The 72089-nt window shown below is 47.6% G+C and overlaps 3 protein-coding genes across 3 annotated transcripts; 2 read left to right on the forward strand and 1 right to left on the reverse strand.

Annotated features, from left to right (window-relative positions):
• Window positions 1–6987: 6987 nt before the first annotated feature.
• Window positions 6988–7759, reverse strand: EI90DRAFT_3022376 (uncharacterized protein; the record flags this gene model as incomplete). The annotated part of the gene is made up of 4 exons (XM_039057765.1): window positions 6988–7111; window positions 7174–7238; window positions 7328–7583; window positions 7713–7759. 4 exons carry the CDS (start codon window positions 7757–7759, stop codon window positions 6988–6990), a joined length of 492 nt encoding a protein of 163 aa, XP_038908575.1.
• A 7697-nt stretch (window positions 7760–15456) lies between these two features.
• On the forward strand, window positions 15457–19183 carry EI90DRAFT_3136106 (uncharacterized protein; the record flags this gene model as incomplete). The annotated part of the gene is made up of 5 exons (XM_039064767.1): window positions 15457–15606; window positions 15663–15811; window positions 15870–16011; window positions 16063–17601; window positions 17660–19183. The coding sequence occupies 5 exons, from the start codon at window positions 15457–15459 to the stop codon at window positions 19181–19183; spliced, it is 3504 nt and encodes a 1167-aa protein (XP_038908576.1).
• Window positions 19184–21853: 2670 nt separating this feature from the next.
• EI90DRAFT_3136107 (uncharacterized protein) lies at window positions 21854–24992 on the forward strand (the record flags this gene model as incomplete). Its single annotated transcript, XM_039064768.1, has 11 exons — window positions 21854–21870; window positions 21938–22133; window positions 22198–22316; window positions 22897–23161; window positions 23230–23400; window positions 23965–24027; window positions 24080–24341; window positions 24394–24508; window positions 24575–24609; window positions 24662–24751; window positions 24790–24992. 11 exons carry the CDS (start codon window positions 21854–21856, stop codon window positions 24990–24992), a joined length of 1536 nt encoding a protein of 511 aa, XP_038908577.1.
• Window positions 24993–72089: the final 47097 nt, after the last annotated feature.

The following is a 72089-nucleotide window of genomic DNA, read 5'->3' on the forward strand; positions in this document are numbered from 1 at the left end:
AATTTAAGTTTAAGTTTATGCTGTACTAACCAAATCACAGTGGCTGTGTGTGTGGTTCTTCGGCATCGGGGCAAGCAACTATGGTCATGAGCTTTTACATCAAGCCCTTGACTTATGGTTCAATTTCACTGAGGCGACAAAGAAAGCAGTGTTTGACTGGTACATTCTAAATGTATCAGGGCTTCTTGGAGGGCAAAAGGAGAGAGACCTACTTCAGGAGCACCACAACCTTGCCATCAAGCGTGTACACAATGGGCGCTTGGCGAGATTTGATTCAAAATTCATCCATGAGGCCATCTCCTTGAATGTCATGCCACTTGGTCAACTAGCAAACACAATCAAGGAGCGGCTGGGTCTTCACCAAACCATTTCAAGCCAAACAGATGCTGAACTGACAGCAGACATCAACTTGCTGGGTCACTCATACTTAGTCCAGCAACACCATCTCTATCATCCAAACCGATCACAATCTTACTTGGCAATTGATGCACTCTCGCATGGCTATGCCAAACTTTGAGATAGTGCACTGAACAACTTTCTGGATAAGCATGTCATTTGACAGGTAAGTACCCAATCTAGAAATCTGTGCATGACTTTCTCTCCTGTGTACATGCCTGCTGTTCTAATTGTGTTGCCTCATCCATTAATAGCCCGTGCACCGACCTAACTCTCTTGCGCTTTGATCTCCCTTCCTCCCCCAGCTCAACAGTTGTCGTTCCCTCTCCACCTGTGTGCTCCTGCTCCTTGGAAGTTGTTGCTTCCAACAGCCCACCACTGTCTATTGCTGTACCAGCAACATCGCTTGTGTGAGGAGTCAAGAGCTTGCCTGGTATTAGCTTCCGCTTTGCTGTCTTCTTCTTTTTCTGTGCCTCTGCCTCCTGATGCCTAATGATGATTCCTTGTAATTCCATGTTCAATGCCTGAACCTTGGCCCATAGTTCATCTTTTTCGGCCTCAGACAAGGGAACAATTGATATCCAGCCATTGACCACAAAATTAAGCCGATCGCATGTGGACACTGTATGTAGCCATTCTGCAAGGCTGTGAATGTCACACTCTCCAACAATAAATTCAGGTGAGATATCATCAGGAGAGTCAAAACTAAATGGACACTTCCTCCAGATGTCATCCCTCCAATGCAGCAGCTCACCCCTTGCGCGCTCGTGAAGGTCCTTGGGTGGCTTGCAGAAATTCTCTCCTGGTAAGCGGCTGACCTGCTTGCCCCTTTTCGGTTTTCTTCTGGCAATGACTGCCATGTAGTCTCTAACAATTGCAAGGTGGGATTGGAGAGGCCCGGGGTCACACTGCTCACAGCAGTGTGTGACTTTCTTGAACTCATCACCAAAGTAATGGCATAGCACAATGCGGGGACATTCGCTGTGGTGAGGATTCAAGAACTCAACTAGTGCGGGCTGTGTCATGGCTTGGACCTTATCAGACCGCTTGATCTTTGCTGCTGTGAGGGCCTTTGCATTTGATGGGATATATGTCTTCAAATCCCGGTGCTCTGCAGGTATGACTTGGAGATCCTCACTTGCGTACACAACTAACACCCCACCACTGCCATCTCTACTTGCTCGCCCTGCCCATTGTGACAACTCTTCAATCGATTGGGGGAGATCGACGCAGACAACATTGGTAATGGTCATGTCAATCCCAACGTTAGCACTAACAGTGGCCACTATGTATCAAATGGTCCCTGCACGAAGGGCAGCAAGGACTGCTTGATGGTCACTGTCATCCATTTCTGCATGAAATGGAGATACCATTTTTGTTGCTGCTTTGCAACACTGGGTCACATCCATCCAAGGTAGTCCCTCTGCTAGTTCCACCACAAGCCACTGACAAAGTGTCATCACTTTTTCAATGGTATGGCACGCAAACAAGGTTGGGGTCAGATCAATCAGTGAATTGATAACTTGTGGAATGACCCAAGCAAGGTCCAGAAATGTCTTTCGGTGGAATTGAGAAGGAACCAAGCACAATATTTCAAGTCAGGGCGGTCAATCGGTAGTTTAATGTTATGGAACTGATTCTTCTTGAACGCTAGGATCCCCTGGACTTTGGTGTGGGAGTCCTCATGAAGTGAAGCTGACATCACAAGGAAAGTGATGCATGTGGGTAATCGCACGCGCAGTTCACATAGTTTCAAGTAGTCCTTTCGGAATGACAATCCCCATTGAAGTACAAGGTGGACTTCATCTATGAAGACAAACCCGAGCTTCTGTATGAAACATTCATTGTGGAATAGTTTGGCCACTGGTGGGCTCTGAAGCATCTCTGGGCCCATCCCAATCACATCCCATATTCCGTTGCTAATTTCCCTCCACAGATCCCATCCTTCTCTGGCAGCCATTGAGGCTAGGATGCTTGCACTCACTCCGATGAAGCGGACACCCTTCTGACGTGCCTTGAACTCCTAGAGTTCTATTTGGTCCATAAGTGCGGCATGATATTGAAGACAGATACTGACTTGGTCAATTATTAGTGACTCGGTTGGGTAGATGACAATGGCAATGTGATCCTTTCCTGCAACTTCGCGGGCAATAACCGGTGCTAGGGTGAGGATTGACTTCCCGCTTCCAGTCCTAGATGTAAGGAACACTTCCTGTCCTTTGAATAGGTCAAGGGAATGTGAAATTTGCCATGGTCGGGGCTCCTTAATTCCCAGCCATTCCGCCAATATTGCACCCATCCATTCTTCGGAGCAAGTCTCAAATTGTCTCAAACTCTGACGGAGCTCATCAAGCTTCTTGTCATACTCATTATGCTTGAGAGATGATGCATCATGGAGGATCAAAGCACTCATATGGCAAATTTTCGGCATGAGGAGAAATGAGAACCCGAGATGTCCTGACACATGATCTTTTGTATTGGATAACAAACTGGGAAATGGATACGAGAGACCCTTTACGAACCTTCACAACAATTCAATAAAAATCTGCATAGTGAACCCATCAAGTTAGTCCCAGACTATAGGTACCCAACTCCTAGCCCCTTCTTGGACCAGTGCCCATTGGCATAATAGCCTTGTAGGGGGCTACTGGGTCGCTTTCAGGGGACTTTTTTGTTGGAGTAACAACGACCCGTGACTTACCAACCAACACCACATGATCCCTCTTACATCCGTATTTGCCTCGTGATACAATGTATATAATTGTATATACTGTTTTCGCTCTACTTTCCCTTTCTCCTCAGTTCTTCATTTACGGAGACTGAGGTTAGTATCATTGCTTTTAGTTAGTTGTTACATTACTTACTCTGTACTCTTCTGTACTATAGCTCCCGCTTTAGGTTAGTACTAAACGTAGTAATTCAGTTCTTCATTTACGGAGACTGAGCTCCCGCTTTAGCCCTCCTATTATTTTTGGCCTCAGATTTTGAGGCCGATGTTCTTCCATAATAGGAAGGTAGTGGTTCCTCCAGTCAACCGCCACGGGACTTCCAAAGGGATGAATTGCACTCACCGTGAACTTGTGCAGCATCTACTCGAGTGATATCACCTGTTTCGCATCAAACCTTTCCGCCCCATCCTTCCATCTGCCTGTCATTGGTTGTGTCACTGAAGCAGAGGGTCATTGGTCACCTCGCCGCAGGAGGTGATGTTGCAATTTCAGTTCTCACCGCCGTTAATGCTGCCATCGGGGCTCCTTTACGATTTGCCGCTGGTGCCACACTCCTGATCCTCAGTGAGATCAATGTTAGTAATAATTTATACCGAGCCAGGAGCGGAAGTTAATAATATGCATTATATAGAAGTTTACGATGCGTCTAACGAAGCGGTTAAGCCGTGGATGGAAAATGTCACGAAGCTAAGCGAGTAAGTAGTCACTGCTCTTATTCAAGTCATTGCCGTCGTATAACATAGGTACTTTGTGGTGCGCAGCAGCGTATTCAAATCGAAATCGATCGATTGTGCAGAAAGATGGAAAGACAGTCAGGCACCCACAACCCCCCTCCCCCACACGAAGAACCCCAGCAGGATCGATGATTCAAGGAAAGATTTTAGCGTGGCCTTGGCATCCTTCAAGGTATTCATGTTTGATCCTCGTCGGTCATGTTGCTGCTCTGATCTCATTATCGTAACCATGTAGCCGCGGAATAACAAACAATCAAAATCAGTTAATTCATGGAGTAGTGAATTCTTCTGTTCCGAATGGATTCAGGTATCCCATTGTCGCCCATCACGATTCAACTCAGGCATGTCTGAAAGGCACTAGGACTGATCCGATCTGGCCTGGTGTCGTAACACGGTGGGTAGCGGGAATCGCGTATCACTGCAGAACGCCGTGGCCGGTGTTGACAAGACATCTATTGGACTCTCAATTGCAGAGGAGTGTGAAAGAAAAAGGATATTATCGTTAAACTTCTTTTTCAGAGCGGGCAAGCAGTCGCGGCCGGGTCATCTGTTTTAGCGGGCTTGATCTCTAGCAACGCACAAGCCAATATATCTCGACTGCCCCCGTTCACGAAGCAATTCCCAGAAACTAGTGGCTGGACCTCTCCGTCATCGTCTGGTCATCCTCCGATGGTCATCATTGATGTGTTAGATGAATGCGACACAGAAGCTTTCCCACGTCTTGCTATACTTCGAAATGTACCGCCTAACATCAAACCTCTTTGTCACTTTGAGACAGTTCGACCTCGTTGACCAATTCCTATCACCCAATCACCCTATTGATCGCCTCACTATCGACCATGCTAATGTCCATAACTACGCTATCTACATCCGTTCACAACTACGCGAACTGAAGGATGCACATCCTAGGTTGGAAGGTCAAATCGAGGACGAGGATAAATTGCATATTGGAGCGTGACTTGTTCATTTGGATCAGTAACGTCTTTCGCTACGTGAAAGTTGCCAGCAGCGATCCTGCCAGAACGCTAAAGAACCTTTTCAATCCCAGCATCGACCGATCGAAGGTCTCTGCTGAGGAAATGATGGGTGCGCTATATACGAGGATCTTAGAGAAGTGCGATTGGGAATACAACGATTTTGTGCATGACTACCTGATTGTGATGGGAGCAATCCTAATCGTACAATGGCCACTATCTGTTGCGGCATGGGATGTCATTCTATCACCGCTCTTGAAATCGTCCGTCCGCAGACAAATTGTGCATCAATCTTTTCGCAACTTTCTCATGGACCAAATTGGTCCACAACCCACCCTTCATCGGTTTGTAGTGGATGCTCGGAGGGAGAACGCCAGAGTGACTCTGCGCTGCATCGAAATCTTGAATGAAGAGCTTTTCATGGTGAAGGATTTAGGGCTGACTGAGGGCTTCTTCCTACACTTCAAACAGTTGCCCATTCCTCATGAGACGCTACCCGAACAGGTCCATTACGTGTGTCGCCACCTCATCTATCATCTCAGAAGCCACTGGAGGCACCCAATAGGCCTGTTGACATATTTCTCAATGTGCAAATAGTACACAGGGTGGAAGTCTGTGTGAGGATGGAAGGGTACATCAGCATATCATTGTTCCCTGAATGGGCCAAGGTACGAATCATGAGTGGCGTTCCTTATTCAGATCCATGTTCCTTTAATTGAGCGTTGATCGGACCTCCAAAGGTGTTATTCGCATGTTGGTCGAAGTGTTTAGCAACGTGAGCGGAGATCTTGGTTCTTTTCAAGATTTCAGGAGGCATATGAGTTGGCAAATGATTCGGTTGCGTTGTGCCGTCGAGGACTCAATGTCCTCATACGCCCTCAATTTGGCTCGGGGGCTCGAATCCCTCCCGGTACCACTCAACAATCTCGGGTGGCATTCCAGGGCGCTCGCAGCGATCGAGGAAATTGTAAAACTCTGGCGCAAGCTACTTGCTATCTGTCCAATCTCACACACCCGGATTTGGCTGGAATCTTTTTGCGTCCCTTGAAAAACTCGGACAGCATTCCAAGGCGCTTCCAGCGATTGAATAAAGTGTTAAGCTCTGGCGCAAGCTAGTTGCCGTCCACCTGACACGGTACACCCCAAGTTTGGCTCGAACGCTTGGGAATCTTTTTGCATCACTTGACAAACTTGGATGGCATTCCGGGACGCTCGTGATGATCGAGGAAAGTGTGAGACTCTGGTATGAACTAGTTGCCGTCCATCCGCCCCAGATTTGGCTCGAGCACTTGGGTTTCTTTTTGTATCATTTCACAATCTCGGACGGCATTCCGAGGCGCTCGCGGTGATCAAAGAAAGTGTCAAACCTTAGCTGCTATTCATCCGACATCGTATGCCCCAGATTGGCTCAGGCACTCGAGAGTCTAGATGTGTCACTCACCAACCCTGGACGACATTCTGAGGTGCTCCTCATGGATGAAGAAAGTGTCAAACTCTGCCATGAGCTAGTTGCTGTCTATCATACATCATGCATGCCAGATTTGGCTCGAGCACTCCGGTCTCGCTCGATAATATCGGACGCCATTTCGAGGCACCCCTTGTAAATGACGAAAGGCTCAGACCCTTGTGCCAGCAGCTGCCATTCATCTAATATCATTCACTCTGGATTTGACGTGATCACTCTGCAGCCTCGCCAGCTCATGAAAAGCCGCCACCATGCCACACCCCTGCGTTTCACTGAAGAATCTGTTTCTATCAGTCGTTTGCTACGTACTACTCACCCACCATTGTGTGTGTTTGATGTGGCCTTGGGACTGCAGACTCAGTCCATTTTCATGCTTTGGGCGCTGTACGGACGTAGTCATCACGCTATCATTCCTAATTCCCCTATGTTTATGCGCATGAGTCTTGACTATCACATTCCTGCATCGCCCATGCACCGCATTGTCTCGGAAGACACAAGATGCGAACATCTGTAGCACCCATACGACAATTGTTGGCATCAATCCTACGCAAGCCTCCAGTGCGTCATGTGAATCACGAAGCATATTCACAATCTTCCCCAAGTTCAAACACAAGCCCACGAGATCGAACTTCGCTTCATCATGTCATATCCCCACCAGTCTTCCTCGTGATGTGCAGAAACATACTCGATCAACCAGAGAACCCGGAATCATTCACCGCATTGGGTGCAACAGGTGATTCTGTCCCGCCAAGGATTGTCAGGGCGGCAGGTTCAGACAGGATAAATATATTTGTGGACAGAGAACTGGATGGCCTAGTCGCTAGTCGTGGCGTGAGGTTAACACGAGGCAGAATAGGAGGGATTGGGTAACACACCTGCTCCGGATTCCCGGTGATCCAGCTCGGTGAAACCCGTCAAAGCCCCCCCATCCCAAAACGCTCTATTGTATGACATGTTACGTCAATATCTATCACCCTCAAAGCTTCTTTCATTATTTTCCAAGTCCGAAACCTCGCGGAACATAATCACTTCCTCCTCGATAGGATCCTGCCGCATCTCGTCTCTTCCACGGAGATCCCCAGGTATGTCGGCTCGATCCCAATCACCACGGCTCAAAACAACTCCTGCATATGTTGGTCCACCGTTGATTAAAATTTCTTCGACGCGCAATTGTAGAACATTCGAGTGTTCACACCACTTGGGAATGGCTTGCATTGCAAAGAAAAGTTTTCCAATCCGCTCCTGTCTTGCGCATGTCCGGTGACATGCAGATGTGGGCCGCAGGCTGCACAATTTCTCAGTAGTTAATTAGGCCTAAATTAGCAGCCATGCTCAGGCGCCTTGGATCAAATGATAGGCTCTGATGAATCAGAGACTGAACGGATGCATGCAGGAGTACCATGTCAGGACTTACGCGACGTTCACTTGAATGACCACTTCTTCTCGTGCCGGAATCTGCATAAAACAGCCATGACCAGGGTCAGCGAATCGAATTAATTCACGAGTGTGCAAAAGGGTAGATCCCTCCAACGATGATTTATATTATATTACCTTCAGGATCGCCAGAACCAACTGTCTCCCTCTGATAGGCAGGATCCCAGCCTCTACTAAAGTAGATCCCTCTGAGCAACTGCTCCCTTCTTACGTTCTCCCTCCGCGCGTGTCGAGATGTTCCGAGTCCTCGTCCACCTTTTCATCATCGATGAAATCCTGATCGGACGAAGTAGTTGTGGAAAATTGTGCATGTGATGGTAGTAGATCGAAAGCGTAATCGATCTCATTGGACTTTGATTGAACTTGACGAACTTAAACCCCTTCGCAGTCCGGCTTTGGAGTTGATATATCGCGTGTTCTGCGAAATAAAAACCCGAAAATAAAGTAAGAAATGACCGTCCTCCTTCGTCCCAGATACTCCATTGACAAGTCGCTTTATCGATATTCCCGTCGCCACTGTGCACACGGCCTCGAAAGGTGTAAAAGCCATGTTTATCGGAACGAGACGGGATGATCCTCATGGAGGTAAGTGGCGATCTTAATTAGCAAAAAAATTGTTTCTAAAATCAAGTCCCTTTTTCGCTCTCGTTGGCTTTGCCTCCGCCTTCGCGTTCCTATCTTTTCGTGATAACTCGCACTTTTGGCATGACCAACCGCCCATCCATGTTATTTTTGGCGAACGCATTCCCAGCTGAGCTGAGTTTCGTGACTCCCACGGATCTAGGTTGGCCAGCGCCTCATCCTATCATCAATTGGTATCATGATGTTTGGGCGTTCCTTCAGTATCATATTGCTCATTGTACGACCTTGGGTACGTGTCGAATCCACTTTGAACTCGTACACAATGGGTTATTCATTTGTCACACTCGATCAATTGGCTTGGATTAGGTATACATCATTAGGTTTGGTATAGACGTATCGGAATCTTGTACCGCCAGCGTTGGGAATAATATTGACATTCCTGCCCTCCAGTTCCAAACCGCGCGCGGCCACCCCTGTGAATCAAACTCGGCGAGCTTGGCATTTCTTCCTTGCGTTCTCTCAATTTCGTTTTCACTGCATCAGAAACCATCTCCCTCATCTCCGCCCGAGCGCATTTCGAATAAGGGAAGGTGCCTTGAAAGGAAGGCATCTGTTGGTGGATCCTTCCCTTCTTCCACTCTTGTCCCTCATGTCAACTGTGAAGAGACACATGCATGCCGTCGTCGCCGCAGGGGTTGTTTTTGCTGCATTCTTTTGCTTACCGCGACGCTGAGACTGCCGCAAGCCTCATCTTCTGTTGTCACGCTTCTCCCTCAAGATAGTACTGTCATCGACAAGGTGGCTTGCCCAGCAAAAGATGTAGCATTCTACACCAATTTGACAGGGAGGGATCACTATTTAGACAAAGTCTACGTCTTTGCGTGCGTGTGTGACTTGAATATTGTTATCGAAAACGTGATGTGTCAACTCCAAAGTCGGACTGCAGAGCACGTCAAGCGAGCATCAGTTCAACGACCAAAAGTCCAAACGAAATCACGCTTTCAATCTACTATCATCACATTTTTTCCGGACTTCATCTGAGAATGGCCGTTCAGAATTCCATAGGTAACGAAAAAGTGGATAAAATTCTAGAGAGTCACAGATGCATATTATGTACAACTATGAGAAGGAACAGGAACGTCTCAGCACTCAGCATGGAGAAAGGACATGAGAAGGGAGGAGCCGCTCAGAGGACGGACTGCAAGCCACGCGATCCCAAACTCGTGGGAGGAAAATGAAGAACTCTACACTTTCGCACACTCATGCATCGACTCGCTCACTCGCTCACGTCGGTCAGTGCTGTTCTGTGCAGATCTCGACACGAAAGGAAGTGAACCCATGCCTTGGCCGTGTAAGTTCTGACATAGTATACTGCAATTCCTGCATCCATTCACTCTGATTCATGATTGCCATCCAGAGCCCATCATTTAATCCACCGGAGGCGCCTAGCACAGTTACTAACGTAGTCGTGATTCGGAGTATAATGAATCATCGAGCAAGAGACTGTGTTGCCTGCCAACATCTGCATTTTAGCGGACGAGCACAAGCTAGGAGCTGATGGGAGAACTTTTCCTTGCAACGCAAGTCATTCCCGAAGTGTATGAATACTTGACCATGAATACTCCACAATTGCGTCTCGAAGCAATAATCAGCAGTGTAATCAAGAACACAAGATATGCGGAGGTGTTTTGGATCGTGGCGGTTGTGATCGAAAAAAGGTGATTGTTGGTCCTCATCGAAGAGATTAGACATAGCGGGCTCCTTCCGGGGCCGGGGGAAACAAATGAGGTCTCGGACTTAAGTAATCGGTGATAGATATGGCACGACGAATAAAGTCCCACAGCTGAACCCGTGGGGGATTCTTAAATTAGATGATGGCATGGTGGATGGTTGCAGTTTTGCAAAGTGATTCGTTTTGAGCTACGATCATGATCCATGATGAGGAGACTAACCAGCGAGACGCCTGACTAGACTCATTGATTCCATTTCCAATGGTTCCAGGTCGAGATGAAATTAGCAATACAACTAGATCCAGAGAAGTCGATCGCTCGGGTGTGGCTTGACGGGTTTCGCCGAGCTGGATCCGGATGTCATCACGGGAATCCGGAGCAATGAGGTAATGTCAAATGTGGAATCCCGGTGGTGCCAAACTCTGACAAACATCTAGCATGCTCGCGGGTGCAGTGGCACATGAATACTATTCATTGCTATATTGGGTTGCCGCCTTCAAAACTGCCGCAACGCCAATAGAGGCTGGTAACCTGCCTAGACGTTGAAACACCCTAAACCAGAAAGATACCACGTCTCATCTTCACCTTGCCAAGTAATATTTTTAAGACAAAATCTTACTGCTTTCCTTCACCCAACGCTGTCCATCCGCAATCATGACTCGGGTGCGTGTGTGTGCCTCACCTTTCTTTTTTTTCTCAGAAGGCCTGATGAAGATTCCATTACGATACGCCGGGTTGAATACTCCTGTGATTGACTCTTGCAGAAGGGGGGCATCGCTAGATCCAGTGAGTTGTGAAACATTTATACCCAGTCCTGCGGTGGCGTTACAATATGATCTTACGATCGTTAGCCATCGATTTTACGGCCCTGTGCGCTTTCACACCACCCTCCCACCCAATCGCTGCTCCTCACTCATATGGCTGCCAAAAGACGAACTTGATACGCTTCGCCGTGATGACCGATCGAATCCTCATCATTCCATCATCATCCTTTTCTCATCACGCCGAACTCTAATGTTACTTCGCTCGGTGCCACCTCACTGAAATGGCCTATACTGAACTAGTCGGAGGCGAAGACGCCGGAATCAGAGCACGTCGACGTCATGGGCTGTTGGTCAACATGTTATGGATATCTCCAACTCTTCTAATTACCTGTGCGCAAATTCAGGAAACAAGACATGCCCAAGCAAATGAAGCAACTTTACGGATGTCCCGTCCACCGGTAAGTTCGCTGGATGTGGATCCGCAACGATCAAATCCCTTTCATACAATCACCTCACGCAGACTCATTCAAGCCTCCCGGGGGTTTCCCCGGACATCTCTATCTAGTGCGTAATCTGGGCTTCGGTAATGCGATGATTAATGGGAATGTTGTTTTTAGGTCTTACGTGTTCACAAGGCGCGCTAGAGGATGAGAAGCGCATCGCATGATTCACGTCGAGGCACTAAAATCATGAACTTTTTACGAGAGGTCGGTCCATTTGGCATTTGAATGAACGTCACAAACTTCGTTTTCTTAGCATTGCTTCCATAACAGCATCTCATCCGTATGACCTACATTTTCTATGCAGGGTTGGCGTTTGTGGAGGTTTTGATTGGAGTCCTGGATGACGAAACGTGGCGCGACATGAACACCTCAACAAGCCATTACTTGAAGCCGCTAGGAGGTACATCCGGAGGCTACTTGGCTCGCCGGGAGGAGGCGCAACAATACATGAACTGTCGTTCGCTTCAAGGAACTTAGGTTTCACGTAACTACTCTCTACCTAGTTCATTGCGGTTCACATTCGCTGTCAAGACTCTAAGTCATGGTGTGGAGACCGTCCAACCGACGAGTGCCTTGCTCCCCCACCAGCGCGTACCATAGACGTGTTCAAAGGAGCTGCTGACGAAGAAAAGTGCTCGCGTCGAACATGTGGTATTTTCAGGTGATGACAGTGACTCAGTTCGGTGTTGAGTGGAGTCATTCGCATCTTGTCTTTGAAGATGATGGACTCGAGACAAGCTTTGGGATCGTAGGTGATTCTGCTTCTTTCATTTCGCCCCCCCCCCCCTTTTGGCCATCTAACATTATGGATGTCATCATACAAGCACTCGCCGTCGGCTCTGTAGGCACGGACCTCTCTATTGTCAATGCATCGTGTAGAAAGATAGAATGGTGGGGTGACCCGGAATGTGAAATGGGGCAAGACGAACCTTAATTTCTAATCCCTGAACACACGCTCTACGGAAATGATCGCGAATGGGATGAGACTCCTTTTCCTTTCCCATTTGGTTGTGATTTCATGTAATGGGCTTTCCAGAAATTGGAGAGTAGTGATTGTTCCCTAACTAGTACGCGCTGTTGACGCGCTGCCTTTCAACTCAGTGTGGCAGATCGCTCGATCCATTGCCCTGAGAGGGCTTTGGCTGTGTGCATATCATGTCCACACGACGTCTGAACGTTGAAGATTGGACACAAGTATCGGTCCAGAGGCCGTGAGCACAGTGGCGACGGGAATATCGATAAAGCGACTTGTCAATGGAGTATCTGGGACGGAGGACGGTTATTTCTTACTTTATTTTCGCGTATCTGTTTCGTAGACATGCGCAATTTTCCACAACTACTTCGTCCAATCAGGATTTCATCGATGATGAAAATGTGGACGAGGACTTGGAACATCTCGACACGCGCGGAGGGAGAACGTAAGAAGGGAGCAGTTGCTCAGAGGGATCTACTTTAGTAGAGGCTGGGATCCTGCCTATCAGAGGGAGACAGTTGGTTCTGGCGATCCTGAATATAAATCATCGTTGGAAGGAAATGAAGGAATCTACACTCGTGAATTAATTCGACTCGCTGACCCCGGTCATGACTGTTTTATGCCGATTTCGGCACGAGCAGAAGTGGTCATTCAAGTAAACGTCGCGTAAGTCCTGACATGCTACTCCTGCATGCATCCATTCAGTCTCTCATTTGATCTAAGGCGCCTGAGCATGGCTGCTAATTTAGGCGTAATTAACCACTGAGAAATTGTGTCGCCTGCAGCCCACATCTGCATGTCACCGGGCATGCGCAAGACAGGAGCGGATAGAAAAACTTTTCTTTGCAAAGCGAGCCATTCCCAAGTGGTGTGAACACTTGAATGTTCTACAATTGCGTGTCGAAGAAGTTATCATTTTAATTAACGGTGGACCCAACATATGCAGGAGTCTTGAGCCGTGGAGATTGGGATCGAGCCAACGTGCTTGGGGAGCCGTAGAAGAGACGAGATGTGGCAGGATCCTATCGAGGAGGAAGTAATTATGTTCCGCGAGGTTTCGGACTTAGAGAATAATGAAAGAAGCTTCAAGGATGATAGATATTGACGTAACATGTCATACAACCAGTGATGTGCCAGATTCGTCGGAGGTTAGACTACGATGATTGTTCTGTATTTGTAAAGTGAGAGATTCGGCTTGTTGCATACGATCATGATGACGAGATCGAGACCACCAGGACTAATTACATAATACAAGATCAGGCGAACCTACGGCTGTGTTCTTTTTTTCAGCTGGACCACCGTTTTCTCGCTCTCTGATTGGCTGAAGCCTCGCTCCTTAAGGTTTTAGCCTTGACCTCGAGTTGTGACGGATCCGAGATGGAATTCGATTGACTTTCATCGGTGTTGGAGAGTCTCCTGTGCGTGTTCAGAACAGATCGGCTTTCTTTCGGCTAAGTGGTATGTTTTGATATCGATTTGTTCACGATGAATGCGGCCAAGTTTTTTACCTTCCATCCAACTACTATTGGATTAGTGACACCCGTGCTCATTGACACTTTGACTTTGTTTTCTTTCATTTGACACGTCACCTAACGACCAGGTTATACCTTGGTCGACACACTTATCCAATGATTGCGACGACACAACCCCCTGGAATCGTTCAATGTACAGAGTCTCAACAGTGCATTGAAACACGTTCTTGCTCTCTCATTGGCTAGCCGGGCACCCAGCGTCATTCCGGTTGTGTTCACTTGTCTCGCATCCGTGGTATATACCTATATCATTCCATGGCTTTAGAGCGCACTTTCAGGGCTTGACATGACCTCACATCAGATGAAAATCTCGCCCCTCAACGACGACTCAGACAGTCGTAAAAAGGTGGGTACATGGGGTTTCTTTTATCATCATGTTTCACACTCCGTGAAACCTTTGAATTGTGCAGTACTCCGGGAGCGTACAACGTTAGGAAGAATGGGCACGGTTTACAAACGGATGTGGAGTGTGTTCGCCATGTTAGACTCAAGGTAGCAGTGCAGAGTGTACAACATTAGCCATGCTGGGCTTGTCGTCGTCAATCAGGATCGATAGTCGCATCATTGCATCGATGAGATAGATGACGCATGTGGGCCGGTCAGGAAACTCAAACACAACCGGAGATGAGATAAGCTAGCTGGCTGGCCCCAAACGGGCGATGACTTAAGCGACCGGATCCCAAATCGGTGATGATCTAAGCAAGCAGAACCAAAATGGGTGAGGAAGAGCCCTAAAGGGGCGATGAGCTAAGCGAGTGCATCCCAAATGGGAGCTGAAGTAAGCGCCTTCATCCAATGAGAGTGTGTGAGACCTCGCTCCAACCAATCGGCGTTTGCGATTCGTGGAGCATGTCCGCGCTCTTTATATATAGTAGATCATTTTCGATAAGGGGGGGGCTTTGACGGGTTTCACCGAGCTGGATCACCGGGAATCCGGAGCAATGAGGTAAGTAATGTGCAGCTACCCAATCCCTCCTATTCTGACCCACATGTAGGGCGAAGGGCCCGTCATCGGTTTGCTGCCTGTATAGGGGTCGTCTTACCGTACTGTCATCGTCATTCCGTGGTGAACCCAATGGTTCGGCCTCTGGAGGTGTGTTCAAATTCAGGTGTTTTATGTCACTCGAGGTCCACACTTATCGGAGAACAAGCATTAATCAAATTTGTGTCAGGGCACCATTGTTAAACGTACCACTTACTTCGCCCGGGTCACAGTGACTCGGTAAGGTCCTTACTTGCGGTGATAATGCTAAATCCTCCCATTCCGCTATCTTCTTGTTACTTGCGGGGCACATCACCATACATTTTGCAAATATGCAACAACCCATGTGCACCTGGCGCTGGCCTTCCTGGAATGTTCGTTCCTGTTGCCGAACTTTGCATCGAATCTCCCGTAGCCTCCCGTAGCGAACCTAGAACAGGACCAAGATAGATGGAAGTAAGCAGCTAGGATCGATTTCTCAGTTGGTTTTGCATTAGAGGATGGAATCTGCCGCAAGACTTTCCATTTGAAGTGCGCAATGGGATGAATTGCGCGCGGCGATCTCATGGCTGTGAACTCCGCAGCCTCTGCTTGAGTGTCACCACCCGCTGCGCGACCGACCTTTTCTCCCCATCGTTCCATCCACTCATTATTGACCATGCCGCTGAAGCAGAGGGTCAATCATCTCCTCGCCGAGGGAGGCGATGTTGCAATTCCTGTTCTCACCATCGTCAATACTGTCTCGGGTCTGTTCCCCCCCCTACAGGCTGCCACCAATGCCGCACTTTTCATCCTCACTGAAATCAAAGTTAGTAACAATTCATGCCGATCCTGGAACGGAAGTTAACAATTTGCATTGGGTAGGAGTTCAGGGGAAAAAGGGAAGAATGGGAGCGTTTTGGAGAATATATCGGGGACGCTATGGTCCATGTGGTTACAGCCGTCGAGGATCCGTATGATGAATCCAATCAAAAGCCGAACTCGTGGGTTGAAAGCGTCAACAAGCTGGGCAAGTAAGTAGTATCTGCTCTATGCAAGCTACTACGGTTGTATAACGTAAGTACTCTATAGGGCACTGGAGCGCATTCAGACTGAAGTCCGTCGAGTGGGTGAAGAACGGTCTGGTATCCATAAGTTCTTCTCCCATTTGAAGAATCCCAGTAAGCTCGATGATTTAAAGAAAGATTTTGGTGAAGCCTTGGCAATGTTCCAGGTAGTTCCGTTAATCCCCGGCTATGTTTCCATTCTGATCTCATTATCGTAGCTGCAGACAACCTTGATGATTAATGCAAATCAAGTTCTGAATGAACTTAAATATCCCATTGTCCCCCATCACGATTCAACTCAGCCGTGCCTGCCAGGCACCAGGATTGATCTGATCGAGCGTATTATGACGTGGTGTCGTACCACGGAGGATAGCAAGAATCGTGTATTACTGCTAAAGGCCGTGGCCGGCGCCGGAAAGACATCCGTTGCGCTCTCAGTCGCAGAGGAGTGTAAACGAGAAAAGATATCATCGTCAAGCTTCTTTTTCAAAGCAGGCGAGCAGTCGTGGCCGGACCATCTGTTCAGCGGCATGGCTCGATCTCTGGCAACCCATGATGCTGCATACCGTGCCTCCCTCATATCGACTCTTCAGGGGGACCCAGCCCTCTCGACTGCCCCATTCGCAAAACAATTTGAGAAACTAGTGGCTGAACCTCTCCGTCTCAGGACATCGTCTGATCGTCCTATGGTGATCATCATTGATGCATTAGATGAGTGCAACACAGAGGCATTCCCACTTCTTGCCAACATACTTCGAGAAGAAGTTCTAAAACTACCGCCCAACATCAAATTCTTTGTCACTTCCAGGCAATTCGACCTTGTTGACCGTTTTCTATCACTCAATGACCCCCTTACCATCAGTCTTTCGGACAATACTAACATCCATGACTGTGCTGCCTACATCCGATCGCAACTGCGTGAACTGAAGGCTGTGCATGATGATTTGAAAGTCGGAATAGGAGAGGAGGATGACTTGGTCCAATGCATATTAGAGCGAGCAGGTGGCTTGTTCATTTGGATCAGTACTGTGTTTGGCTACATGAAGATCACCGGTGGAGATGCCGCGAAGATGCTAAAGGAATTGCTCGATGATAATCCCAGCCGATCAAAGGCATCTGCCGAGGAAAAGATGGATAGGCTGTATGCGAGTATTCTGGAGAAGTGTAACTGGACGAATGATTTCTTGCATGACTCCCCGATTGTGATGGGAGCAATTCTAATCGGACAGAAGCCGCTATCTGTTACAGCGTGGGAGGCCATTCTCAAACCACTGCTGAAGTCGAACATCCAATATACATTAGCTCAACTTGCACCTCTCCTCTCAGGAGTAAGCAATCCTGACACGCCAATTCGCATTCTGCACCAGTCTTTTCGTGACTTTCTGACGGGGCGAGTCGATCCACAACCAGCCATAATTGGTCGGCTTGGAGTGGATACGAGGAGGGAGAACGACAGAGTGGCTTTGCGCTGCATCGAAATCTTGAATAAAGAACTTTCGACTATGAAGGGTTTAGGGCTAATCAAAGACTTATCCGAAAAAACCAAGCTGCCACCCATTCCTCAAGAGGCGCTGTCCGAACATGTCCATTATGCATGTCGGCATTTCGTGCATCATCTCAGCCAATTTCAGGAGCCACTGGAGGCACCCAATGGGCCGATTCACATATTTCTCAATGAGCAGATATCGTGCTGGGTGGAAGTCTGTGTGAGGACGGAAGGGTACATTAGTATATCATCATTCCCTGAATGGGCCAAGGTACGAATCATCAGTAGCGATCATTTGAGGCTCTTGTTCAGTCTCATGTTCCATTCAGTTGAACGTTGATTGGGTCTCCAAAGAAGTCAATCACGAGTTGGTCAAAGTATTTCTCAATATGAGGAAAAATCTTGCGTTCTTTTTAAGATTGCAGGAGGCATATGAGTTGGCAAGTGATTCAGTTGCACTGTGCCATTGCCTTGTGTCTACGGACTCAGAGTCCTACACCCCGGATCTGGCTCGAGCACTTGGGGATCTAGATGAATCACTCACCAACCTTGGACGACATTCTGAGGCACTCCTTGTGAATGAAGAAAGTGTGAAGCTCTGGCGCAAGCTAGTTGTCACCCATCCAACATCATACACCCCGGATTTGGCTGGAGCGCTCCAGAATCTTAAAGCATCACTTAACAACGTTGGACGCCATTCCGAAGCACTCATGGTGATCGAAGAAAGTGTGCAACTCTGGCGCGAGCTAGTTGCCACCCATCCAACATCATACACCCCAAATTTGGCTGGAGCGCTCCCGAATCTTACTGTATCACTCAACAAAGTTGGACGCCATTCCGAGGCACTCACAGTGATCAAAGAAAGTGTGCAACTCTGGCGCGAGCTAGTTGCCACCCATCCAACATCATACACCCCGGATTTGGCTGGAGCGCTCCAGAATCTTAAAGCATCACTTGACAACGTTGGACGCCATTCCGAGGCACTCATGGTGATCGAAGAAAGTGTGCAACTCTGGCGTGAGCTAGTTGCCACCCATCCAACATCATACACCCCGGATTTGGCTGGAGCGCTCCCGAATCTTCAAGTATCACTCGACAAAGTTGGACGCCATTCCGAAGCGTTCACAGTGATCGAAGAAAGTGTGCAACTCTGGCGCGAGCTAGTTGCCACCCATCCAACATCATACACCCCGGATTTGGCTGGAGCGCTTGGGAATCTAGATGCATCGCTCGCCAACCTCGGACGACATTCTGAGGCACTCCTTGTGAATGAAGAAAGCGTGAAGCTCTGGCGCGAGCTAGTTGCCACCCATCCAACATCATACACCCAAGATTTAGCTCGAGCACTCCGGAATCTTAAAGTATCACTCGACGAAGTTGGACGCCATTCCGAGGCACTCACGGTGATCGAAGAAAGTGTGCAACTCTGGCGTGAGCTAGTTGCCACCCATCCAACATCATACACCCCAGATTTGGCTCGAGCACTCCGGAATCTTCAAGTATCACTTGACAAAGTTGGACGCCATTCTGAGGCACTCACAGTGATCGAAGAAAGTGTGCAACTCTGGCGCGAGCTAGTGGCCACCCATCCAACATCATACACCCCGGATTTGGCTGGAGCGCTTGGGAATCTAGATGTATCGCTCACCAACCTTGGACGACATTCTGAGGCACTCCTCGTGAATGAAGAAAGCGTGAAGCTCTGGCGCGAGCTAGTTGCCACCCATCCGGCATCATACACCCCGGATTTGGCTCGAGCGCTCGGGAATCTTGTAATATCTCTTAACAATCTCGGACACCGTTCTGAAGCACTCCTCGTAAATGAAGAAAGGCTCAGACTCCTACACCAGTAGTTGTCACTTATCTGATATCATCCACTCCGGATTCGACACAATCATTCTGCAGCTTCACCAACTCATGCAAAAGCCACCACGAATGCCAAGGCCCTAACTTTCGTTGAAGATTCTATTGCTATTTATTGTTCACGGCATGTTACTCACCCACCATTGTGTGTTTTTGGCGTAGCCTTGGTAATGCAGACTCCGCCTGTTTTTATGCGTGGGGCCGCGGGTCAGGAGCCAATATTATTATACTATCACTAGCTTCACTCCCAATCCTCTGATGCTTATGCACATAGGTCTTAACTACCATATTTCTGTGTTGCCCATGCACCACATCCGTACATGTCTTGGAAGACGCAAGAAGCGAGCATGTCGTCAACCCCATGTAAGCCTCCGGAGCGATATGTATATCATGCGGCGTGTCCGGGACAATCACCCAGCTTGAATACTGGTCCACAAGGCTGAACTCTGCCTTCACCATCGTTATATCCCCATTACTCCTCCCCGAGACATACAGAAACATACTTGATCGACCAGAAAGCCAACAATCATTCACTGCGTGGAGCGGAATTGGGAGGGCCAAGTTGGCAAGCACTTGTCCTGCCGCGAAAGAGAATATTGTCAGGGTCAACAAGTATGTACAGAGAATTCCATTGCTCCATTGCCTAGTCGTGACGTGGGGCATTGTGGCAGGAGCCCATATTGCTACCATTCTTGTCCACTTCATACTCCATATCTGTATTAATTATGTAGGACTTAGGACTTGATCTCCATGCACGTCTTATGCCACATATATTCTTGTAATTACCTTCCGCTGTGAGAACAGGGGACTCTAACCTCACTCAACCGCTGCGCATGTCTGCATATGTGTCCACGTGGCGTCTCCACAGTTAAAGATTGGACACAGGCATCGGTCCAGAGGCCATGTGAAATTTGCGGGGCAAGGCTCGCCTTGTGCGACCTCAATGTGATGTCATCGTTGGCCATACTAAGCGGGTTAAGCAAACATCAGTTCATCAACCAAAAGTCCAGGCGAGATTGCACATTTTCCGGAACTACTTCATCCACGAACGGCCATCCAGGATTTCATCGGAGTCATGAACGCATGTTTGGGAAGGAAAAGGGACGTCCTGGCATGGAGGAAGGGCATAAGAAGGGCGGAGCTGGCTCAGAGCTAGGGAGGCCGTTGGTTCTCGCGATCCTAAAGGTAAATCATTGGAAGAAACGAAAAGCTTGGAGAACTGCCTGTTGCTACTCATTCCGACCATGAATTCGGTTCACTGGCCTTGATGCACAAGGGTTTCCTTGTGGCTGCAGCTGGAATTCAATGCAGTGTCGACATGCACTCAACTTTGTGGGAATACACGCGGTCTCAGCCAGTGGATGGCTGGAGCCAAAAACCGTCCAGTACGTGGGCTGCGCACGGAAGGATTGCGGCTATATGAAAGTTTTAATTGTGGAGCTGCCTTGACCGATCATTAGTGTGAGAGATGACTCGGGAGTCTGATAATTATCAGCCTGAGCGAGACGCTTATCAGGACTCATTATCAAGGAACCTGTCCGGGGTCGATTTGGAATATATGAGTTGATTCTTATGTTACTTTTGCAAGGTTTACAAGTAATGAAGGGTGCGGTGCAGTTTCTAATGAGCACCGATCTGGAGAGCGCACCGCCGATTCCCGAATCCGGAAGTCAACAACTCGGCAAGCTTGGCATTTTCTTCCTTATGTAATAGCATCGTCCCGAGGATGTGATACTAATCAGTGACTTCCGACTCCATTCCTTTCTGACTCCAGGACGCAGAAGGGCGGACTGTTTGACAAGTGAGTGCGGGAATTCGACCTTGATCGGTTGATCAGCCGATCACTCTTCGAGTAAGAAATAATGCCCCAAGGAGGAGGCCACAATATCGATCCTCCCTTCTTCCACATCTGTCCCTTGCCAGACATATCTATGATGACCATTACCTCCCAAGTCCCTTTCTCACGCTTCTCCCTCTATCACCTACAAAGCGGCTTGCGCAGCAAAAGACACGGGGTCCGCTTTCATCTGTGCGATCAATTTGGTGAGGAACCATTCTTTAGAAATCATCTTGCTGTTTTCCCTCATCTGATGCTGTCCTTCTGCGGTAAGCACGAACCCAACTTGGGCGCGCGAGGTGTGGTTAAAATTGATCTTGCCGCAGTCGATCTATTTCAACATTGTCCTTCCATGGTGAGCCTATAGACAAAATTTTGGGCAGGGACATTTGAATACGCCAGTCTCTGGGGTGGAGGTATGTCCTGATTCAATTCAAATTCAAAACAATATTTACAACTGACTTACTCGAGGCCCAACACCTAAGTGGAGCGGAATTAAGCATACAAATTTGTCAGCCAGCGTTAGAGCGCCATCTTCCCCCTTATCTGCTTTGTTGGGATCCAGTGACACCACGAGGTCATTAGCCTCAGCGGCAATGCCAAATCCCCCCATTCCGCCATCCTCTCGGATCCTGCCTTGTTACTGCCTATTGTGCATCACCACTCGCTTTGCAACCACGCGACAGTCCACATACACCTAGTGCTGGTACGGCCCAGCTTCCTACGAGATCGAAGTATGTATGTTCCTGTTGCAAACTTCACACCAAATCTCACGCAGCAAGCCCTAGGGTACTTAGAGAGTCAGCATAAGTAGCTGCGAACCATGTCAGTTGATTCTGCGTGAGAGGATGGAATCTGCCACAGGACTTCCAAAGGGATGAATTGCACTCGCCGTGAACTTGCGCAGTGTCCACTCGAGTATTATCATCCGTTGCGCATCAGACCTTTCCACTTCATCCTTCCTTCTGCTTGTCATTGGTCTCCTAGCCGCGGGAGGTGATGTTGCATTTCCAGTTCTCGCCGCTGTCAATGCTGCATTGGGGTTGTTCCCTCCTTTACGATCTCCCACTGGTGCCACACACCTGATCCTCAGCGAGATGAAAGTTAGTAATAATTTATACCGAGCCAGGAGCGGAAGTTAACAATATGCATTATGTAGATGTTCAGGGGAAATGGGAGAGTTTTGGGAAATATATCGCAGACAATGTGGTTGCAGTCATCGATTTGTACGATGCGTCTAACGAAGAGGTTAAGCCGTGGATGGAAAGTGTCACGAAGCTAAGCGAGTAAGTAGTATCTGCTCTTATGCAAGCCATTGCTGTCGCATAACATCGGTACTCTGTGACGCGCGGCAATGTATTCAAATCGAAATCGATCGATTGCGCGGAAAGATGGAAAGACAGTCAGGCACCTGCAACCCCCTCCCCCACACGAAGAACCCCAGCAGGATCGATGATTCAAGGGAAGATTTTAGCGCGGCCTCGACATTCTTCAAGGTAATTGTGTTTGATCCTCGTCGGTCATGTTGCTGCTCTGATCTCATTATCGTAACCATGTAGCTGCGGACAAGTTTGCAATAGCAAACAATCAAAATCGGTTAATTCGTGGAGTCGTGAATTCTTCTGTTCCCAATGGACCCAGGTATCCCATTGTCACCCATCTCAGGCATGTCTGAAAGGCACTAGGACCGGTCGGATCGAGTATATTATGGCCAGGTGTCGTAACACGGGGGATAGCGAGAATTGCGTATCACTGCAGAGCGCCGTGGCCGGCGTCGACAAGACATATATTGCGCTCTCAATTGCAGAGTGCGAAAGAAATCGTTTTCAGGGCGGGTAAGCAGTCGTGGCCGGATCGTCTGTTTAGCAGCACGGCTCTATCTCTAGCAACGCACGACTCAGCATGCTGCATAGCGACTTTTCAGAAGAATCCAGCTCTCGCCGGCCCCGTTCGCGAAGCAATTCCCTGGCTGGACCTCTCCGTCTCGCGATACTACCGTCTGCTTATGGTGGTCATCATCGATGTGTTAGATGAATGCGACACAGAAGCTTTCCCGCGTGTTGCCAATATACTTCGAAAAAAAGTGCCAAGATTACTGCCTAACATCAAGCTTCTTTGTCACTTTGAGACAGTTCGTCCTCGTTGACCGTTTTCTATCACCTAGTTACCCTATTGATCGCCTCACTATCGATCTTTCAGATGACGCTAATGACCATGGCTACGCTGTTTACATCAGTCCAAAGCATATTGGAGCGGGCAGGTGACTTGTTCATTTGGATCAGTACCGTCTTTCGCTACGTGAAAGTTGCCAGCGGTGATCCTGCGAGAGCGCCAAAGGACCTTCTCAATCCCAGCATCGACCGATCGAAGGTCTCCGCTGAAAAAAATGATGGATGCGCTATATACGACCATCTTAGAGAAGTGCAATTGGGAGTACAACGATTTTGTGCATGTCTACCCGATTGTGATAGGCGCAATCCTAATCCCACAAAGGCCACTATGTGTTGTGGCATGGGATGTCATCTGTCTCCGCTCCTAGAATCGTCCATCCGGTGTACGTTGGCCAAACTTGCACCGGTTAGACAAACTGATTCGTATTGTGCATCCATTTTTTCCCGACTTTCTCATGGACCGAATTGAACCACAAATCACCCACCCCTTCATCAGTTTGTAGTGGATGCTCGGAGGGAGAACACCAGAGTGACTCTGCGCTGCATCGAAATTTTGAATGAAGATCCTTTCACGATGGGATTTAGGACTGACTGAGGGCTTCTTCCCACACTTCAAACTGTCACCCATTCCTCACGAGGCGCTGCCCCAACACGTTCATTATGTATATCGCCATCTTGTCTATCATCTCAACCAAGTTCAGATGCCACTGGAGGCCCCGATAGGCCTGTTGATATATTTCTCAATGTGCAAATAGTGCACTAGGTAGAAATCTGTGTGAGGGCGGAAGGGTACGTCAGCATATCATTGTTCCCTGAATGGGCCAAGGTACGACTCATCAGTAGCGTTCATTTTTAGATTTTATTTCATGTTCCTTCAGTTGAGCGTTGATCGGACCTCCAAAGATGTCATTCGCATGTTGGCCGAAGTGTTTAGCAACGTGAGCGAAGATCTTAGATCCTTTCCGAGACTGCAGGAGGCGTATGAGTTGGCAAATGGTTCGGTTGCGTTGTGCCGTCACCTTACGTCTGGGGACCCAATGTCTACACCCCAATTTGGCTCGGGCGCTTGGGTCTCTTCTGGTATCACTCAACAGTCTCGGGCGGCATTCCGGGGCGCTCTCAGCGAATTGTCAAACTCTGGTGCAAGCTAGTTGATCTCTATCCTATCTCACTCACCCCGGATTGGCTCAAGCACTGGGGAATCTTTTCGCGTCACTTGAAAAACTCGGACAACGTTCCGAGGCGCTTGCAGGGATTGAAGAAAGTGTCAAGCTCTGGCATGAGCTAGTTGCCGTCCATCCGACACAGTAATCCCTAAGTTTGGCTCGAGCGCGCAGGAACCTTTTTGCATCACTGGGACTTGACAAACTCAGATGGCATTCTGAAGCGCTCGTGATGATCGAAGAAAGTGAGACTCTGGCGCGAACCCGTTGCCACCCATCCGACATTTTGCACCCTAGATTTGATTCGAGCGCTCGGGTTTCTCTTTGTATCACTCCACAATCTCGGACGGCATTCCGAGGCGCTCGAAGGAAGTGTCAGACTCTGGCGTGAGCTAGTGTCATTTATCCGACATCATACGCCCCAGATTTGGCTCGGGCACTCGAGAGTCTAGATGTATCACTCACCAACCTTGGACGACATTCTGAGGTGCTCCTCATGAACGAAGAAAGTGTCAAACTCTGGTGCGAGCTAGTTGCTGTCTATCCTACATACATCATACACCCCGGATTTGGCTCGAGCGCTCCAGCATCTTCGGGTATCGCTCAACAATCTCGGACGCCATTCTGAGGCGCCCCTTGTAAATGATGAAAGGCTCTGTCATTCATCCGATATCGTCTACTCTGGGTTTGACACAATCACTCCTTGGCCTCGCCAGCCCATGACGAGGCGCTACCATGCCACGCCCCTGTGTTTCAATCTATTTCTATTAGTCATTTGCTATCTGCTGCTCACCCACTATCGTGTGTGTTTGATGTAGCCTTGAGACTGCAGACTCAGTCCACTCAGTCCGTTTTCATGCTTTGGGCGCTGTGCGGACGTAGTCGTCATCATGCTATTATTGCTTATGCGGATGAGTCTTGATTATCACATTCCTGCATCGCTGAAGACACAAGATGCGAGCATGTGTAGCACTCATGCAACAATTGTTGGCATCAATCCTACGCAAGCGTCCAGTGCGTCATATAAATCACGAAGCATATTCACAATCTTCCCCAAGCTCAAACACAAACCCACGAGATTGAACTTCGCTTCACCATGTCATATCCTCACCGCCTCTTCCTCGCAATGTGCAGAAACATACTTGATCAACCAGAGAATCCGCAATCACTCATCACATTGGACGCAACAGGTAATTCTGCCTCGCCAAGGAATGTTAGGGCGGCAGGTTCAGACAGGATAAACGGATGGCCTAGTCGCTAGTCGTGGTGTGAGGTTAACACGAGGTCTATCGGTGGCAGCAGTCTTGCCATTCTCAATCTCATCAGCTTCACGCACACCTCATTGTCACATCCGTTCTTGTACTGCGTAAGAACAGGGACCCTAGTCTCACTCAGCCAACTGAGTATTTGCAGGAACGGTATTGCCCTGAGAAGGCTTTGCCTGTGTGCATATATGTCCAGGCGACGTCCGAATGTTAAAAATTGGATACAAAGATCGATCCAGAGGCCGTGAGCACGGAATATCGATGAAGCGGGACATGTCAAGGGAGTGTCTGGGACGAAGGGGACTGATTTTTCGTTATTTCTTTATCTACTTATTCCGCAGAACACACACACAGAGTAGAAGTCTCGCCTTTGTCGTGTAGCTTCAACGTGATGTAATTATCCGAGTCGCGACATATCGACTCCAAAGCCGGACTGCGAAGCCGGTTAAGTTTGTCAAGTTCGATGGGATCGATGGCGCTTTCAGTCTACCATCACGATTTTCCAGAACTACGTCCGAGAATGCAGGCGTAAGTTCTGACATGCTACTCCTGTAAGCCATTCAGTCTCTGATTCATGATCGCCACCCAGAGCCTATCATTTGATCTAAGGCGCAGCATGGCTGCTAATTTAGGGGTAATTCGAGTATAATGAACCTTTGAGAAATTGTGTCGCCTGCGGCCCACATCTGCATGTTACCGGACATGCGCAATACAGGAGCGGACAGAAAACTTTTCTTTGGAATGCAAGCCATTACCAAGGAGTATTCGAATGTTCTACAATTGCACGTCGAAGATTGTCATTATAACTAGCGGTGTAATAGACCCAACATATGCAGGAGTTATTTTGAGCCGTGGTGATTGGGATCAATGGGGCTTCAACGGGTTTCACCGAGGTGGATCGCTGGGAATCCGGAGTATTGAGGTAAGTAATGTGCAGCCGGGTGTGTTACCCATTCCCTCCCATTCTAACCCACATGTTCGGACGAAAGGCCCATCATCGCTGTAGGGATTGGTTTGCTGCCTGTATAGGGGTCGTCTTACCGTACTGTTATCATCGTTCCGTGGTGAGCCCATGGACAAAATTCTCGGCAGCGAGGTTCGACCTCGAGTGGTGTTCAAATTCAGGTGTTTTATGTACAACCGACTTACTCAAGATCCACACTTAAGAGTTCTGATCTGAGAATAAGCATTCAAATTCGCCCGCATGTGTCAGGCCTACTTGATTCATCTGGGTCACAGTGACGGCAGGGTCGTTGGCAGTGCCAAATCCTCCCATTCACTATCTTCTTGTTGCTTCCGGGGCGCATCACCATACATTTTTGCGAACCTGCAGTAGTCCATGTGCGCTTGGGGCTGGCCTTCCTGCAAGATTGGAGAATGTTCGCTCCTGTTGCCGAACTTTGCGTCGAATCTCCCGTAGCGAACCTAGAGCAGAACTGGGTGTAAGCAGCCAGGATCGGTTTCTCAGTTGGTTCTGCATAGAGGATGGAATCTGCCGCAAGACTTTCCACGCGCAATGGGATGAATTGCGGCGATCTCATGGCTGTGAACTGCGCAGCCGCTACTTGAGTGTGACCACCCGCTGCGCGACCGACCTTTTCTCCCCATCCTTCCATCCACCCATATTGAGCATGTCGCTGAAGCTGAGGGTCAATAACATCCTCGCCATGGGGGGCGATGTTGCAATTCCAGTCCTCACCGTTGTCAATACTGCCTCGGGCGTGTTCCCTCCCCTACAGGCTGCCACCAATGCCGCACTCTTCATTCTCACTGAAATCAAAGTTAGTAACAATTTATACCGCACCTGGAACGGAAGTTGACAATTTGCATTGTGTAGAAGTTCAAGGGAGATAAGGAAGAATGGGAGCGTTTTGGAAAGTGTATCGCAGACGCCATGGTCCATGTGATAGCATCCATCGATTCGTATGATGCGTTTAATGATGGGGTTAAGCCGTGGATGAAAAGCGTCACGGAGCTGAGCGAGTAAGTAGTATCTGCTTCATGCAAGCAATCGCCGTCGCATAACGTACTTTGTAGGGCGTTGCAGCGCATTCAAATCGAAATCGATGGATTGACGATGGAAAGACGGTCTCGTATCCGCAACTTCTTCTCTCATATAAGGAATCGCAGCAGGATTGATGATTTAAAGAAAGATTTTAGCGGGGCCTTGGCGTTGTTCGGGGTAATTTTGATCCTCGTCGGTTATGTTTCTGCTCTGATGTCATCATCGCAATCACATAGCTGCGGACAGATTTGACAGTTGGCGCAATAGCAAATAATCTAGATCGGTTAACTCGTGGAGTGGAGGACTCTTCAGTGCTGAATGAGCTTAAATATCCCATTACCGCCCATCACGATTCAGCTCAGGCGTGCCTGAAAGGCACTAGGACCAATTGGATTCAGCGTATTATGGCCTGGTGCCGTAACACGGACGATAGTGAGAATCGTGTATTTCTGCTGAGCGGCGTGGCCGGTGCCGGCAAGACATCTATTGCGCTCTCAATTGCAGAGAAATGTGAAAGAGAAAGGATATTGTCGTTAGGCTTCTTTTTCAAAGCGGGCGAGCAGTCGTGGCCAGATCGTCTATTCAGTGGCATGGCTCGATCTCTAGCAACCCACGACCCAGCATACCGCACCTCCCTCATATCGACTCTTCAGGAGAACCCAGCTCTCTCGACTGCCCCGTTTGCAAAGCAATTCCAGAAACTAGTGGCTGAACCTCTCCTTCTCACAACATCGCCGTCTGGCCGTCCTATGGTGATCGTTATCGATGCGTTAGATGAATGCGACACGGAAGCTCTCCCATGTCTTGCCGATATACTCCGGAAGGAAGTGCCAAAACTACCGCCCAACATCAAATTTTTCGTCACTTCGAGGCAATTTGATGTTGTTGACCGTTATCTATCACTCAATTACCCTATCATTCGCCTCACCATCGATCTTTCGGACGATGCTAACATGCATGATTGTGCTGTTTACATCCAATTGCAACTACGCGAACTGAAGGATGTGCATCCTGGTCTGGAAGACCAAATTGGTGACGAGGGTGAATTGGTCCAAAGCATACTGGAGCGGGCAGATGGCTTGTTCGTTTGGATCAGCACCGTCTTCCGTTACCTGAGAGTCTCCGGCGGTGATCCTGCGAGGATTCTCAAGAAACTTCTCAATGCTGGTGTCAACCGATCGAAGGCCTCTGCTGAGGAAATGATGGATAGGCTGTATGCGAGCATTTTGGAGAAGTGCGATTGGAAGAACGACGGTTTCGTGTACGACTACCCGATTGTGATGGGAGCAATTCTAATCGCACAGAAACCACTATCTGCTGTGGCTTGGGATGCCATTTTGTCACCATTCCTGAACTCGTCTGTCAGATATACTTTGGCTGGACTTGCACCCCTCATCTCAGGAGTTGGGGATCCTGGCAAGCCGATTCGCATTATGCATCAGTCTTTTCGTAGATTTCTAATGGGAATCGATTCACAATCACCCACCCTTCATCGGTTTAGAGTGGATGCGAAAAGGGAGAACGCCAGAGTGGCCTTACGCTGCATCGAAATATTGAACAAGGATCTTTCCACTGTGAAGGACTTAGGGCAGATTGGGGATTTCTCCCAAAAGGCTAGGATACCGTCCATTCCTCGAGGGGTGTTGTCAGGACACGTACATTACGCATGTCGGTATTTGGTGCATCATCTCAACCAAGCCCAGGAGCCGCTGGGGGCGCCCAATGGGTCCGTTCACACGTTTCTCAATGAGCGAATAACTCATTGGGTTGAAGTCTGTGTGAGGACGGGAGGGTACATTAGCATATCATCGTTCCCTGAATGGGTCAAGGTACGGATCGTTAGTAGCGTTCATTTTGGGCTCTTGTTCAGTTTCATGTTCCTTCAGTTGAGCGTCGATCGGACGTCAAAAGAAGTCATTCGCATGCTGGTCAAAGTCCTTGGCAATGTGAGGGGGAATTTTGCATTCTTTTCAAGATTGCAGGAGGCATATGAATTGGCAAATGATTCTGTTGCGCTCTGCCGTTGCCTTGTGTCCGTGGAATCGGAATCCTACACTCCAGATTTGGCTGAAGCACTTCAAAATCTCCAAGCATCACTTGACAAACTCGGGTGGCGTTCTGAGGCCCTTGCGGCGATCGAAGAAAGTGTTGGACTCTGGCGTAAGCTAGTTGCCATCCAACCAGCATCATTCACCTCTGAGTTGGCTCGAGCGCTTGGGTATCTTAATGTGTCACTCGACAACCTCGGACGACATCCCGGGGCGCTCACGGTGATCAAAGAAAGTGTCGAACTCTGGCGCGGGCTAGTTGCCATTCATCCAACATTATACACCCCGGATTTGGCTCGAGCACTCGGGTCTCTTAAAAGGTCACTCACCAAACTCGGACGGTACCCTGAGGCCCTTATGGCGATCAAAGAAAGTGTCGGACTCTGGCGTGAGCTAGTTGCCGTCGACCCAACATCACACACTCCGGATTTAGCACGAGCGCTTACGTTCCTTCAAGACTCACTTGGTAATCTCGGACGGCATTCCGAGGCGCTCATGGTGATCCGAGAAAGTGTCAAACTCTGTCGCAAGCTAGTTGCCATTCGTCCAACATCATATACTCCGAATTTGGCTCGGGCACTCGGGAACCTTAGAGGATCACTCATTAAATCCGGACAGTTTCCTGAGGCGCTTACAGCGATCGAAGAAAGTGTCAATCTCTGGCGCAAGCTAGTTGCTGTCCACCCCACATCACACACCCCAGGTTTGGCTCGAGCGCTCGGGTATCTTCAAGGACCACTCGACAGACTTGGACGGCATCAAGAGGCGCTTGTGGCGCTTGAAGAATGTGTCAAACTCTCGCGCGAGCTCGTTGCTGTCCACCCAATATTACACACCCCGTATTTGGCTCGAGCGCTTGGGTATCTCAAAGTATCACTTGAAAAACTCGGACGGCATTCCGAGGCGCTTGTGATGATCAAAGAGAGTGTCAAACTCTGGCGCGGGCTTGTTAACGTTCATCCAACATCATACACCATGGACTTGGCTCGAGCACTCGAGATTCTTAAAGTATCACTGGACAAACTCAAACAGCGTTCCGAGGCGCTCACTGTGATCGAAGAAAGTGTCAAACTCTGGCGTGGGCTAGTTTCCATGCATCCAACATCATACACCCAGGATTTGGCTCGAGCACTTCGGAAGCTTCAAGTATCACTTGATGGTCTTGGACGCCATTCCGAGGCACTCCTTGCACATGAAGAAAGGCTCAGACTCTTGCGCCAGTAGCTGTCATGTAATATTACCTATTACCTTGCTTGCTAGGTCTCTTGCATGTCCACAATTCATGGGAATTCTGCAAATGTATTGACCGCTTTTCTGCACATGTCCTTTCCTTCAACTCTTGCGATGGATCTTTCTGGCTCATTTGTCCCGCAATGCTGTAGCGCAAATTTAGGCCCCAAAGGTGTGCGTAACCTAGGGTCACCATGACAATATGACAATATAATTCGGACCATAGTACCGCTCAGGTGGTAAGGCAAGCCACCTGGCCCTTCTGCAAACAAACCATGTCGATTGTTATCTTGAGTGCTTGTCGTAAATGGCGTTCCGGATAAGGCAACCCGGTTTCCAGCGGCTCACTTGTAGTACAAATGTAAGATAGAAGCAGGAATATAACTCACCGCGTTCCGAGCTGTCGTTTCTCCTGATGTTTCTAGTCACGGAAATAGCAGTCCTCTACTTTCCGCTGATATTTCTGAACTGGGACTTTTTCGACGTCTCCGATCAGAGTGCTGTGATTTCTGTTGTTGTTTCTCTGAGCACTCCGATTTCTCCAGCAATTTCCGTTGTTGTTTCTTATGCGATATTCTGAACATGGAATCGCGCTTGAAAACGGGTCTTGATGCTCTAAGTCCACCTTACTGGTGTGCGCTTCCAACATGTTCATGCAAAGCATGCTGTTCACATGAACTCTGACGCTTCAGAAGATATGCTTATTGTGCGGGAAATTTAGATGCTCTGTTGATTTATGCTGATAGCCAGCACAGAAGTCTATAATTAGGGTCTTGTCTCAATCGTCGACGATTCCGGTGGTCCACACTGACATAGCACAGGTAAGTTGGGTGTTAAATGTTATACATGTTTCTCATCTCCCTTCACTATGGAAAACATGACCCCCTCCTCCACATTGATATTTGGGCAACTTGGATCAACCACATCTCACAACTTTGCAGGGTTAAGAGGTACTGCTTGCAGGATTGCATAATCGTGAGATCCTATAGAGTGAGGTTATGGGACCCTTTTGATGTTTGTCACTTTCACCTCTCACCATGTGATGCCCAGCTTACTTGCTGTCTCATTTCATAGTCAAATGGGCCTTGGTTTGCAGTTTACTACAAGCAGTTCTTGGAGCCCGTTGTAATCGGGGATGAGGCAAAATGTTCACTGGAGAATTGTCTGAGTCCTGAGCTGTTACATGCTCACTGGAATGGCTCTTTCTTCAGTGTTCTGGATTGGGTTACGCAAGGATGATGGGCATATAGCAATAACCCCCATCGTGTCTTCTATGAGATCACCGAGTTCAAGCTTGTTCCCAGAGTGTCATATCCATGCATACCCGACCCCGACCTGAAATGCCCCCTAGAGACTTCCTGCTCACCTACTGTGAAATTAAGGACCAAATGGACAAACAGCAATGGCACAGTGCTCTGCTTGAGTCGCTGAGGCCAAGGTCCCTCCACGCTAAGTCTCCGATTCCACTCCAGAGTCGTCTGAATCCACCCATCTCTAACACAGAGCAGCAGGGCTCTGTATAGCCCATCATTGATTGACATCTCATTGAGTGAGCAGAACTTCATGTGGCAAGAGATAGTGTATTGAGCCCTGGTATGTTCCTGCAATTATGTTGTGCTATTCAGGCTGATAGCTTGCTAGATACATACATTGATGGGTCACCTCTGGGATTATTTGGTTCACTATGTTCTTGCTGTGATTGAAGACCCTGAGTTTACCCATCAAAGCTTCCTTCCCAGTGATCTGTGGACAGCCATGGATGATCCACCTGGCCCTTGGGATCAAATCCCATTCAAACTCCTTAGTGAGCATTTGGTATTACTTAACCCACTTCTCAAAGACAAACCAGTGGAATTGGTAGAACTCTTTGTTACAAATATGTATGGCCAGCTTCATCATGCCTTTTACGCTGCTCAAGAGGCACTTCCTGGCCCTCCCAGATGTCAGTGAATGAAATTAATCCATCATTCCTCCCTCCTATAAATATATCGCCAGTTTCCTTCACGTTGTAATGGGTCTATCACCACTAGACTTGAGACAGAAGAGAGGGGAGGGTTGGAGTGGTCGCATGCACAGGTTTGTTAACTGGGTGTGGATTCCACTACTCCTCACTGTCTAGCTAACTATACAGCTGGTCACGGTATCACGGAAGAGTCTGGTAATGACAAATAAGGAAAGAACAATGAGAAGGGGAAACATCAGGTGGAAATGGAGTCAGAAAAATCAGGAAAAATAAGAAATGTGTAGGAGGGAACATTGGCTAAGGGTAGTAGAATCGTGGGATTTGGCTTGTTTATGGTACACCAGAAAATCCCCATTACAACGTCCATGACCAGTGCCATGGAATATCCTAATTGGGTCAAGCAGGTTATTCCCAAGATCTTATAAGAGGCACAGTAATAGACCTCAGAGCCGGACTAAGCTAGAGGTAATGTACATATTGTAAGTTATAATAGTAAAAGAAACAGTAACAAAGGATTGTTATAACTAACCTCAGTGTTAGACACTGGTCCAGGGTCAGCACTGAAGGTTGCCGTTGTGGGCCGCTATAGGCCGTGATGGCCACGATGCCTCAGACAAGGCCCGAGGGTAGGGCATTTGGCCTCAGCGACTCTAAAGGAGCGCTGTGCCCCCTAGTTATCTCTTGGCCCTCATTTTGGACTCACTGGGGTTGGGTCAGGACTTAGGGGTCGTGGTCACATCAATATTAGAGCTAAAGTACTATAATGTAGTATACAGGATATATATAGGAGGAAGAAATGAATGGAAGCGGACCCGGGCCGAAGGCTGAAGGGTCCGGAAGCAAACAAGGATAAGGAGCGGGGTTGGCCGCTGAAGGAGCGGAGCTGGATCACCTTATGTAACCAGTTTCCTACGTCCAATAACGATATTAGAGTTTGTGCTGATTTGCGTACTGACTGTGTTTTGGTTGCCAAATATATGATTGTTCACTGTCTAAACAACAATAAACACCCCCCAACGATCTCACCTGATGTATAGATCGTCTATGGATAAAATTCTATATTGACTTTACTATGATTTCTAGTCAATATTACACCTATATTTACCACTTTTCAGTAGGACGTGATTTTCCTGATAATTTACTGAAGGAAAACTGCTAATAAAATAATTCCGCAATAAATGTTACTCAATACAGGAGTGACCAAACTGCTCTTTCTATCGCTTAGAGTGCGTGCTAGTTATCTAGCAGGTTCAGGATCGCTCACTTTTCTCCTGTGGTGTGATAACCAAGTATTGCTGAGAGATTATTCAATTAAGAAGTCCCTCCACCAAATTCTCACTAATTCTCACTATGACACTTTTGTTCAGCTGTGTCTAACTGATCCTAACTCATGCTTAGAGTGACGTGTTAGTTTTATATTAGCTAACAACTAATATTTGCTTTTATCTTTTGGAGCAAATGAACCAACCACTGGTGAGGAGAATTAAACTTTTATTTCTACCTGAGGTTTGAGAGGGGGCAGAAGCGGCGGCCTTTTATGCTTTTCAGAGGCCTCTCTACTCCCACGCCTCGCACTAGTTACATGTGCTACATTTGTATTATAGATAGTTCTAGAATGATATAGGGGCTTGGGCTGTGTAAGCTTAATAATGGACTTAGGACATGACTCAGCAATAAGTAATTCATTTCTTTGTCTTTTGGGCCGATCTTAGCGGGATCTTGTAGCGCTGAAGCTATGCTCTACACCGCCTTAATTACGAACGGTTATCTTTAGAAATGACTCGGCTATAAAGGAACTTTCTAGACTGTTCTCTAATTGACCCCTTTTTGTGAAGCTGCATCATTACTAATGTTCTAGAGCCTTCCCAATTAATTAACTGATCCGCGGACTTCTGAATCACTTTATGCTTATGATCCGAGATCCATATCATCAATCATTCCTTTGTTCCAATTTATTTGAGCTTAAAATCAAAAAGTTTTGATGAATCATGGGAAAATATACAAGATCCGGTTTTTTAGCATTTTCTCCTCTTCTGATGCGATCAAAAACTGTCCGCCCACGCCGGGGAATACTATATCATATGGTATTCGGTCCGCCAGACTTCTGGGCGCCAATATATTTCCCTTGAGTCACATTACTTTTTGTAAGAATTAGCAAATAAATATATATGAATTATAAGGTGTTTCGCCGTTTGAGCGATATCTCCGTCAGTTTTGAAGCTTTTAGAATGAAACAAAACCGTGGATAAAGTTAAGAAACAGTCCTTTCAGATGGTAAAAAGATTACAGTCAAAAGTTTACTGGTTCTCGAGATATTCACATTTCTTTCCCAATGTTCCTTCTTATTCTGCCGTCTATGTGCTATTTTCTTGTTGTAGGGTTATATTCTTTGAATATTACACTTATGCCAAGTTCTAGGCATGATTGTAGTAGATTAAATTTCATGCTACATGGGTGTAGATAATTTATAATGATCTTCTAATGTCTGTCCAGTCTCATAAAGATCATGAGATCTGTTAAACATCTGAACTTGTCACCTGTTCATTGACTATTCTGATAGATCATTGTTTTATTCTTTGAATATTATTTCTCCTACACCGCATAGTGGCTGGCAATGACCGAGGGTCAAAACAAACAATAACAGATAAATAAAGGAAAGAGCATAGGGCCGTGATCGCGGCGATGGTATCGTAGCGGCGCTGGACTCGGAGTTGGGCTGGAGTCGGGCATGGGGATGATAGCGGCCCTGTAGGGGCCAAGTGGGCGGGGTAGGGGAGTTGCACTGGGCACGGTGCTGGAGGCGGACTCAGGGTGGGGAGGTTGGTGCAGCAGCGGGGGAGTCGGCCAAGTGTAGGGGAGCCTAGGGGCAAGTGGGGGAAGTGAGCAGGGAGTCCTCAGGGAGGATAGGGCTGAGGTTGGGGCTTGCGCTCACGCTTGCATAGCAGTAATGGGCTCGGGCGGCATTGGGATGGGCGGCTAATGGGCCGGAATGCATGGCCGTGACACTCAGTCTCAGCCAATATGCATGAAGAACCGAGGGAAAAGAAATGAATTCCAATGAATGAATATATCTGTGGCCTGGCACAGATCAGTCTGAAATAATGGAAAAAAGGATGGTGGCTGTCTGGTGTAGGAGAAATAATATTCAAAGAATAAAACAATGATCTATCAGAATAGTCAACAACCAGGTGACAAGTTCAGATGTTTAACAGATCTCATGATCTTTATGAGACTGGACAGACATTAGAAGGTCATTATAAATTATCCACACCCATGTAGCATGAGATTTAATCTACTACAAGCATGCCTAGAACCTGGCATAGGTGTAATATTCAAAGAATATATCCCTACAACAAGAAAATAGCACATAGATGGCAGAATAAGAAGGAGCATTGGGAAAGAAATGTAAATATCTCGGGAACCAGTAAATTTCTGACTGTAATCTTTTTACCATCTGAAAGGACTGTTTCTAAAATTTATCCACGGTTTTGTTTCATTCTAAAAGCTTCAAAACTGACGGAGATATCGCTCAAACGGCGAAACACCTTATAATTCATATATATTTATTTGCTAATTCTTATAAAAAGTAATGTGACTCAAGGGAAATATATTGGTGCCCAGAAGTCTGGCGGACCGAATACCATATGACAGAGTATTTCCTGGCGTGAGCGGACAGTTTTTGATCGCATCAGAAGAGGAGAAAATGCTAAAAAAACGGATCTTGTATATTTTCCCATCATTCATCAAAACTTTTTGATTTTAAGCTCAAATAAATCGAAACAAAGGAATGATTGATAATATAGATCTCGGATCATAAGCATAAAGTGATTCAAAAGTCCGCGGATTAGTTAATTAATTGGGAAAGCTCTAGAACATTAGTAATGATGCGGCTTCACAAAAAGGGGTGAATTAGAGAACAGTCTAGAAAGTTCCTTTATAGCTGAGTCATTTCTAAAGATAACCGTTTGTAATGGGGGCGGTGTAGAGCATAGCTTTAGCGCTACAAGACCCCGCTAAGATCGGCCCAAAAGACAAAGAACTGAATTACTTATTGCTGAGTCATGTCCTAAGTCCATTATTAAGCTTACACAGCCCAAGCCCCTATATCATTCTAGAACTATCTATAATACAAATGTAGCACATGTAACTAGTGCGAGGCGTGGGAGTAGAGAGGCCTCTGAAAAGCATAAAAGGCCGCCGCTTCTGCCCCCTCTCAAACCTCAGGTAGAAATATAAGTTTAATTCTCCTCACCAGTGGTTGGTTCGTTTGCTCCAAAAGATAAAAGCAAATATTAGTTGTTAGCTAATATAAGACTAACACGTCACTCTAAGTGTGAGTTAGGGTCAGTTAGACACAGCTGAACAAAAGTGTCATAGTGAGAATTAGTGAGAATTTGGTGGAGGGACTTCTTAATTGAATAATCTCTCAGCAATACTTGGTTATCACACCACAGGAGAAAAGTGAGCGATCCTGAACCTGCTAGATAACTAGCATGCACTCTAAGCAATAGAAAGAGCAGTTTGGTCACTCCTGTATTGAGTAACATTTATTGCGGAATTATTTTATTAGTAGTTTTCCTTCAGTAAATTATCAGGAAAATCACGTCCTATGTTAGAATGTGTGGATTCAGACGACTCTGGAGTGGAATCGGAGACTTAGCATGGAAGGACCTTGGCCTCAGCGACTCAGGCGTAGTGCTGTGCCATTGCTGGTTGTCCTAGGGGTCCCTAATTTCAGATCTAGCAGAGGGAAAGTCTCTTAGGGGGAATTCAGGTTGATTTCGGACTGAGGTTACAAGTTACTAGGTACATTGTATATAAGGAGGGGTCCGGAATCAAAAGGAACAAGGGTAGGACGAAAGGAGACAAAGGGAGGTGGAAAGAGGAACAACACTGAGGGTCAAGGGTTTGACTCAATGATGTTTCCCAAAGGAGGAATGAAGGGCCAAGGCCCAAGGAGGAAGGAAGGAGGTTGGGAGTGGGGAATGGCTAGCTGACTGAATAGAAAGGAAGCAGCAGCCCAAATAGGAATGAGGGAGAATAGCGGAATTGAATAGGACAATGCAATAGTTGCAAGGTCTGAGGTAAGTCCGGAAAGTCCGAACTCGGAAGTTAAACTCCGGAATATTGGCAAACGTAATTAAATGGAATGAGCTAACCAATACAATGGGTATAAGCGGAGGTGGGGTCAAAGTCTGAGGTCGGAGCTAAGACCGGAGGTTCCGGAGATGGAGACACAAATGGGATTCCGGAGTGGAGGTCCGGAGTCAGGAGCTTAGGTTTTGCGTACTCGTCTGGAAGGTGTTGAGGTTGGGGTCGGACCCGGAATGTTCTGGAGTCGGACCAAAGGTGGTGTCCGAGCCGGAGGTGGGATAACCTCTTGGGAGTCAGCAAGGAGAAGGTGACGGAAGGGAAGTAGGGCTCCAGAAGTCGGAGTTTGGAGTTCCGGGAGCCCGGAGCAGAGGTCGGAATTGTATGGATATGACAGTCCTACTGAAAAGTGGTATATCTAGGTGTAATATTGACTAGAAATCATAGTAAAGTCAATATATAATTTTATCCATAGATGATCTATACATCAGGTGAGATCGTTGGGGGTGTTTATTGTTGTTTAGACAGTGAACAATTATATATTTGGCAACCAAAACATGGTCAGTATGCAAATCAGCACAAACTCTAATATCGTTATTGGACATAGGAAACTGGTTACATAAGGTGATCCAGCTCCGCTCCTTCACCGGGTGAGTTCCTCCCTTGGCCATGGGAATGTGGCTGTATGAAAACTCATCTGGCCATAGCTCCCCTAGCACACAGTTTCTCCAACAGATCTCACTCCCCAGATGACATGATACAAGGTATTTTCATCTCTTCAGAGCTGAGGACTCAGTATCTCATCCTACCCAGAAATGCTGCTGTCCCAAGTGTGGCTCAAAAGGCTCCATAGTACCGAAAAAAACCTGGATGGACCATCAAGCAAAAGTATTGCATGATCAAAGGTATCATTTGTATCTGGACATTGTTAAGGTTAATGCAGATTGCAGTACTAGTGTGACTGCTGGCCCAGAGTTGAGTGGTATATAGGATTTTGAGTTCAACTCCAGGGCTATGACCAGACTCCTTCCCAGTCACTCACATGATTTCTCCGAGGTTTAGCTGCAACTTACGTTGCCTCCGAAATCTGTCGAGCGACTGGTACAACTTGCAACACGTGATGTTCCCACGCTAAGTTGTAATGAGTTGTACATAGGTTACCGAATATAATTTTTAGTATTTACACATGCAGTCATTGTACCCAACCCAACCCGTGGAGACTAAGGGAGCACATCCAAGGTTGTGGGGTTAATATCCGGGTGTGCACGAAGTTTAAGAGTTTATATATTACTTAGTTGCCAGTCACTTGTTTGTGCCTGGTGGCGTAAGTGGTGCAGCGCTAGCTGAGGCTATGCAGTTTTTTTAAGTGGCACATGTTCGATTCTCACTTAGGAAACTTTTTTTTTTCATACCCTCCACTCCTTAGTGCACAGAAAACAACCATTTCACACAATTATTCCATGGGAGGGCCTGAAAAAAGTTTTCCTAAGTGAGAGTTGAACATGTGCCACTTAAAAAAACTGCATAGCCTCAGCTAGCGCTGCACCACTTACGCCACCAGGCACAAACAAGTGACTGGCAATGAAGTAATATATAAACTCTTAAACTTCGCGCACACCCGGATATTAACCCCACAACCTTGGATGTGCTCCCTTAGTCTCCACGGGTTGGGTTGGGTACAATGACTGCATGTGTAAATACTAAAAATTATATTCTGTAACCTATGCACAACTCATTACAACTTAGCGTGGGAACATCACATGTTGCAAGTTGTACCAGTCGCTCGACAGATTTTGGAGGCAACGTAAGTTGCAGCTAAACCTCAGAGAAATCATGTGAGCGACTGGGAAGGAGTCTGGGCTATGACCATTGATCATTTTGCCACTCCTTTTATTGCTTCAAGTCCCAATCTCACTACATCTCCCTCATTACCCTCATTTGAACAGTATGAAATTGAGGACCTTGATTCTTCGGGTGTTCATGCAGGCTACGATGCTCTTGCCAATGGCATTCCTGGTGACGAGGAGATTGAGAGTGACACTTCAAGTAGTGATGGGTGCTCATTGGCTGCACTGATCAGGTGTACCATGACTGCTGTGGACTCCAGTATGGATGGCCATATACGTCTTTCTTATCCTGTTCTACTGCCAGGTGATATTGATGAGAATTGTCCTTGTCATATCCATACCAACTCTGCCCAACCTCTGCTCTACTCCACCACCGTTCTGGTCCACCTCTGGTCTGTTCTCCCCCTGCACCTCTGCCATACCCTCCGGTGTACCTCCAGTTCACCTCTACCTCCAATCTCTGGTACCTTCTCCGGTACCTCTTATCCTCACCTTAAATGTTTATTAATATTTCTACCTACCCAATATTACTATGGACCTCCTAGGACCTCCACCACCCTGCAAAGGTTTTCCCACTCTCCAGTAGCTGTCGCTAATTCCACCCTTCACCTACCCACTCCACAATGCTTGATAAGGTGATTCTCTCATGAGCTTGCCGACCTGGCAAGTGGGTAAGTCCCTCTTGGGTTTTCCCTTTGTTCCCATTTGTCTCTTATTATGTATATAAGTCCTGTACTGTAGTTGATGGCACCTTAGTGCAAAATCAACAAATGACTATCCCCCAGAGTTTGTACCCCCTTGTTCTGAAGTTAAGGACCAGACTCCTAAGCATTACCAAATGTAGGCACAGTGCTCCTCTCCAAGTCGCTGAGGCCATGTGTGAGGTCTGTGGGGCTCACTCAGGTCACCAGGCCGTAAGTGTCACAAAGGTGTGGGTATTACGGGGTGATAAGCGATAGGTTTTCACCCGTCGCCTGTCACGTGACACTAATCTACAACGGGACTACATGTAATGGGGGCCCAGGGCTTGTGCCCTGACACCACGGTCCTTCTGCCCATCCTCTACCTCTGGCCTCCCTTCCAGGGAAAGGTCCAGGAACACTGCCCCTCCTCACCATGTCTCTGACAGTCCTGATCCATTCTGTGTGGCCACTGCTGATCCCAATCAAACGCCATACTCTGAGACCCATGGATGGGCAGCCATTTGCATGCTTTATCTTCTGGCAGTCTGGCTTCACTCATTCCATCATGTATCATTTTGCATCATCAGCACTGTTCTTGCGATTGTTTGACTAATCTTGCTTGCAGCAAATGTCAACATCAGTTCTACCAGCATTTCTGCCACAACACTCAAAACTGTCCATTCACACTTGGCAATCAAGCCAACATTCCAAATCCTTCCAGTGTGCCCCATATGTCAAGAGGTCTATCCTGCTCTTATCACAACGCCCGGGGTGTGTCCAAGGTGTCATGGTATATCTCACCAGCATGTCTCCTTGTTTGATATTCTTGGAATGGAGAAATCATTGTGAGCCCAGGATGCGTTTTCCATTCAAATCTGTGACAGAACAACTTCACAGCCTGCTGGCACAACCAGGCATGGTGTTAGAGACCAGAAGCAAGATGAAGGAGATGTCTCCATGATGGAGGGCTTCGGCCTCAGTGACTCAGACCAGGAGCACTGTGCCTAGTTACACGTCTGTGCCCTAATTTACTTACTGGCAGCAAGAACTAAAAGGGGGATCAACTCTAGTCAATTTTATCACTAGGGTGTAACCTATGTACAAGTTAAGTATATATAGTTACAGCGAGGGTGGGCCCATGAATGGTGGGACTGAGTGGAGTGGAGCTAACAGAGTTAAACATTAGCCGATTGAATATTACCGATGAGTCGGGTTACAGGGTTAGCAGAGTGGTGGGCTATAACCCAGAAACGGAAAGGAGGGATATGTCAGAGTCTGAAATACTGTCAGAGATCTGGATTGCTGTCAGAGACTGGTGGAGTTGGGCAGACTGTCAGAGTTGGAACACTGTCAGGAGGCAGATGGAAGACGGATTGGGTTCTGTCTGAGTTGAGGTCAGAGGTGATGCAGAGGTCTGTTGGAGCAAACACGCGCGGATATGCGGGCAGAGATATGCAGCATGTCCGGAAGCGCTGTTCAAGGTTAGCAGAGTGGGATCGTGGCCTCAGCGACTCAGGTGGAGTGCTGTGCCCTGAGCTTGACGTTTGGGGGAGATCCCGTTGTAGGAGAAATAACGGCCACACTATGGAAACCCATTATGGAAATATGCCAGATAAAGCACAAAACCTCATATGACAAGTAGATATGAGAAAATAGAAGGACCGGAATTTTAACGAATTTAACGAATTTTTACGAATTATTATGACTACACACGATAAATCGAAAGAAAGAAAAATAGCAAAAATACTTCAAGCTTACCATCAATGAGACGGAATTCTTGGGGGAATTTATAGCAAATATTAAACCAAGAATTAGGACAATCGACCTAGATTTGACTATAAAAACAATCAGAGAACCTCCACGGAAACTACTTTCCCACGTCCACACACATAGCCAAGAATGGAAGTACCATGGAACAAGGAACTAATGCAAAATTCAAAGTTGTGTTTATAATAGGAAATATAGATGTCCACCAAATGGACCCAATGAGAGTAATTACAGGGGAAACTACTCATAAACAACGGAGATATGACTAAAACTCCTGCAAAAACAAGGACAATGCCTAAAAGGGAAGCGTGAAGATTAACCAGTAACGACCGAGACAAGCTTGATAGCCCATTAGAAAGGAAGGGATCCAATCTTAATCCTCCCAAATTTTCATAATAAAAGGATCATGCGTTAATGAGATATCCAATAACGGGAATAGTGACATCAAAAGTCCAAGCTTAGGGAAAAGACGATGTTTGCGTAGGATCCATAATTAAAACATACAACGAAATTTACACGGAAATTATTAAAAATGGGGAACTATAGTTATGCAAATTTTCAGCCCAAACAGTTCAGCCGTTGTGAAGTTATACCCATGACGGGAATATAGAAATCTGCATCATGTGTAATGACACGTGAGGGTGGCGATGCGCAGGGAACCGGCCGTCGGAACTGAGATCCGCACTTCGGCAGATCGCGAAGACCAATTTCCGTCCAAATAAGGAAGAGCCCGGTCAAAACAAAGCACGGAAAGTGCAAAACAACCTTAAATCATGAGGGAAAAATCGGAAATAAATCACAGAAGCCCATATGAAAGAAATAAACACCCACGCATATCATAAATCCTGAACAATTAAACGGAAACGGCGCCCGCATATGAACGACTATGGGAATGATGCACGTGATTGCCGAATGTGCACACGAACTTTTGCTAACTCAACAAATACCAGGAAATAGGACACAACCTTGGTACCATTGGAAAGGTGGGAATAAATGAAAATTTATGATACCAAGAACGTGAGAAAACATCCAGAAATGAATGAGATATAGGGACATGAAGTTAGAAACCTGAAAATGCGCGGGAAAACAGCTTCAAGAGGTCCAGAGTCCTAAATAAAATACATAAAAATATGATATCTTCAAGGACGACCTACTATAACAACCAACAATACATATGGAGGATTAGGATGTGATAATACAAAAGGGAATCAGGGAATATGAACGAAATTCACGAAAACCACTAAACTATGACGGACCATGGCAGGAATTTTAGGGAACGATATTCTAATGAGGTGGAGAGCTATAACACATTCGTTTGAGTAATTCTTGACTACTAGCAACTTTTTCTTTCAGTTTTAAACCTGAATAATTCACTCATTTACCATTTCAGTCTCATTTTAACTAAATGTCACTAAATAAAAATGGAATAAATCAGCTGAAGGTCTCAGCACAGCCGTATGCATAAGTAATGCGAAGTTTGAATTCAGAATCATCGAGTCATAGCAAATTTAAAGGGAATTTGAAATAGGTAACTGCGGCAAATGCAGCGCAGCCAAGTTCCAATTAACCATTAAAATAGCTTAGGTGAGGGAGGACAATAAGAATTCTAGGCGCAGTCTGACCGCAGTAGAACCGCAGTTCAGTGCAGCAAAAGTGCAGTAGAACTATAGCATGAAATTTTCATTTTTATTCAGTTTGAGAAAAATACACTGTAAATAAATCCTGTAAATAGAAGGTAGAGCGTGAAAAAGGAAGGCGACCCAAGGAGTATAAAAGGGAGACCCTTTCTGCGACTTTTCACCCCCCTTAGAGAAGTAAGAAAATAGAGTATTATTTTTCTCAAGCATTTCTGGTTGTCACTCCAGTGCGAAAAAGTGATATACAGTTAAGATTGCCACTGTAGTAAAAGGCAGCAATTAAGGAGAGAAATATTAAGTAGATATTTCAACAGGAGAGCTGGTTAACACTCCAGATTTCAAAGTGTAAACACAAAACAGTTATCTTGCTACTGTTAAAACAAGCAATAAAATAAGACAAAAATAAAATAAACCCAAGGGACACTCCAGACACAATCCAAATTCATTAACTGAATAGAATCTTTGAAACTTCACCAAGTAGAAGATTAAATTCAAATTTAAATCCAAATTAAACAACGCTACACAGAATTACACCTAGACAAATTAATAAATTCCAATAAAGAAACAGCTCCACAGGGCTCGGTTTATCTGTAAGTCAATTCCCAGGGATTTTAAAACTAACCCATACAAATAGAATTAGCCAAAACACTCGGATTGGTACTATATTTACAATAAATAACACTAGTACACTTCCCCATCCTAACTAAAGAACCAGGGAACAGCTTGGTGGTGGTCTCGTTTGAACCTCCCAACTGACCTTCCTTTGTTCTCTCCTTCACTGTATTTACGGATTGACACTCACAGCAGACTGCAAACAAGACTTGCGGGCAGAGCGGACCTGTAGGAGGAGTGCAGACTCTGCAAGCACAGACTCAGAGGGGGGGAAGCCCCCTTTGCAGAAGGAGAGACCCAGACCAGATAGGGGGGGTACTCTAGTTGATTTCAGACTAAGGTCCCTGAAAGTATTTACAGGATATAAATAGGCAGCAGGGAAACACAGAAGGACCAGTCAGTCCGGCACGGAAATAAGTGGGGATTGTCAAACTGAATGAAGGACAAGAGCCCAGGAAATGGGAGGCAATGAACTAAACAAAAGCGGATCAAGTGCCAATATTGACAGGTAATAAGAAGTGCATCAGCACATGGATCAAGTGCCAATATTGGCAAGTTAAGCGAATGAATGGATGAACAATATAGGCACTCGGCAAGGAATGAATGGTATGCTGCCGAGTGACAAGATGGCCAGAGAAAAGTGGAGGTCAGCGCGCAGTGCCGATACAAGTCTGCAAATAAGTGGGGTCGGTGCGGTGCCGACACAAGTCCGCAAAGGGACATGGAAATCAGTGTGGTGCTGACAAGTCCGCAACAGAGGGTGGTCCATCAGTGCTGTCACAAACAAGGGCAGCATGATGGCCAGCAAGGTCGGAGGGGAGTGTTGGCCTGACCACAGGGTGTGGAGGGCAACTAGGAGTGGCAGAGGTCCAGAGGGTGTGGAGGTGGGCAGAGGTACAGATGCGGGTGGAGGTCCAGATGTGGGCAGAAGTCCGGATGCAGGTGGAGGTCTGGATGCAGTGCATGGTTGATAGGGCAGGGGGCCAGACATCGGATTGGGGGCTGGTTAGATTGGGTTTTGGGTCGGCGGATTTGCCTATCGACATCGATTCGCCACTGATGGAGCCCCAGGATTTGTTGGTTGTGACAGGATAGGCCCAAAGGTAGACTTGCAGGGCAAGCAAGTGTATTGCCCAGTGGGGGTGGGAGTGTGCTAGCAGACGTTGGAGCTGTCTGGAGACTTTCAGGGTTCTGTACTTAGGAAGGCATAGGTACTATATTGAAAAGAGGGGGTGGTGACCATGGAGGGAGTTGGAGGTGATTGTGGAATACAGGGGCTCCAAGGTTAGTGAAGAAGGTGCAGAGGTAGTCTGGAAGGATTGGAGGTAGTGGAGGACGATGGCTGTAGATGGATATGAAAAAATGGGAATTTCCCATTTTAGACTCTTATGGGTTCTGTATCATGTGATATGTAGAGTAATTAAGTTTAACCAATCAACAATTAATGAAAAACCCGCTGCCACACTACCTGTTAAACAACATGTTAAACCATCTGTGAAACCACCTGTACAACCATATGAATCCCCTTCCTGTCAGAGACATGGTGAGGGGCAGTGTTCCTGGACCTTTCCCTGGAAGGGAGGCTGGAGGTAGAGGATGGGTGGAAGGACCATGGCCTCAGTGACTTGGAGAGGAGTGCTGTGCCTATGTTCGGTAACGCTTAGGAGTCTGGTCCTTAACTTCAGAATGAAGGGGCATGAACTCTGGGGGATAGTTGTTTGTTGATTTTGCACTAAGGTGCCATCAACTACATAGGGGACTTATATACATAATAAGAGACAAATGGGAACAAAGGGAAAACCCAAGAGGGACTTACCCACTTGCCAGGTCGGCGAGCTCATGAGAGAATCACCTTATCAAGCATTGTGGAGTGGGTAGGTGAAGGGTGGAATTAGCGACAGCTACTGGAGAGTGGGAAAACCTTTGCAGGGGTGGCGGAGGTCCTAGGAGGTCTGTAGTAATATTGGGTAGGTAGAAATATTAATAAATGTTTAAGGTGAGGATAAGAGGTACCGGAGAAGGTACCAGAGATCGGAGGTGGAGGTGAACCGGAGGTATACCAGAGGGTATGGCAGAGGTGCGGGGGAGGATGGGCCAGAGGTGGACCGGAATGGTGGCAGAGTAGAGTGGAGGTTGGGCAGAGTTGGTATGGATATGACAGTATTGTTAGATTGGGCGGATTTGGATGACTCCAGAATGGAATCGGAGACTTAGTGTGGAAGGACCTTGGCCTCAGCGACTCATGCGGAGTGCTGTGCCATTGCTGGTTGTCCTAGGAGTCCCTAATTTTGGATCTAGCAGAGGGGAAGTCTCTTGGGGGGAAATCAAGTCAATTTTGGACTGAGGTTACAAGTTACTATGTGTACATTGTATATAAGGAGGGGTCTGGAATCAAAAGGAGCAAGGGTACTCCAAAAGCAGACAAAGGGAGCTGGAAGGAGGAACAACACTGAGGGTCAAGGGTTTGACTCAATGGTGTTTCCCAAAGGAGGAGTGAAGGGCCAAGGCCCAAGGAGGAAGGAAGGAGGGTGGGAGTGGGGAATGGCCAGCTGACTGAATAGAAAGGAAGCAGCAGCCCAAATAGGAATGAGGGAGTATCGCAGAATTGAATGGAGCAATGCAATAGTTGCAAGGTCCAAAGTAAGTCCGGAAAGTCCGAACTTGGAAGTTAAACTCCAGAATATTGGCAAACATAATTAAATGGAATGAGCTAACCAATACAATGGGTATAAGTGGAGGTGGGGTCAAAGTCCGAGGTCGGAGCTAAGACCAGAGGTTCCAGAGATGGAGATGCGAATGGGATTCCAGAGTGGAGGTCCGGAGTCGGGAGCATAGGTGTTGCATGCTCATCTGGAAGGTGTTGAGGTTGAGGTCGGTGTCAGGGTTCAGCACCTTGCCCTAGGGTGCCCCAGGCTCCCCAACCAATCCCTTCCTTCCATTCCTTCATTGTTGCCTTGTTGTTGCCTTTCTGTGTTGTGTATCTGCACACACGGGATAGCATGGGAACTTTCTGAGTGAGCAGCTCACCCAGAATGTCCCCACAGGTCACAGCCACAGTTCTGGGTGAGCAACTTGCCCAGAACATTCCCATGCTTACTGGGCACTGCCACCTGGATGTTCCCTCCAGGTCACACTACACAACTCTAGGAGCTGTATAGTTGTGGGCATGTGACCCATTCCTTTATATAGCAACCATGTGGGGAGATGAGACCTTTACCCTTCTTCTCATCTCATGCCCTGCATAGTGTGAGGACAGGTCAGATGGGGGTTGAGGTCAGGGAGCCTCCGAGTCCGAGGCCAGGCCCTGACAGTCAGACCCGGAATGTTCCAGAGTTGGACCGAAGGTGGTGTCAGAGCTGGAGGTGGGATAACCTCTTGGAAGTTGGCAAGGAGAAGGTGACGGAAGGGAAGTAGGGCTCTGGAGTAGTTTCGGAGTTCTGGGAGCCCAGAGCGGAGGTTGGGATTGTATGGATATGACAAGTATCCCCTTCTTAGGCCTGAACCCCTGAAGGCTGTAAGACCTACGAGAGAGGCTAAGGGAGGTGAATGCAGACAGGAGGATTGTTGGCACTGGAGGAGGAGAGGTAGTGGAGAAGAGAAGAAATTTTTTCATTGAAACTAATACTCAGGCCCAGGCTTGTGCAGATAGTGGGTGTGGAAGGCTGCAATGAGATCCAGAGCATGATCAAGTTCCAAAGCCAAGAGTGAAGAGTATTCCTTGTGAGTCCCCTCATAACCTAACCAATGCATGGTATAGATGAGGTTGCAACCCTGTCTATGTCAATCAATCTTTGAGTTGAGGATTTCGCCAATCTTGGACTCAGGTTGTCCATCGATCACAATTGGCAGAGGTGGAGGTTGATTGCAGCTTGGGATGATGTTAGGAGTGGCTGGTTCGATTTGAGACACATGGAAGACTGGATGAATGGCTCTCATGGACTCAGGGAGGCAGAGCGTGATGGAGTGACTACCCATGTGGGCAATGATCTTGAAGGGGCCGAGATTCTTCTCAGACAACTTCCTCAAAGGTCTGGTGGAATGGAAGTACTTGGCCTTGACATAGACTGAAGTACCGACCTCGAAATCAGGAGCTGGGATGTGCCTAGCATCTGCCGGACCCTGATAACGGATCTGGGTGTGGTGCATCTCCTCATGGAGGAATTGATGGAGAGAGTTGAGATCCACAGTCTACTCCTGCACATGTAATTGAAGACAGATCTTGCTCTGGGTGGATGGAGAGGTTCGGAGGGTAGCCCTTGTTGGTGAAGAAGGGAGAGACGCCAGTGGTTGCACTAGGAGCATTATTGTAGGTGAACTCTGCAAGGGGCAAGAGTGTCAGGGCACCCACCCTGACTAGCCCAGACCCGGACCCGCATCTGGACCCGCTTCCACCTGCCGTGCTTCCTGCACACGCGCACGCTCCACATGCCGCATGCTCCGGACCCGGTTCCTACCCCTTCATGTGACTTCCGGGTATCCCTGGAAGTTTTGCTGATATTGTGGCCACTGTGGGAAGATGAGAAGTTAGCTTCCTTCTCATCTCCTTACCCACAGTAGGCAAGTGTATATACTTGCCCTTGTTTTATCTCATCTCCTTACCCACAGTAGGGCTGGTTACACCTCAGGGCTGTGGACCATAGGGGAGGGTCATGGGGACCCGGGAGTCGTCCCCTGACAAAGAGTTCTGCCCAATTATCCTGCTGATAATTGCAATAGATATGCAAGTACTGTTCTAGCATCTGGTTCATATGCTCTGTTTGTCTGTCTCCTTCCAGGTGATAACCAGAGGTGAAGTGGAGGTGGATGTTGAGGGCTTTACCAAGCAAATGGAAGAGGAAGAAGTGTGAAACAAACTCTGGACCCCTGTTACAGGAATGGGTTCCAGGGAACCCAACCTGAACCGTTCGGCTCACTAATGGAGGTGGCTGCGTAGCCAGAGGAGGGAGAGTGGAATGGGATGAGTATTTGGAAGTACAACTTGCAGGTTGGCCAATGGTAACTTGGTGCTCCCAGGAGCGTACTGGTAGCGGGTGTGCTGGGAGTGGTTGGCTAGCGGTGACTTGGCGCTCAATGGAGCGTACCGGTAGCGTGGGATACTGGGACTCCCAAAGGGAGTCACCCAGTGGGTGGCTATCGGTGACTTGGCGCTCATGGGAGCGTACTGGTAGCGGGAGTTGTTGGGGAAAGCGGGCTGGTGGACCAGTGCACGGTAGTGGGTGACCATGGGAAGTGGGGCCCATGGGTGTGTGGCCAGGCATCCTGGAGCTGCCTGGACCATATCCCTCTCCTAAGGAGGTGGGATAGGCTACAGTTCCTGATAGGGAACTTCTGGTTGGAGGGGAGTGACTGCTCAACCACCCGGTGGACTGGTGGGAGCAGGCAGCAGGAGGTTGGGCATGGGAATGCCCTCCTCGTTGCGGTTTTGTCATGGAGAGGATGAATAGGGAGGTGGACATGGTTCTGAGGTTACAGGTTGAGTTGACAGTGGTGGCACAATGGTGAGGATGTTACAATTGCGGTACAAGGTTTGTGGGTTATGTATTCAATAATGAGAAAACATCTTGGCATTTGCCATACATGTCATATGACTTGTGTCTATCTAATACAAAGGTTGTAATGGCCAAGGGAAGTCCCTTGGAAATCAACAAATCCCCCAGCCAGCACCAAAACCCAGTGGGAAAGCTTGGCATGGGGTTTGGCAAAGAACAAAGTGAAGGGAAGGAATTGTCTTGCCTGTGTGCATGGTCCATAGGAATCTCCATTTCCATAACAACCCCTATCGGAGTTGATATGGGAAGGAACTCTGTGTTTGGAAAACATGTGGAGAAGGAACAACTTTGCCAGCTCCGGTGAGGTGATGGTATCATAAGTGGGGATGAAGACGCATTGCTTTGATAAACAATCCATGATGACCAGCACGGAAGTGAAACTGGAGGAGGAGGGGAGTTGTTCTATGAAATCCATGGATATGGAGTTCCAAGGACGTTCTGGGATGGGGAGTTGTTTCAACAAGCTGAAAGGCTTGTGGTGAGGGACCTTGGTGCAGGCACACGATGTACAAGATGAGACATAGTTCTTGACAAAGGTGCAGATTCCAGGCCAGGTGTAATCTCAACAAATCAGATCTAGCATCCGATTCTGGCCAAAGTGGCCTGAAAGCGGATGATTGTGTTTGTTATGCAAGATCCAAAGTTTGAGATCATTCAGGTCGGGAACATAGATGCAGTGGTCCAGCCTCAACAGGCCTTCAGCATCTAGTGACCAATGAGAGTCAGGAGGTATGGGAGAGGAGAGATGTGATGATACAATAGTATCCAAGGGGAGTGTGAAGATGATGTCCATGTGCAGTGTCTCTGTATCAACCATGGAACTAGCTTCAATAACGGAAGCAGCCAGATAGGTAGCTCGTAGGGACAATGCAAGAAATTCTAATGAAAAAATGGGCCTGAAGTTCTGCGGATTGACATGAGCATAATCCATATCCCCTTCTTTGGAATAGACGTCCCAACATCTAGTCAACACATCAGGTTTGGCAGTGAGTTTTCCAGGGTGGAAGCGGACTATCATGTTGAATTGTGATAGAAACTCAGACCAACAGGCTTGATGCCACATCAGGAGCTTTGTAGTGGAAAAGTATTTGAGGTTCTTGTGATTGGTGACAACATCAATTGAATCTCTGGATCCTTCTAAATAATGATGCTGTAGGAGTGCATAATGGGTGTGCTCAATTTCATGGAACCTTACACTGCAAAACGTCAAAATTGGACTCCTGCACTTGTACATTATTAGGAAAAAGGAATCGTAGGAGGAAGTAACAAGAAAGAAGAAAGAGGGTTTTCGTACAAACCGAAAGAGTCTTTTCGCGAAGGAATTGGTTGAGATTTGGTGGAGAAATTCAACCTGAGATGTCCTCATGTGTGAAGTCCGTGCACTTGACCGTGACCATGGGAACAAGGTCAAAAGTTAACAGAAGAGAACGATCTTGGGGTCATTAAATCCAAAAAAATGCCCAAAGACTCAGTGTTGAATTTCACCCTAATCGGATCAGTGGTTGTTGTCATATCCATACAATCCCGACCTCCGCTCCGGGCTCCCGGAACTCCAAACCTGACTTCTGGAGTCCTACTTCCCTTCCATCACCTCCTCCTTGCCGACTCCCAAGAGGTTATCCCACCTCCGGCTCTGACACCACCTTCGGTCTGACTCCAGAACATTCCGGGTCCGACCCCAACCTCGACACCTTCCAGATGAGTACGCAAAACCTATGCTCCCAACTCCGGACCTCCACTCCGGAACCCCGTTTGCATCTCCATCTCCGGAACCTCCGGTCTTAGCTCCGACCTTGGACTTTGACCCCACCTCCACTTATACCCATTGTATTGGTTAGCTCATTCCATTTAATTACGTTTGCCAATATTCCGGAGTTTAACTTCTGAGTTCGGACTTTCCGGACTTACCTCGGTGTCAGGGACACGTCCGGGGTCGAGAGGGCCCGGGGGTAATATCCAGCACTGAGGCCATCGTGGGGTGTGGAGCGGGCGTGCATACTGGCGGGCCCGATCCAGGACAGTGGTCCCTGGCCACTCAGACTGAAGTGGAGAATGTGTTATTATTATTAAAGGGGAAAACTATACTACTTACCTGAAGTGGAGAATGTGAGAAGAAGGTTACTTCTTCGGTTCCCACTTCAGGTACATTTATGTACATGCGGCTTGAGTCACATGACAGGTGCCATGTCATCCTCGGAGGCAGCCGCAGGCATCTGGGTGTCCCCGTGGGGGATCCCGAGAGCGTCCGCTACATGCACGCGTGCTGGGCACAGCGGGAAGCTGTCTGGGGTGTGTGGGCTGGACGGGTCAATAGTACATCGATACAAAGGAAGGTGGTCCGTGTAGATAGAAAGAAATAAACAAGAAGAGGAAGATGAGAAGAATGAAATAAAGAAAGGGGAAAGAAGAGGGAAAGGAAAGGGGAGGAGAGGGAGGAAGGAGGGGGGAGGGGGATAGACAGCGGGGAGCGGGTGTGGTGTGGCCAGGTGGGCCCGGGTGGGCCCGGGTCAGGTGGGTGTGCCCTGACACTCGGACCTTGCAACTATTGCATTGTCCTATTCAATTCCGCTATTCTCCCTCATTCCTATTTGGGCTGCTGCTTCCTTTCTATTCAGTCAGCTAGCCATTCCCCACTCCCAACCTCCTTCCTTCCTCCTTGGGCCTTGGCCCTTCATTCCTCCTTTGGGAAACACCATTGAGTCAAACCCTTGACCCTCGGTGTTGTTCCTCTTTCCATCTCCCTTTGTCTCCTTTCATCCTACCCTCGCTCCTTTTGATTCTGGACCCCTCCTTATATACAATCTACATAGTAACTTGTAACCTCAGTCCGAAATCGACATGAATTCCCCCCAAGAGACTTTCCCTCTGCTAGATCCGAAATTAGGGACCCCTAGGACAACCAGCAATGGCACAGTGCTCCGCCTGAGTCGCTGAGGCCAAGGTCCTTCCATGCTAAGTCTCCGATTCCACTCCGGAGTCGTCCGAGTCCGCCCATTCTAACAGTTGTGGAGATATTCTGATTGTCAGGCATGATGGGAGTCATGGGATGATATGAACTGTTCGGATGCTCACATGCAAGCTAGTCTCAATGAAAAATATGGGCTAGTCAAATAATATAAATGCTGAAGAAGTCATTGGAGGAGTCTTGGAATTATGGCATTTTATTTGGACCAAGTTTCCCTGTGCATGGATAATCGAGATATGTAAACCACTTCTGAGAATTCCCATTCTCAGTCAAATCTCCACCAAATTTCACAAAATCGGTATCGTTAGAAAGCTATGGATAAGGAGAGTCGGATGGAATAAAGGGACGGAGGTTTGACGCAGTGTTTGGAGTGGTATGAGGAAGTTTGTATTCTCCTTTTCAATTTCTTTTGTTGTTTGGAATTTTATTTCAAGTCAATGGCAGCTGAATATGTACAGTGCCCCAAAAAACCGTTGCAATGTTTTGCACTTTTCACTTTACAAACTTATTGCACCCTGGGAAGGGATCCTAAAATTACATAAAAATATGAAAATAATGCACTAGTAGCTCATCAATAGCTCCACCAATTCTCTAATAAATGTGTGCATTTTTGGTAAAGTTATTCACTTTCCAAAGGACCCATGTCATTGCAACAGTTTTTTGGTGTGCATTTTGGAGAAAGGAAAATCACATTAACTAGTATTTAGTATAGCCACCTTTTGCCCTAAGTAGTGCCTCAATCCTCCTAGGCATACTCTTGATTAAATTCTGGCAGACACTTGGTCCTATCCTCTCTCACTCCTCCTGAAACTGATCCCACAGCTCATGAACACCACTTGGAGGTTCTTCATACTCCCCAAGCTTCCTCTTTACATGGTTCCATAATTGTTTGATTGGATTAAGGTCTGGGGACTGGGAGGGCCACTCCATGACCCTGATACCTGTTGGAGGAAGGGATCAAGTGATCTCCCAAACCATCAGGGAAGGGGTACCCCCCCCCCTGGCATAACGGGTGAGTAGTGTATGGATGCATGCTAGAAGTCCTGGGTTCGATACCAGGCTTGTCCATTTTATGTCATTTGTCCAGTCATGCTGGTTTACATCATAAGGATTTGGAGCTCCGGATAAGTCCAGTAGTCGCACCGGATACAAATTTCCTCAATACCATGGTTATTGAACCAGTTCTGGGCCCATTTGCTGGTGTGTTTTGGGTCATTGTCCTGTTGGAAGAGGATGTGGGCTGGGTATTTGTCATAATATGAGAGGGTTTGCTGGAAGTCCTCTTCCAGGATTTGGCAGTAGAGCTCTGCATCCATCTTCCCATCAATCTTGCATGCCATTCCAACTCCATCTGATGTCATACATCCCCAAACCATGACGAAACCACCACCAAACTTTTTTGTTCCTTGCACCAGCCTGTCTGTAAGAGGTTCATCCCCCCATTTCCACACCCATTTCCTCCCATCTGAAGCATGATACCTCAATTAGTGAGGTATCAGCTGCTAGCGCAAGTCCAGTCCTTATATACATCTTGTAATGACTCTACACCACTGAGGTGAAACATAAATGGTAAACAATAAGTTGAAAACAAAAGTGCAAAGACAAAGAGTCTAAGAGGTTGCCGCCGTTTGTGCCTCAAAGCGCCCCTCCCCTTCCCAAAGCATGAATGTCCAGCCCAGGTGACTCCCTTGACCACCAGTGGCGTTGGGCTGCAACTTCTAACATAGAAGTGCTTGATTCCTTTGGAGGAATCATACATGAGGGTTTTGAAGAGTTTGGTGGCAGGAACTGCCACCAATTTCTTCACATCAGCTTGTTTAACAGCTGAATGAAGGTAGGGGTTGACCCCTCCTCAAAACCTTGCTTCATATCATGAAGCACAATTTGTTTGGGGTCACCATCTAAGGTGTGAGCTAGAGCATCTATATGAAGCTCATCATTGTTAGATCGAGCGGATTCGGACGACTCCGGAGTGGAATCGGAGACTTAGCATGGAAGGACCTTGGCCTCAGTGACTCATGCGGAGTGCTGTGCCATTGCTGGTTGTCCTAGGGGTCCCTAATTTCGGATCTAGCAGAGGGGAAGTCTCTTGGGGGGAAATCAAGTCGATTTCGGCCTGAGGTTACAAGTTACTATGTACATTGTATATAAGGAGGGGTCCAGAATCAAAAGGAGCAAGGGTAGGATGGAAAGTGGAACAACACCAAGGGTCAAGGGTTTGACTCAATGGTGTTTCTCAAAGGAGGAATGAAGGGCCAAGGCCCAAGGAGGAAGGAAGGAGGATGGGAGTGGGGAATGGCCAGCTGACTGAATAGAAGGAAGCAGCAGCCCAAATCGGAATGAGGGAGAATAGCGGAATTGAATAGGACAATGCAATAGTTGCAAGGTCTGAGGTAAGTCTGGAAAGTCCGAACTCGGACGTTAAACTCTGGAATATTGGCAAATGTAATTAAATGGAATGAGCTAACCAATACAATGGGTATAAGCAGAGGTGGGGTCAAAGTCTGAGGTCAGAGCTAAGACCAGAGGTTCCGGAGACAGAGATGCAATGGGATTCCAGAGCAGAGGTCTGGAGTCGGGAGCATAGGTGTTGCGTACTTGTCTGGAAGGTGTCGAGGTTGAGGTCGGACCCGGAATGTTCCGGAGTCGGACCAAAGGTGGTGTCGAAGCCGGAGGTGGGATAACCTCTTGGGAGTTGGCAAGGAGAAGAAGGTGATGGAAGGGAAGTAGGGCTCCGGAGTCAGTTTCGGAGTTCCAGGAGCCTGGAGCAGAGGTTGGGATTGTATGGATATGACAATTATAGCTCATGCCTTTCCACCCATTTCCTGATATCCAGGAGGTGAGCTCCACCAGCCAGTTCTCAAATTTTTCGAGATCATTTCCCCCAGACCACAAAGTGGTGGGGAATGGCACAGAGTTCTTTTTCAGTATCTCTGGTTTTACATCAGCTGGGAGAGGTGTTAGGATACGAGCCTTTACAAGGTTTGATACCCTTCTTACAAGATCGCCCATGAAGCCCTCTGGGTCTCCAGGGGTCATACTGAATAGGACCTAAGAGTAGTTTCAACGAACCCATCATTCGGGTCAGTGGCACTCACCATCCTCAGAACAGTTGAGCTCATTGCCTGAAGAGGGTTCAGATTGTTGCTGAACTCTCTTTTCATGGGAGAAATTAGGTCTATTGGGGCCTCAACCTGAGGACCCGGCATTCGACAATGGTAGGCTGTGGAGTTGAGACTTCTCATCTCAGCTCCTGCTCTCGTTCGTGTTGTTTACTAGGCTGATTAAGGCCAAAGAAGGTGGCTGCATTGTTGTTGCCACCTGTCAGAGTCTGGAATATTGTTGGAGTCGGGCAGACTGTCAGAGTCAGAACACTGTCAGAAGGCAGATAGAAGATGGATTGGGTTCTGTCTGAGTTGAGGTCAGAGGTGATGCAGAGGTCTGTTGGAGCACACATGCAGATATGCAGGCAGAAATATGCGGCACGTCCAGAAGCACTGTTCAAGGTTAGCAGAGTGGGATCGCAGCCTCAGTGACTCAGGTGGAGTGCTGTGCCCTGAGCTTGATGTTTGGGGGAGATCCTGTATTTATGGATTGACACTCACAGCGGACTTCAAACAAGACTTGTGGGCAGAGCGGACCTGTAGGAGGAGCACGGACTCCACAAGCACGGACTCAGAGGGGGGGAAGCCCCCTTTGCAGAAGGAGAGACTCAGACCAGACAGGGGGGGTACTCTAGTTGATTTCAGACTGAGGTCCCCAAAAGTATTTACTGTCAGGGCACACCTGCCTGACCCCACTCCACCCAGTCCAACCCCACCCAATCCCACTACCCTCACCTGGTGCCCCCATCCTCCCTCCTCCCTTCTCTCCTCCCTCCTCTCTCCTTTCTTCCTTTCCCTTCTTCTTTCTTCTTTCCTTTCTTTCTCCTTCTTTCCTTTTCTACTACATGGACGACTTCGTTGCTCGATGTACCATTAACTAGGCTGCACAACATGCCTGGACCCAGACACACCAGGTGACGCCCTACACACCGGACGCTCCTGAGATCTCTTACAGAGATACCCAGGCAAATACGGCTGTGCGCATAGATGATGTGGCACTCCCCACATGACCTTCAACCGCATGTACATAAACACAGCCTAAGTGGGAACTGAGAAGTAACCTTCTTCTCACACTTCCCACTTTAGCCTAGGTGGCCAGGGATGCCCTTTTGTGCCAGGTCCGTTAGTATGCATGCCCATGCTACACCCTATCGGGTCCTCAGTGCCAGGTGACACATCCGGGTCGCTCCCTGACATTTACAAGGTATAAGTAGGTAAGAGAAATCAAAAGAGGGACCGGTCGGTCTGGTGCAGAAATAAGTGGAAATGAGCAGGGACTTGTCAAACTAAACCAAGGACAAGAACCCAGGAAATGGGAGGCAAGGAATGAATAAGGTCAAATACCAATTAAATGAATGAATGGGAAAGTGCAATAGCACATGGATCAAGTGCCAATATTGGCAAGTTGTCAGGGCATGCCCCGACACGCACCGCCTCTCCCTCCTCTCCCTCTTCCTTTCTCCTGTTCTCCTTTCCTCTTTTCTTTCTTTCTCTCTTTCTCTTACATGGACCACCTTTCCCGCTGCTCGATGTATCACTGGCGCACACACCCATCTCCCCTCCTGTATCTTACATCCCTATACCGCCGCCACTGCCGCCGCACTTGCCTTGCACCCACAGCGGGCCCTCTCAGGATCTTCTGCGGAAGCACCCAGAGAGCCGTGGCTGTGTGCAAGGGTGACGTGGCACACCCCACATGATCATTCCTGCATGTATATAATAACAGCTGGAGTGGGAACTGAAGAAGTAGCCTTCTTCTCACATTTCCACTTCAGACTAAGTGGTCGGGGACACTCACCCCACGATGGGATCGCTGCTACGCATAGCTGCTATCCGCCCCACCAAGTCCCGCATGCTGGGACCTCGCCACTTTCGGAGCTGTCCCTGACACAAGTTAAGCAAATGAAATGGGTGAACATAATAGGCACTTGGCAAGGAATGAATGAATGCTGCTGAGTGGCAAAAGGCCAAAGGAAAAGCGGGGTCAGCATGCAGCACTGACACAAGTCTGTGAAATGGGATGTGGGAATCAGCACAGCACTGATAAGTCCACAACAGAGGGTGGTCCGTCAGTGCTGTCATGTCAGGGCACATACCCTGACTTAGCCTGGACCTGGACCCGTGTCTGGACCCACTCCACTTCCTGTGCACTTCCTGCGCCACATGGTCCTGTCACGACCGTGCATTCCGGCCCATTCCCCGCCCGTCCTGATGCCACCCGAGCCTGTTACCGCTATGCGAGCGTGAGCGTGAGCCCCGACCTCAGCCCTATCCTCCATGAGGACTCCCTGCTCACTCCCCCGCTTGCCCCTAGGCTCCCCTGCACCTGGCTGACTCCCCCACAGCCCCACCAACCTTCCCACCCCGAGTCCGCCTCCGGCACTGTGCCCAGTGCGACTCCTCTACCCTGCCCACTTGGCCCCTACAGGGCCACTATCATCCCCGTGCCCGACTCCGGCCCAACTCCGAGTCCAGCACCGCTACGATACCATCGCCACGATCGTGGCCCTACGCTCTTTCCTTTATTTATCTGTTATTGTTTGTTTTGACCCTCGGTCATTGCTGGCTGCTATGCGGCCAACCCCGCTCCTTATTCTTGTTTGCTTCCGGACCCTTCGGCCTCCGGCCCGGGTCCGCTTCCATTCATTTCTTCCTCCTATATATATCCTGTATAATACTTTATTGTACCTTAGCTCTAATATCGATGTGACCATGACCCCTAAGTCCTGACCCCAACAAGGCAACCCCAGTGAGTCTGAAATGAGAGCCAAGAGACAGCTAGGGGGCACAGCACTCCCTTTAGAGTTGCTGAGGCCAAATGCCCTACCCCCGGGCCTTGTTCGCGGCATCACGGTGTTGTGGGGACAAGTCCGTGCAGGTCAAACCAACCCTTATCACGCATTTCACCCCCTACTGCATCAGGGACTAGGATTGGTGAGTCGTGGTAATAGTAGGAGTTGTAGATACTGTGGAGGTGGTTCTGAAGAGCCCAAGATCGTCGGATCTGGTTGGGTGGTTGAGGAGATATGACCTTTTCTTTATTTTCCTTATTATTTCCATTCATTCACGCATGTGACTTTCCTTTTATATTTGTATCGGACTCTTCCATGACAACTGTACAGACAGTTAGTTAGAGGTTAGACAGAGTATCAGCACCGTACTCACAGGACCCACATCTACCCCTGAGAGATAAAGAGATACCTACCCCCCCAGGCCTGGGTTGCGAGTCTAGATTGATAGACCCATTACAACGGCCATCGTGGCCTATAGCGGCCCGCAACGGCGACCTTCGGTGCCAACCCTGGACCAGTGTCTAACAGGTCCGCACTGTAGGAGAAATAACGGTCACACTATGGAAACCCATTATGGAAATATGCCAGATAAATCACAAAACCTCATACGACAAGTAGATATGAAAAAATAGAAGGACCTGAATTTTAACAAATTTTTACGAATTATTATGACTATACACAACTAATCAGTTCGGTTCCGTGAGCGGTCCATGAGTTAGTGGACACGGTCCGTATGGACCTGCAATGCGTATGATTGTGTGCCAGCGATGCGAGCCGTAACTTGTACACGTATAATGGCTGGTGGAGGGGTGGTTGGTGGTGAGTACTTAGACTCAATGATCTGCACGCTGGCCGTCGAATGCTGATCGTCCCCCCAATGTGCCTTGGATCAGTATCGGGTTTTGGCGCAGGTAGATCAGGAATGCTTCTGAAGACCACCTTCCAATAGCGCGTATTCGCTCCAAAGGAGTACCTGCAAGTGCTAACACCGTTGCACCACCCGAGCGCAAGGAATGGCCTGCAACATCTCCCGTCGTGATGACTCCTTGCAGTCTGCCCAAGAACCAGGACCGGGTGGGGATCTTTCCTGAGTCTTGCAGCCATAAATTGGGGAGGTGTCGGAATCGATAGTCTCGAGCGTTCAGGTATTGTTCGAAGATTCCCAGGGGGTCTAAGTCACTGTCTCGTCTCTCTAGCACGACCGTTGAGCCTTCAAACAGCCTGTCCGCTTTGTGCATTGGTAAGATGAACGCATAGTGAGGTCGCGGTTCGGAGTGGAATCTAACTGAAGATCTTCTTATTGATTTTCGGTAGTTGCGCAGTGCCCCCGAGTCGCTGTCCACTAGTTCACCAAGCTGCATGAGGCAGTGCCATCCTGTGAAGGTGATTGCAAGGAAGAGCATATCGTCATGTGAAGGCTGAGGTGGGATTGACTGTAGAACGGTCCGCAAGTCACTTTCGGTTAGAGCCCTCTTCCTGACAGCTGGAGTGCGGAACATTTTGGAACATCCAGTTAGAGTTCTTGAGACGAGTTTTGAGTTGCGAGTGTCGCAGACCTCCGGCCAGTATGCTTCAAGTTCCGAACATATACCTGAAAGATACGAAGAGACCGAGTTTGGTTGGATGTGGGCACACATGTAGACGATGTAAAAGGTGAGTGTGTTGATCGTTGGTCGTAGTGGGAAATGGTGGAGGTCGCAGAAATTGATGTAAGACATTAGCGCTGACATATAGGTACGAGCAGTGCTAGGCTCAAGAGCGGCTCCCAGGGCAGCTGCTCGAGCCTCCCGGAGGCGCTCCAGGGACCAAGGCTCGCACTGTGGTTGACAGGTCTTGGAGCGCCTCTGATCATTCATTTCTTCAATGCCCCCAGCTTCATAAGCGCCGGAGGCATGAAGTGTTTGATGACCAGCTTCGGGTACATACCTTTCACCAATTCAAAATTGCGTCGCGACAGTGCATCTGCCACAACATTCTGCTTCCCTTCCACTAGAAAGACACGGAGGTCGATCTTGTGCTCTATCCATGTCGAGACAGCCGTCATGAGGACTGGGTTGTACAGGTCTGTCGTGCGGAGCGAGTTGAAAATGTTCAGTGAGTTTGTCGAATCGGTGTAGATTGCGAGTCGCTTCGGTGGGGGGGATATTGTTGTAGACCATTGGAGTGCCGCGAGTATTGTGATAGCTTCATTGTAGAATATGTTGAATGCCTCGTCAGGTTGGGTTACCGGGTCGCCAATATACGCAGCTTTGTATTTCGGTGCCCAGAATGCGAGCCCAATCTTGCAGGCATCTCCCCATACAACCACATCAGCATCGCTTGGCCCCCATGATTTGGCGTTCAGCATGCGAACTCCTTCCATCCGCTCTACTGAATCAGCAAACCATAGTAGGTCATTTCGTACCTGCTTGTTTATATAGATGCTTTGATTCATCATCCGCTTCCCTGCGATTTTCTCGTATGACGAGTTCAGCGCCAGCTTGAGAAGTGGGAATACGTTGAGGACCCAGTTCGCATACCCAAGGGTCTTCAGCCAGTCCTTCAGAGGTTGCCTTCGCAGATTGTCCGGGGTGTCAAGGACGAACTTTCGTATCGCAGCGCAGAATCTTCCCTTTGCCTCTTCTGAGATGGATATCGTGAGTTGCTCTGCGTCAATGAGGAAGCCTATGATTTCAAGCTGGGTCCCAAAGAGTTGCTTGGCCGACTCGTGTGGGACTCCGATGTGGTCGAGCAATTTAAGGAATCTTGTCTGGCCTCGTGGTAACTCCCTATTGTATGGGGGATAAAGTTCAAGTTCATTGTCGAAGCTTGCATTGAATGCATCATCGACATAGTGAAGTAGACCTCGTATCCCACAAACATGGATTCCAATCCAACATACGAGTCCGAAGAACAAGCACCACAGCTGGCCAGAGGCCCGATTCCCGAAGACTGCACATCGGTCCACATGGTACTTCCCATCAATCAGTGTTGCCTGCCGTGCCTGCCATTGTGGGTGCATTGGTAGCCGTCGGTAAGCTTGAGATGCGTCAGATTTCCAGAGAAGAGCTGGCCTCCTTCCTCCATTCTCTTTCATGATGGCACGGATATTGGTCCCAAGGTCAGTTAGATTGTCCAGGACTACATACCCACCTTCACTCGGGATCAGCGAATTCAGGGATTTCTCCCCTGCGCTATGGTTGTTGACAAGCCGCAGCTTCGATGAGCCTTTCTTTGGTACCGTAAAAATAGGTTGCGCCACCATCCCAGGCAGTAGCTGGTCCCCAAACGCTTCGGAGTATCGGTCCAGGCCCATCTCGGCAGCACATTGCCGTCTAAGGAATTCGACCGATTCATCGTCCAATTCAGGAGCACCCTTCGCACGCTCTACAATTCCTACCGGTACGCTCTTCGGGTCCTCGACATCTGCAAAGGGCCAGAACCCAGTCCGCAGTCCATCACATACAGATCTGACGAGATCACGATTCGGGTGTGATTTCAGGAGGACTTCGAAACGGTCAACGTTGATAGGGGTAATGATTTTGAACAGGCTCGGGTTGTCCTTGATAGTCATAGTGATGTCTTGATATCTATAATCACTTTGAGGGACGCTCATGTATCTTGGTCGTTTGCTCTTCTCCTCGGCCTCATTGAGATCCTGTGGTTGTCTTCTCCTTTTGCTGTGGACACTTTGGCTCGGCATGGGCACTGGATCCACAAGATCCACACTTGTGGAGGTAGCGACATTCGGAGCGTTGACATCCATCCGTTTTGTTGAATTCTCGGCAGATCGGGTAATCATTGTTGCCACGCTTTCGTTTTTTGGTGACATTCTCCCCAGCTCCGGTCGCCTTGTCGCTCCCTGCTTCTCCAGCCGACTTTCCAGGCTTACCTTCTCCCTGGGTATCTCTGTCTCCTCCTCCGAGGTAGATGTCGTGGATGATTTCGTTGAGCGCATTAATGTCGGAGAATGCTCGGTGGGTTTCCTGGAAGAACTTCCTTGCAGCCTGGTCGTATTCGATGTTGAGGGCAACATTCCGGTTTCTGCTGAAACGCTTGACAATGTGACAGTGGTACTCATGGAGCTCCGGACCACGGTGGGGGTATGCCCATACAACCGCAGCGACATATTTGTCCCACGCCTCCGTCCATTGTGATTCGTTTGCCAGTTTGGTCTTGCTCCGGCTACTCGACCCAGTCGAGATTTGAACCCCATTCCTGAGGCCAACGGAGTCTTCATATTGGATGGCATGGGAGTGCCTATCTTCGACCAAGTGTCCGAAGTCGATGAGTCGGTCCCCAAGGATGTCCTTCCAGAGGTATGGTGGGAATTCAGGTTGACCGCTGTAGGAGAAATAACGGCCACACTATGGAAACCCATTATGGAAATATGCCAGATAAATCACAAAAACCTCATACGACAAGTAGATATGAGAACATAGAAGGACCTGAATTTTAACGAATTTTACGAATTTTTACGAATTATTATGACTATACACGATAAATCGAAAGAAAGAAAAATAACAAAAATACTTCAAGCTTACCATCAACGAGACGGAATTCTCGGGGGAATTTATAGCAAATATTAAACCAAGAATTAGGACAATCGACCAAGATTTGACTATAAAAATAATCAGAGAACCTCCATGGAAACTACTTTCCCACGTCCGCACACGTAGCAAGGATGGAAGTACCACGGAACAAAGATTCCTCAGGAACTAATGCAAAAGTCAAAGTCGTGTGTATAATAGGAAATGTAGATGTCACCCAAACGGAACCAATGAGAGTAATTACAGGGGAAACTACCCATAAACGACGGAGATATGACTAAAACTCCTGCAAAACGAGGACAATGTCTAAAAAGCAAGCGCGAAGATTAACTAGTAACGACCGAGACAAGCTTGATAGCCCATTAGAAAGGAAAGGATCAACTCTTAATCCTCCCAAATTTTCATAATAAAAGGATCATGCGTTAATGAGAAATCCAATAACGGGAATAGCGACATCAAAAGTCCGAGCTCAGGGACAAGACGATGATTGCGTAGGATCCATAATTAAAACATACAACGAAATTTACACGGAAATTATGAAAAATAGGAAACTATAGTTATGCAAATTCTCAGCCCAAACGGTCCAGCCGTTGTGAAGTTATACCCATGACGGGAATATAGGAATCCGCATCATGTGTAATGACACGTGAGGGTGGCAATGCGCAGGGAACCGGCCGTCGGAACCGAGATCCGCACTTCGGCAGATTGCGAAGACCAATTTCCGTCCAAATAAGGAAGAGCCCGGTCAAAACAAAGCACGAAAAGTGCAAAACAACCTTAGATCATGAGGGAAAAATCTGAAATAAATCACAGAAGCCCATATGAAAGAAATAAACACCCGCGCATATCATAAATCCCGAACAACTAAACGAAAACGGCTCCCGCATACGAACAACTATGGGAACGACGCACGTGATTACCGAATGTGCGCGCAAAACTTTGCTAACTCAACGAATACAGGGAAATAGGACACAACCTTAGTACCATTGGAAAGGTGGGAATAAATGAAAATTTATGATACCAAGAACGTGAGAAAACATCCAGAAATGAATGAGATACAAGGACATGAAGTTAGAAACCTGAAAACACGCGGGAAGACAGCTTCAAGAGGTCTAGAGCCCTAAATAAAATACATAAAAATATGATATCTTCGAGGACGACCTACTATAACAACGAACAATACATATGGAGGATTAGGATGTGATAATACAAAGGGGAATCAGGGAATATGAACGAAATTCACGAAAACTACTAAACTACGACGGACCATGGCGGGAATTTTAGGGAACGATGTTCTAATGAAGTAGAGAGCTATAACACATTCGTTTGAGTAATTCTTGATTACTAGCAACTTTTTCTTTCAGTTTTAAACCTGAATAATTCACTCATTTATCATTTCAGTCTCATTTTAACTAAATGTCACTAAATAAAATTGGAATAAATCAGCTGAAGGTCTCAGCACAGTCGCACGCATAGTAATGCGAGGTTTGAATTCAGTATGACCGAGTCATAGCGAACTTAATGGGAAATATGGGGAATTTGAAATAGGGAACTGCGGCAAATGCGGCGCAGACAAATTCTAATTAACCATTAAAATAGCTTAGGCGAGGAAGGACAATAAGGATTCCAGGCGCAGTCTGACCGCAGTAGAGCCGCAGTTCAGCACAGCAAAGCGCAGTGGAACTATAGTGTGAAAATTTCACTTTTTATTCAGTTTGAGAAAAATACACTGTAAATAAATCCTGTAAATAGAAGGTAGAGCGTGAAAAAGGAAGGCGACCCAAGGAGTATAAAAGGGAGACCCTTTCTGCGACTTTTCGCCCCCCTTAGAGAAGTAAGAAAATAGAGTATTATTTTTCTCAAGCATTTCTGGTTGTCACTCCAGTGCGAAAAAGTGATATACAGTTAAGATTGCCACTGTAGTAAAAGGCAGCAATTAAGGAGAGAAATATTAAGTAGATATTTCAACAGGAGAGCTGGTTAACACTCCAGATTTCAAAGTGTAAACACAAAACAGTTATTTTGCTACTGTTAAAACAAGCAATAAAATAAGACAAAAATAAAACAAACTCAAGGGACACTCCAGAGACCATCCAAATCCATTAACTGAATAAAATCTTTGAAACTTCACCAAGTAGAAGATTAAATTCAAGTTTAAATCCAAATTAAACAATGCTACACAGAATTACACCTAGACAAATTAAGAAATTTCATATCTGTAAGTCAATTCCCAGGAACTTTAAAACTAACTGTCATGACTGACAAATCCTGGGGCTCCGTCAGCGGCGAATCAATGCTGACAGGCGATTCTGCTGACCCAAACCCATCCATACCAGCCCCAACCTGATGTCTGTTCTATCGACCATGCACCGCTTCCGCACCTTCCGCAACCTCTGTCCATTTCTGGTTGTCCTTGACACCTCTGGTCAGGTCAACACTCCCCTCCGTATCTTGCTGGCCATCATGCTGTCCTTTTGTGACAGCACTGACAGACCACCCTCTGTTGCGGACTCACCAGCACCATGCTGATTCCCGCATCCCTTTGCAGACTTGTGTCAGCATCGCACCGACCCCGCATCCTGATTTGCGGACCTGTATCAGTGCTGCACGCTGACCTCCACTTTTTCTCTGGCCATTTGTCACTTGGCAGCTTATCATTCATTCCTTGCCGAGTGCCATTTATTGTTTGCTTCCCTGCCAATATTGGCATTTGATCCCCTCTTTATTGGCACTAGGTTATTGATCTCATTCAGTTATTCATCAATAACCCTTGCCACTTATTGTTTATTGATCTGTTCCTCGTTTCCAGTTCCCGGGCTCTTGTCCTTATTAAGTTTGACAATCCCTGCTTATCTCCGCACCGGACTGCGCCGGACTGACCGGCCTTTCTATATTCCCTCTTGCCTATTTATATACCTTGTAAATACTTTTGGGGACCTCAGTCTGAAATCAACTAGAGTACCCCCCCTGTCTGGTCTGAGTCCCTCCTTCTGCAAAGGGGGCTTCCCCCCTCTGAGTCCGTGCTTGTGGAGTCTGCACTCCTCCTACAGGTCCGCTCCACCCGCAAGTCTTGTAAGTCCACTGTGAGTGTCAATCCATAAATACGGGATCTCCCCCAAATGTCAAGCTCAGGGCACAGCGCTCCACCTGAGTCGCTGAGGCCACGATCCCACTCTGCTAACCTTGAACAGCGCTTCTGGATGTGCCACATATTTCCGCCCACATATCCGTGTGTGCGTGCTCCAACAGACCTCTGCATCACCTCCGACCTCAACTCAGACAGAACCCAATCCATCTTCTATCCGCTTCCTGACAGTGTTCCAACTCTGACAGTATTCCGACTCCAACAATATCCCAGTCTTCTGACAGCAATCCAGATCTCTGACACTAATCCATAAAAATAGAATTAGCCAAAACACTCGGATTGGTACTATATTTACAATAAATAATACTAGTACACTTCCCCATCCTAACTAAAGAACCAGGGAACAGCTTGGTGGTGGTCACATTTGAACCTCCCAACTGACCTTCCTTCATTCTCTCCTTCAGCGCGCTGCATGATCCGACCCCGGATCCCACCTCATGTGACTTCCGGGTATCCCCAGAAGTTTTTGCCATATTGGGGCCACTGTGGGAAAGTGAGAAGTTAACCTTCTTCTCACTTTCTTACCCACAGTAGTTATGCCTTGAGACTGGGCTGTTACAGATTGGGCTGTGGGCTATAGAGAGAGGGGTCATGGGGACCCAGGGTCCATCCCCTGACATGTCACAAATGAGGAGAGCATGATGGCCAGCAAAGGTATGGTGTAGGAGAAATAACGGTCACACTATGGAAACCCATTATGGAAATATGCCAGATAAATCACAAAACCCCATACAACAAGTAGATATGAGAAAATAGAAGAACCTGAATTTTAACAAAATTTAATGAAAATTTACGAATTATTATGACTACATACAATAAAATGGAAGAAAGAAAATTAGCAAAAATACTTCAAGCTTAGCATCAACAAGATGGAATTCTCGGGGGAACTTATAGCAAATATTAAACCAAGAATTAGGACAATAGACCAAGATTTGACTATAAAAACAACCAGAGAACCTCCATGGAAACTACTTTCCCATGTCCACACACATAGCTGAGGATGGAAGTACCACAGAACAAGGATTCCTTAGGAACTAATGCAAAATTCAAAGTCGTGTTTCTAATAGGAAATGTAGATGTTTCCCAAACAGACCCAATGAAAGTAATTACAGGGAAAACTACCCATAAACGATGGAGATATGACTAAAACTCCCAGAAAACAAGGACAACATTTAAAAGGCAAGCATGAAGAACAACCAGTAACGACTGAGACGAGCTTGATAGCCCATTAGAAAGGAAGGGATCTAATCTTAATCCACCCAAATTTTAATAATAAAAGGATCACGCATTAATGAGGTATCCAATAATGGGAATAGTGACCTCAAAAGTCCAGGCTCAGGGAAAAGATGATGTTTAGGTAGGATCTATAATTAAAACATACAACGAGATTTACACAGAAATTATAAAAATATGGAACTATAGTTATGCAAATTTTCAGCCCAAATGGTCAAGCTGTTGTGAAGTTATACCAATGATGGGAATATAGAAATCTGCATCATGTTTAAAGACACATGAGGGTGGTGTCATATCCATCCCCAGCCAACGACTTCCAGTACCTCCGATCCCTCCAGTCTACCTCCGCTCCTTCTCCACTAACCTCAGAGCTCCCGTATTCCGCAATCACCTCGGTACCCCTCAATGGTCACCACCCCCTCCTTTCAATTTATTACCTATGCCTCCCTAAGTATGGAGCCCCAAAGACTTCCAGACAGCTCCGACATCCGCTAGCGCACTCCCGCCTCCGCTGGGCAATACACTCGCCTGCCCTGCAGAGCCCACCTTCGGGCCTATCCCTCCTTTCCGTTAATCCCGTAACCCGACTTGTCAGTAATATTCAGTCGGCTAATGTTTAACCCCGTTAGCTCCGCTCTGCTTGGCTCCACCATTTGTGGACCTGTGTTCGCTGTAACTATATATATATCCAACTTGTACATAGGTTACACTTCAGTAATAAAATCGACTAGAGTTTACCCCCCTTCAGTTCTGGTTGCCAGTTAGTAAGTTAGGGCACAGATGTGTTACTTGGCACAGCGCTCCTGGCATAAGTCGCTGAGGCTGAAGCCCTCTGCCACGGAGACTTTCCCTTGTCTCAACCTGGTCTCTGACAGGTGGCAATGTGAAGGGAACCGGCTGTCGGAACTGAGATCCACACTTCAGCAGATTGCGAAGACCAATTTCTGTCCAAATAAGGAAGAGCCCAGTCAAAACAAAGCATGGAAAGTCCAAAACAACCTTAGATCATGAGGGAGAAATCTGAAATAAATCATGGAAGCCCATATGAAGGATAAAAACACCCGCGCATACCATAAATCCCAAACAATTAAACAGAAATGGTGCCTGCATACGAACAACTACAGGAACGATGCACATGATTACCGAATGTGCACATGAACTTTTGCTAACTCGACGAATACCAGGAAATAGAACACAACTTTAGTACCATTGGAAAGGTGGGAATAAATGAAAATTTATGATACCAAGAACGTGAAAAACCATCCAGAAATGAATGAGATACAAGGACATGAAGTTAGAAACCTGAAAACCCGTGGGAAGACAGCTTCAAGAGGTCCAGGGCCCTAAATAAAATACATAAAAATATGATATCTTCGAGGACGACCTACTATAACAACAAACAATACATTGGAGGACTAGGATGTGATATACAAAGGGGAATCAGGGGAGATGAACGAAATCCATGAAATCCACTAAACTACGACGGTGTCAGGGGATGACTCCCAGGTCCCCATGACCCTCCCCTATGGTCCACAGCCTACTGGTGTAACCAGCCCTATCCAGGGCACAACCTACTGTGGGTAAGAAGATGAGAAGGAAGCTAACTTCTCATCTTCCCACAGTGACCACAATATCAGCAAAACTTCTGGGGATACCCAGAAGTCACATGAAGGGGTAGGAACCAGGCCCAGAGCATGTGGTGTGCAGAGTGTGCACATGTGTGGGAAGCACGGCAGGTGGAAGCAGGTCCGGACGCTGTAGGCGGGATAATCGCCCACGCGCAGAGCTGGCTCGGATACCCACTTCTACAATTAGAAAACCCCTTCCATTCATGCGACAACTCGATACGGATTCGGTATCTAAAAATAGTCCTAATTCGTACGATTCTGACGATATTAAGAACGTCCCAATCGGTGGAGAATTGACGGAGTTCAATGTTGGGCAAGTTAGGCACAGCAGGTCACGGGCATGTGCGGGCGTGGGAATCTCAAGCGGCAACCCAGAATTCCAGCCTCACTCGTTCCCACGGCGTCTAATAAATTGGTAAAAATGCTCATTGGCTGCGTGAGAGTTATCTCCGGCTACATTTCCAATTTAGGCTCTTAATTCCGCAAATCCATTGAGATATCGCTTATTTTCTTTTATTTTCATATTTTGCCATCATTTCAGTTATTGATTGATATTCTTTTATTGTTACTGTTACCCTTTTTATTATTTCGCCTAATAAGGTACCCAGGTGCCATATGGTACCAATATTCACCATCTATTATTTCTAAAAATAATTATTTCTTATAATCCTGTACATACCGGATTTTTGAAAAGAAGTTCTCCCCTCCCCCATTTTCTCTAAGGTGCTAGGACACGCTAGAGTTGGAGTGAGTGAGTGGAATTCCAACAGTAGGAATAAGGGCAGCTGTCTAGCTCACAACGAGTGAGTAGTGGACGCTGAGCCCGGACCTTGCGGAAATCCCGGAGAACCCACACGGAGTTAAGGATCGAGAACGTAGCGAGTTTAGAGAGAAAGTAGAGAGTTTAGGAGAGTTTGGCCCCACGAGCTTAGTCGGCATAGAGAGCCGCTAGCCCTCTTGCAACGCGGGTCCGGGTCCGGGCTAGTCAGGGTGTGTGCCCTGACAGATGGACCATGGCAGGAATTTTAGGGAACAATATTCTAATGAAGTGGAGAGCTATAATACATTCATTTGAGTAATTCTTGACTACTAGCAACTTTTTCTTTCAGTTCTAAACCTGAATAATTCACTCATTTACCATTTCAAGCCTCATTTTAACTAAATGTCGCTGGATAAAAATGGAATAAATCAGCTGAAGGTCTCAGTGCAGCCATATGCATAGTAATGCGAAGTGTTAGAACGTGTGGATTCGGATGACTCCGGAGTGGAATCGGAGACTTAGTGTGGAAGGACCTCGGCCTCAGTGACTCAGGCAGAGTGCTGTGCCATTGCTGGTTGTCCTAATTTCGGATCTAGCAGAGGGAAAGTTTCTTGGGGGGGAATTCATGTCGATTTCGGACTGAGGTTACAAGTTACTATGTACATTGTATATAAGGAGGGGTCCGGAATCAAAAGGAGCGAGGGTAGGACGAAAGGAGACAAAGGGAGATGGAAAGAGGAACAACACTGAGGGTCAAGGGTTTGACTCAATGGTGTTTCTCAAAGGAGGAATGAAGGGCCAAGGCCCAAGGTGTCATATCCATTCCTGGCCATCGACTTCCGGTCCCTCCGTTCCCTCCAGTCTAACTCTGCTCCTCCTTCACTAACCTCAGAGGCCCCGTATTCTGCAACCCTCTCGGCACCCCTCAATGGTCACCACCCCCTCATTTCAACTTATTACCTACGCCTCCCTAAGTACGGAGCCCCGAAGACTTCCGGACAGCTCCGACGTCCGCTAGCGCACCCCCGCCTCCGCTGGGCAATACAATCGCCTGTCCTGCAGAGCCTACCTTCGGGCTTATCCCTCCTTTCCGTATCTGGGTTATCACCTGCCTTTCCGCTAACCCCGTGACCCGACTCGTCGGTAATATTCAGTTGGCTAATGATTAACCCCGTTAGCTCCGCTCCATCTGGCTCCGCCAATTGCGGACCCGTCTTCGCTGTAACCATATATATATCCCGCTTGTACATAGGTTACACCCCAGTAATAAAATCAACTAGAGTTACCCCCCTAGGTTCTAATTGCCAGTCAGTAAGTTAGGGCATGGACGTGTCACTAGGCACAGCGCTCTTGGCAGAAGTCGCTGAGGCCAAAGCCCTCTGTTATGGAGACATTCCTTCGTCTTGAATCTGGTCTCTGACACAAGGAGGAAGGAAGGAGGTTGGGAGTGGGGAATGGCTAGCTGACTGAATAGAAAGGAAGCAGCGGCCCAAATAGGAATGAGGGAGAATAGCGGAATTGAATAGGACAATGCAATAGTTGCAAGGTCCGACATAAGTCCGGAAAGTCCGAACTCGGAAGTTAAACTCCGGAATATTGGCAAACATAATTAAATGGAATGAGCTAACCAATACAATGGGTATAAGCAGAGGTGGGGTCAAAGTCCGAGGTTGGAGCTAAGACCGGAGGTTCCGGAGACAGAGACGCGAACGAGATTCCGGAGCGGAGGTCCGGAGTCGGGAGCATAGGTTTTGCATACTCATCTGGAAGGTGTCGAGGTTGGGGTCGGACCTGGAATGTTCCGGAGTCAGACCGAAGGTGGTGTCCAAGCCGGAGGTGGGGTAACCTCTTGGGAGTCAGCAAGGAGGAGGT

The sequence above is a fragment of the Cantharellus anzutake genome, assembly GCF_015039405.1.
Source record: "Cantharellus anzutake strain C23 chromosome Unknown EI90scaffold_152, whole genome shotgun sequence".
NCBI lineage: Eukaryota > Fungi > Basidiomycota > Agaricomycetes > Cantharellales > Hydnaceae > Cantharellus > Cantharellus anzutake.